This window comes from Taudactylus pleione, unplaced genomic scaffold (assembly GCF_031769625.1).
Source record: "Taudactylus pleione unplaced genomic scaffold, aTauple2 ptg000740l, whole genome shotgun sequence".
Classification (NCBI taxonomy): domain Eukaryota; kingdom Metazoa; phylum Chordata; class Amphibia; order Anura; family Myobatrachidae; genus Taudactylus; species Taudactylus pleione.
This window is the reverse complement of record NW_028285142.1, coordinates 549,146-621,234: the sequence shown is the minus strand read 5'-3', so window position 1 is coordinate 621,234 and position 72,089 is coordinate 549,146. Positions and strand designations below refer to the sequence as shown.

The window sequence follows — 72,089 nt, the reverse complement described above, 5'->3', positions numbered from 1 at the left end:
GACACAGCCCCAATAACGGACCCCGGTCAGAGGGACACCCGACACAGCCCCAATAACGGACCCCGGTCAGAGGGACACCCGACACAGCCCCAATAAATGACCCCGGTCAGAGGGACACCCGACACAGCCCCAATAACTGACCTCGGTCAGAGGGACACCCGACACAGCCCCAATAACTGACCTCGGTCAGAGGGACACCCGACACAGCCCCAATAACTGACTCCGGTCAGAGGGACACCAGATACAGCCCCAATAACGGACCCCGGTCAGAGGGACACCCGACACAGCACCAATAAGTGACCCCGGTCAGAGGGACACCCGACACAGCCCCAATAACTGACCGGTCAGAGGGACACCCGACACAGCCCCAATAACGGACCCCGGTCAGAGGGACACCCGACACAGCCCCAATAAGTGACCCCGGTCAGAGGGACACCCGACACAGCCCTAATAACGGACCCCGGTCAGAGGGACACCCGACACAGCCCCAATAACTGACTCCGGTCAGAGGGACACCCGACACAGCCCCAATAAGTGACCCCGGTCAGAGGGACACCCGACACAGCCCCAATAACTGACTCCGGTCAGAGGGACACCCGACACAGCCCCAATAAGTGACCCCGGTCAGAGGGACACCACACACAGCCCAATAACGGACCCCGGTCAGAGGGACACCCGACACAGCCCCAATAACGGACCCCGGTCAGAGGGACACCCGACACAGCCTTAATAACGGACCCCGGTCAGAGGGACACCCGACACAGCCCTAATAACAGACCCCGGTCAGAGGGACACCCGACACAGCCCCAATAAGTGACTCCGGTCAAAGGGACACCCGACACAGCCCCAATAACTGACTCCGGTCAGAGGGACACCACACACAGCCCCAATAACGGACCCCGGTCAGAGGGACACCCGACACAGCCCCAATAAATGACCCCGGTCAGAGGGACACCCGACACAGCCCCAATAACTGACCTCGGTCAGAGGGACACCCGACACAGCCCCAATAACTGACCTCGGTCAGAGGGACACCAGATACAGCCCCAATAACTGACCCCGGTCAGAGGGACACCCGACACAGCCTTAATAACGGACCCCGGTCAGAGGGACACCCGACACAGCCCTAATAACTGACCCCGGTCAGAGTGACACCGGACATGGACACAGTCCTCATAACAGACCCCGGTCAGAGGGACACCCGACACAGCCCCAATAACGGACCCCGGTCAGAGGGACACCCGACACAGCCCCAATAACGGACCCCGGTCAGAGGGACACCCGACACAGCCCCAATAAATGACCCCGGTCAGAGGGACACCCGACACAGCCCCAATAACTGACCTCGGTCAGAGGGACACCCGACACAGCCCCAATAACTGACTCCGGTCAGAGGGACACCAGATACAGCCCCAATAACGGACCCCGGTCAGAGGGACACCCGACACAGCCCCAATAAGTGACCCCGGTCAGAGGGACACCCGACACAGCCCCAATAACTGACCGGTCAGAGGGACACCCGACACAGCCCCAATAACGGACCCCGGTCAGAGGGACACCCGACACAGCCCCAATAAGTGACCCCGGTCAGAGGGACACCCGACACAGCCCTAATAACGGACCCCGGTCAGAGGGACACCCGACACAGCCCCAATAACTGACTCCGGTCAGAGGGACACCCGACACAGCCCCAATAAGTGACCCCGGTCAGAGGGACACCCGACACAGCCCCAATAACTGACTCCGGTCAGAGGGACACCCGACACAGCCCCAATAAGTGACCCCGGTCAGAGGGACACCACACACAGCCCAATAACGGACCCCGGTCAGAGGGACACCCGACACAGCCCCAATAACTGACTCCGGTCAGAGGGACACCCGACACAGCCCCAATAACGGACCCCGGTCAGAGGGACACCCGACACAGCCTTAATAACGGACCCCGGTCAGAGGGACACCCGACACAGCCCTAATAACAGACCCCGGTCAGAGGGACACCCGACACAGCCCCAATAAGTGACTCCGGTCAAAGGGACACCCGACACAGCCCCAATAACTGACTCCGGTCAGAGGGACACCACACACAGCCCAATAACGGACCCCGGTCAGAGGGACACCCGACACAGCCCCAATAACTGACTCCGGTCAGAGGGACACCCGACACAGCCCCAATAACGGACCCCGGTCAGAGGGACACCCGACACAGCCTTAATAACGGAACCCGGTCAGAGGGACACCCGACACAGCCCTAATAACAGACCCCGGTCAGAGGGACACCCGACACAGCCCCAATAAGTGACTCCGGTCAAAGGGACACCCGACACAGCCCCAATAACTGACTCCGGTCAGAGGGACACCACACACAGCCCCAATAACGGACCCCGGTCAGAGGGACACCCGACACAGCCCCAATAAATGACCCCGGTCAGAGGGACACCCGACACAGCCCCAATAACTGACCTCGGTCAGAGGGACACCCGACACAGCCCCAATAACTGACTCCGGTCAGAGGGACACCACACACAGCCCCAATAACGGACCCCGGTCAGAGGGACACCCGACACAGCCCCAATAAATGACCCCGGTCAGAGGGACACCCGACACAGCCCCAATAACTGACCTCGGTCAGAGGGACACCCGACACAGCCCCAATAACTGACCTCGGTCAGAGGGACACCAGATACAGCCCCAATAACTGACCCCGGTCAGAGGGACACCCGACACAGCCCCAATAAATGACCCCGGTCAGAGGGACACCCGACACAGCCCCAATAACGGACCCCGGTCAGAGGGACACCCGACACAGCCCTAATAACTGACCCCGGTCAGAGTGACACCGGACATGGACACAGTCCTCATAACAGACCCCGGTCAGAGGGACACCCGACACAGCCCCAATAACGGACCCCGGTCAGAGGGACACCCGACACAGCCCCAATAACGGACCCCGGTCAGAGGGACACCCGACACAGCCCCAATAAATGACCCCGGTCAGAGGGACACCCGACACAGCCCCAATAACTGACCTCGGTCAGAGGGACACCCGACACAGCCCCAATAACTGACTCCGGTCAGAGGGACACCAGATACAGCCCCAATAACGGACCCCGGTCAGAGGGACACCCGACACAGCCCCAATAAGTGACCCCGGTCAGAGGGACACCCGACACAGCCCCAATAACTGACCGGTCAGAGGGACACCCGACACAGCCCCAATAACGGACCCCGGTCAGAGGGACACCCGACACAGCCCCAATAAGTGACCCCGGTCAGAGGGACACCCGACACAGCCCTAATAACGGACCCCGGTCAGAGGGACACCCGACACAGCCCCAATAACTGACTCCGGTCAGAGGGACACCCGACACAGCCCCAATAAGTGACCCCGGTCAGAGGGACACCCGACACAGCCCCAATAACTGACTCCGGTCAGAGGGACACCCGACACAGCCCCAATAAGTGACCCCGGTCAGAGGGACACCACACACAGCCCAATAACGGACCCCGGTCAGAGGGACACCCGACACAGCCCCAATAACTGACTCCGGTCAGAGGGACACCCGACACAGCCCCAATAACGGACCCCGGTCAGAGGGACACCCGACACAGCCTTAATAACGGACCCCGGTCAGAGGGACACCCGACACAGCCCTAATAACAGACCCCGGTCAGAGGGACACCCGACACAGCCCCAATAAGTGACTCCGGTCAAAGGGACACCCGACACAGCCCCAATAACTGACTCCGGTCAGAGGGACACCACACACAGCCCAATAACGGACCCCGGTCAGAGGGACACCCGACACAGCCCCAATAACTGACTCCGGTCAGAGGGACACCCGACACAGCCCCAATAACGGACCCCGGTCAGAGGGACACCCGACACAGCCTTAATAACGGACCCCGGTCAGAGGGACACCCGACACAGCCCTAATAACAGACCCCGGTCAGAGGGACACCCGACACAGCCCCAATAAGTGACTCCGGTCAAAGGGACACCCGACACAGCCCCAATAACTGACTCCGGTCAGAGGGACACCACACACAGCCCCAATAACGGACCCCGGTCAGAGGGACACCCGACACAGCCCCAATAAATGACCCCGGTCAGAGGGACACCCGACACAGCCCCAATAACTGACCTCGGTCAGAGGGACACCCGACACAGCCCCAATAAATGACCTCGGTCAGAGGGACAACAGACACAGCCCCAATAACTGACCTCGGTCAGAGGGACAACAGACACAGCCCCAATAAGTGACCTCGGTCAGAGGGACACCCGACACAGCCCCAATAAGTGACCTCGGTCAGAGGGACACCCGACACAGCCCCAATAAGTGACCTCGGTCAGAGGGACACCCGACACAGCCCCAATAACTGACCCCGGTCAGAGGGACACCCGACACAGCCCCAATAACGGACCCAGTCAGAGGGACACCAGATACAGCCCCAATAAATGACCCCGGTCAGAGGGACACCCGACACAGCCCCAATAACTGACTCCGGTCAGAGGGACACCGCACACAGCCCCAATAACGGACCCCGGTCAGAGGGACACCCGACACAGCCCCAATAACTGACCTCGGTCAGAGGGACACCCGATAGCCCTAATAACTGACCCCGGTCAGAGGGACACCCGACACAGCCCCAATAACTGACCCCGGTCAGAGGGACACCCGACACAGCCTTAATAACGGACCCCGGTCAGAGGGACACCCGACACAGCCCTAATAACAGACCCCGGTCAGAGGGACACCCGACACAGCCCCAATAAGTGACTCCTGTCAGAGGGACACCCGACACAGCCCCAATAACTGACCTCGGTCAGAGGGACACCACACACAGCCCTAATAACTGTCCCCGGTCAGAGGGACACCACACACAGCCCTAATAACGGACCCCGGTCAGAGGGACACCCGACACAGCCCTAATAACAGACCCCGGTCAGAGGGACACCCGACACAGCCCCAATAAGTGACCCCGGTCAGAGGGACACCCGACACAGCCCCAATAACGGACCCCGGTCAGAGGGACACCCGACACAGCCCCAATAAATGACCCCGGTCAGAGGGACACCCGACACAGCCCCAATAACTGACCTCGGTCAGAGGGACACCCGACACAGCCCCAATAACTGACCTCGGTCAGAGGGACACCAGACACAGCCCCAATAAGTGACCTCGGTCAGAGGGACACCCGACACAGCCCCAATAACTGACCTCGGTCAGAGGGACAACAGACACAGCCCCAATAAGTGACCTCGGTCAGAGGGACACCCGACACAGCCCCAATAATTGACCCCGGTCAGAGGGACACCCGACACAGCCTTAATAACGGACCCCGGTCAGAGGGACACCCGACACAGCCCTAATAACAGACCCCGGTCAGAGGGACACCCGACACAGCCCTAATAACAGACCCCGGTCAGAGGGACACCCGACACAGCCCCAATAAGTGACTCCGGTCAGAGGGACACCCGACACAGCCCCAATAACTGACCTCGGTCAGAGGGACACCACACACAGCCCTAATAACTGTCCCCGGTCAGAGGGACACCACACACAGCCCTAATAACGGACCCCGGTCAGAGGGACACCCGACACAGCCCTAATAACAGACCCCGGTCAGAGGGACACCCGACACAGCCCCAATAAGTGACCCCGGTCAGAGGGACACCCGACACAGCCCCAATAAGTGACCCCGGTCAGAGGGACACCCGACACAGCCCCAATAAGTGACCCCGGTCAGAGGGACACCCGACACAGCCCCAATAACGGACCCCGGTCAGAGGGACACCCGACACAGCCCCAATAAATGACCCCGGTCAGAGGGACACCCGACACAGCCCCAATAAATGACCTCGGTCAGAGGGACAACAGACACAGCCCCAATAAGTGACCCCGGTCAGAGGGACACCAGACACAGCCCCAATAACTGACCTCGGTCAGAGGGACAACAGACACAGCCCCAATAAGTGACCTCGGTCAGAGGGACACCCGACACAGCCCCAATAAATGACCCCGGTCAGAGGGACACCACACACAGCCCTAATAACGGACCCCGGTCAGAGGGACACCACACACAGCCCTAATAACGGACCCCGGTCAGAGGGACACCCGACAGCCCTAATAACAGACCCCGGTCAGAGGGACACCCGACACAGCCCCAATAAGTGACTCCGGTCAGAGGGACACCCGACACAGCCCCAATAACTGACCTCGGTCAGAGGGACACCACACACAGCCCTAATAACTGTCCCCGGTCAGAGGGACACCACACACAGCCCTAATAACGGACCCCGGTCAGAGGGACACCCGACACAGCCCTAATAACAGACCCCGGTCAGAGGGACACCCGACACAGCCCCAATAAGTGACCCCGGTCAGAGGGACACCCGACACAGCCCCAATAAGTGACCCCGGTCAGAGGGACACCCGACACAGCCCCAATAACTGACCTCGGTCAGAGGGACACCCGACACAGCCCCAATAAATGACCTCGGTCAGAGGGACAACAGACACAGCCCCAATAAGTGACCCCGGTCAGAGGGACACCCGACACAGCCCCAATAACGGACCCCGGTCAGAGGGACACCCGACACAGCCCCAATAAATGACCCCGGTCAGAGGGACACCCGACACAGCCCCAATAACTGACCTCGGTCAGAGGGACAACAGACACAGCCCCAATAAGTGACCTCGGTCAGAGGGACACCCGACACAGCCCCAATAATTGACCCCGGTCAGAGGGACACCCGACACAGCCTTAATAACGGACCCCGGTCAGAGGGACACCCGACACAGCCCTAATAACAGACCCCGGTCAGAGGGACACCCGACACAGCCCCAATAAGTGACTCCGGTCAGAGGGACACCCGACACAGCCCCAATAACTGACCTCGGTCAGAGGGACACCACACACAGCCCTAATAACTGTCCCCGGTCAGAGGGACACCACACACAGCCCTAATAACGGACCCCGGTCAGAGGGACACCCGACACAGCCCCAATAAGTGACCCCGGTCAGAGGGACACCCGACACAGCCCCAATAAGTGACCCCGGTCAGAGGGACACCCGACACAGCCCCAATAAGTGACCCCGGTCAGAGGGACACCCGACACAGCCCCAATAACGGACCCCGGTCAGAGGGACACCCGACACAGCCCCAATAACTGACCTCGGTCAGAGGGACACCCGACACAGCCCCAATAACTGACCCCGGTCAGAGGGACACCCGACACAGCCCCAATAACTGACCTCGGTCAGAGGGACACCCGACACAGCCCCAATAAATGACCTCAGTCAGAGGGACAACAGACACAGCCCCAATAAGTGACCCCGGTCAGAGGGACACCCGACACAGCCCCAATAACTGACCTCGGTCAGAGGGACAACAGACACAGCCCCAATAAGTGACCTCGGTCAGAGGGACACCCGACACAGCCCCAATAAATGACCCCGGTCAGAGGGACACCCGACACAGCCCCAATAAATGACCTCGGTCAGAGGGACAACAGACACAGCCCCAATAAGTGACCCCGGTCAGAGGGACACCCGACACAGCCCCAATAACTGACCTCGGTCAGAGGGACAACAGACACAGCCCCAATAAGTGACCTCGGTCAGAGGGACACCCGACACAGCCCCAATAAATGACCCCGGTCAGAGGGACACCACACACAGCCCTAATAACGGACCCCGGTCAGAGGGACACCCGACACAGCCCTAATAACAGACCCCGGTCAGAGGGACACCCGACACAGCCCCAATAAGTGACCCCGGTCAGAGGGACACCCGACACAGCCCCAATAACGGACCCCGGTCAGAGGGACACCCGACACAGCCCCAATAAATGACCCCGGTCAGAGGGACACCCGACACAGCCCCAATAACTGACCTCGGTCAGAGGGACAACAGACACAGCCCCAATAAGTGACCTCGGTCAGAGGGACACCCGACACAGCCCCAATAATTGACCCCGGTCAGAGGGACACCCGACACAGCCTTAATAACGGACCCCGGTCAGAGGGACACCCGACACAGCCCTAATAACAGACCCCGGTCAGAGGGACACCCGACACAGCCCCAATAAGTGACTCCGGTCAGAGGGACACCCGACACAGCCCCAATAACTGACCTCGGTCAGAGGGACACCACACACAGCCCTAATAACTGTCCCCGGTCAGAGGGACACCACACACAGCCCTAATAACGGACCCCGGTCAGAGGGACACCCGACACAGCCCTAATAACAGACCCCGGTCAGAGGGACACCCGACACAGCCCCAATAAGTGACCCCGGTCAGAGGGACACCCGACACAGCCCCAATAAGTGACCCCGGTCAGAGGGACACCCGACACAGCCCCAATAAGTGACCCCGGTCAGAGGGACACCCGACACAGCCCCAATAAGTGACCCCGGTCAGAGGGACACCCGACACAGCCCCAATAACGGACCCCGGTCAGAGGGACACCCGACACAGCCCCAATAACTGACCTCGGTCAGAGGGACACCCGACACAGCCCCAATAAATGACCTCAGTCAGAGGGACAACAGACACAGCCCCAATAAGTGACCCCGGTCAGAGGGACACCCGACACAGCCCCAATAACTGACCTCGGTCAGAGGGACAACAGACACAGCCCCAATAAGTGACCTCGGTCAGAGGGACACCCGACACAGCCCCAATAAATGACCCCGGTCAGAGGGACACCCGACACAGCCCCAATAAATGACCTCGGTCAGAGGGACAACAGACACAGCCCCAATAAGTGACCTCGGTCAGAGGGACACCCGACACAGCCCCAATAACTGACCTCGGTCAGAGGGACAACAGACACAGCCCCAATAAGTGACCTCGGTCAGAGGGACACCCGACACAGCCCCAATAATTGACCCCGGTCAGAGGGACACCCGACACAGCCTTAATAACGGACCCCGGTCAGAGGGACACCCGACACAGCCCTAATAACAGACCCCGGTCAGAGGGACACCCGACACAGCCCCAATAAGTGACTCCGGTCAGAGGGACACCCGACACAGCCCCAATAACTGACCTCGGTCAGAGGGACACCACACACAGCCCTAATAACGGACCCCGGTCAGAGGGACACCCGACACAGCCCTAATAACAGACCCCGGTCAGAGGGACACCCGACACAGCCCCAATAAGTGACCCCGGTCAGAGGGACACCCGACACAGCCCCAATAAGTGACCCCGGTCAGAGGGACACCCGACACAGCCCCAATAAGTGACCCCGGTCAGAGGGACACCCGACACAGCCCCAATAAGTGACCCCGGTCAGAGGGACACCCGACACAGCCCCAATAACGGACCCCGGTCAGAGGGACACCCGACACAGCCCCAATAACTGACCTCGGTCAGAGGGACACCCGACACAGCCCCAATAAATGACCTCGGTCAGAGGGACAACAGACACAGCCCCAATAAGTGACCCCGGTCAGAGGGACACCCGACACAGCCCCAATAACTGACCTCGGTCAGAGGGACAACAGACACAGCCCCAATAAGTGACCTCGGTCAGAGGGACACCCGACACAGCCCCAATAAATGACCCCGGTCAGAGGGACACCACACACAGCCCTAATAACGGACCCCGGTCAGAGGGACACCACACACAGCCCTAATAACGGACCCCGGTCAGAGGGACACCCGACACAGCCCTAATAACAGACCCCGGTCAGAGGGACACCCGACACAGCCCCAATAAGTGACCCCGGTCAGAGGGACACCCGACACAGCCCCAATAACGGACCCCGGTCAGAGGGACACCCGACACAGCCCCAATAACTGACCTCGGTCAGAGGGACACCCGACACAGCCCCAATAAATGACCTCGGTCAGAGGGACAACAGACACAGCCCCAATAAGTGACCCCGGTCAGAGGGACACCCGACACAGCCCCAATAACTGACCTCGGTCAGAGGGACAACAGACACAGCCCCAATAAGTGACCTCGGTCAGAGGGACACCCGACACAGCCCCAATAAATGACCCCGGTCAGAGGGACACCACACACAGCCCTAATAACGGACCCCGGTCAGAGGGACACCCGACAGCCCTAATAACTGACCTCGGTCAGAGGGACACCCGACACAGCCCCAATAAATGACCTCGGTCAGAGGGACAACAGACACAGCCCCAATAAGTGACCCCGGTCAGAGGGACACCCGACACAGCCCCAATAACTGACCTCGGTCAGAGGGACAACAGACACAGCCCCAATAAGTGACCTCGGTCAGAGGGACACCCGACACAGCCCCAATAAATGACCCCGGTCAGAGGGACACCCGACACACAGCCCTAATAACGGACCCCGGTCAGAGGGACACCCGACACAGCCCTAATAACAGACCCCGGTCAGAGGGACACCCGACACAGCCCCAATAAGTGACCCCGGTCAGAGGGACACCCGACACAGCCCCAATAACGGACCCCGGTCAGAGGGACACCCGACACAGCCCCAATAACGGACCCCGGTCAGAGGGACACCCGACACAGCCCCAATAAATGACCTCGGTCAGAGGGACAACAGACACAGCCCCAATAAGTGACCCCGGTCAGAGGGACACCACACACAGCCCTAATAACGGACCCCGGTCAGAGGGACACCACACACAGCCCTAATAACGGACCCCGGTCAGAGGGACACCCGACACAGCCCTAATAACAGACCCCGGTCAGAGGGACACCCGACACAGCCCCAATAAGTGACCCCGGTCAGAGGGACACCCGACACAGCCCCAATAACGGACCCCGGTCAGAGGGACACCCGACACAGCCCCAATAACTGACCTCGGTCAGAGGGACACCCGACACAGCCCCAATAAATGACCTCGGTCAGAGGGACAACAGACACAGCCCCAATAAGTGACCCCGGTCAGAGGGACAACAGACACAGCCCCAATAACTGACCTCGGTCAGAGGGACAACAGACACAGCCCCAATAAGTGACCCCGGTCAGAGGGACACCCGACACAGCCCCAATAACTGACCTCGGTCAGAGGGACAACAGACACAGCCCCAATAAGTGACCTCGGTCAGAGGGACACCCGACACAGCCCCAATAAATGACCCCGGTCAGAGGGACACCACACACAGCCCTAATAACGGACCCCGGTCAGAGGGACACCCGACAGCCCTAATAACTGACCTCGGTCAGAGGGACACCCGACACAGCCCCAATAAATGACCTCGGTCAGAGGGACAACAGACACAGCCCCAATAAGTGACCCCGGTCAGAGGGACACCCGACACAGCCCCAATAACTGACCTCGGTCAGAGGGACAACAGACACAGCCCCAATAAGTGACCTCGGTCAGAGGGACACCCGACACAGCCCCAATAAATGACCCCGGTCAGAGGGACACCACACACAGCCCTAATAACGGACCCCGGTCAGAGGGACACCACACACAGCCCTAATAACGGACCCCGGTCAGAGGGACACCCGACACAGCCCTAATAACAGACCCCGGTCAGAGGGACACCCGACACAGCCCCAATAAGTGACCCCGGTCAGAGGGACACCCGACACAGCCCCAATAACGGACCCCGGTCAGAGGGACACCCGACACAGCCCCAATAACTGACCTCGGTCAGAGGGACACCCGACACAGCCCCAATAAATGACCTCGGTCAGAGGGACACCCGACACAGCCCCAATAAATGACCTCGGTCAGAGGGACAACAGACACAGCCCCAATAAGTGACCCCGGTCAGAGGGACAACAGACACAGCCCCAATAACTGACCTCGGTCAGAGGGACAACAGACACAGCCCCAATAAGTGACCCCGGTCAGAGGGACACCCGACACAGCCCCAATAACTGACCTCGGTCAGAGGGACAACAGACACAGCCCCAATAAGTGACCTCGGTCAGAGGGACACCCGACACAGCCCCAATAAATGACCCCGGTCAGAGGGACACCACACACAGCCCTAATAACGGACCCCGGTCAGAGGGACACCCGACAGCCCTAATAACTGACCTCGGTCAGAGGGACACCCGACACAGCCCCAATAAATGACCTCGGTCAGAGGGACAACAGACACAGCCCCAATAAGTGACCCCGGTCAGAGGGACACCCGACACAGCCCCAATAACTGACCTCGGTCAGAGGGACAACAGACACAGCCCCAATAAGTGACCTCGGTCAGAGGGACACCCGACACAGCCCCAATAAATGACCCCGGTCAGAGGGACACCACACACAGCCCTAATAACGGACCCCGGTCAGAGGGACACCACACACAGCCCTAATAACGGACCCCGGTCAGAGGGACACCCGACACAGCCCTAATAACAGACCCCGGTCAGAGGGACACCCGACACAGCCCCAATAAGTGACCCCGGTCAGAGGGACACCCGACACAGCCCTAATAACAGACCCCGGTCAGAGGGACACCCGACACAGCCCCAATAAGTGACCCCGGTCAGAGGGACACCCGACACAGCCCCAATAACGGACCCCGGTCAGAGGGACACCCGACACAGCCCCAATAACGGACCCCGGTCAGAGGGACAACAGACACAGCCCCAATAACTGACCTTGGTCAGAGGGACAACAGACACAGCCCCAATAAGTGACCCCGGTCAGAGGGACACCCGACACAGCCCCAATAACTGACCTCGGTCAGAGGGACAACAGACACAGCCCCAATAAGTGACCTCGGTCAGAGGGACACCCGACACAGCCCCAATAAATGACCCCGGTCAGAGGGACACCACACACAGCCCTAATAACGGACCCCGGTCAGAGGGACACCCGACAGCCCTAATAACTGACCTCGGTCAGAGGGACACCCGACACAGCCCCAATAAATGACCTCGGTCAGAGGGACAACAGACACAGCCCCAATAAGTGACCCCGGTCAGAGGGACACCCGACACAGCCCCAATAACTGACCTCGGTCAGAGGGACAACAGACACAGCCCCAATAAGTGACCTCGGTCAGAGGGACACCCGACACAGCCCCAATAAATGACCCCGGTCAGAGGGACACCACACACAGCCCTAATAACGGACCCCGGTCAGAGGGACACCACACACAGCCCTAATAACGGACCCCGGTCAGAGGGACACCCGACACAGCCCTAATAACAGACCCCGGTCAGAGGGACACCCGACACAGCCCCAATAAGTGACCCCGGTCAGAGGGACACCCGACACAGCCCCAATAACTGACCCCGGTCAGAGGGACACCCGACACAGCCCCAATAACTGACCTCGGTCAGAGGGACACCCGACACAGCCCCAATAAATGACCTCGGTCAGAGGGACAACAGACACAGCCCCAATAAGTGACCTCGGTCAGAGGGACACCCGACACAGCCCCAATAAATGACCCCGGTCAGAGGGACACCACACACAGCCCTAATAACGGACCCCGGTCAGAGGGACACCCGACAGCCCTAATAACTGACCTCGGTCAGAGGGACACCCGACACAGCCCCAATAACTGACCTCGGTCAGAGGGACACCCGACACAGCCCCAATAACTGACCCCGGTCAGAGGGACACCACACACAGCCCTAATAACGGACCCCGGTCAGAGGGACACCACACACAGCCCTAATAACGGACCCCGGTCAGAGGGACACCACACACAGCCCTAATAACGGACCCCGGTCAGAGGGACACCACACACAGCCCTAATAACGGACCCCGGTCAGAGGGACACCCGACACAGCCCTAATAACGGACCCCGGTCAGAGGGACACAGCCGCGGTCACCAGCACGTCACTAGGCTACATGCCGGCTGAGTCACAGATCGGAGAATCCCCCCCCGGAGCCCCCGCACGATCTCGGCCTTTCACGACTGACGCCCCCGGAGGAGGATAGTGACGCCCACGTGTGCGCCAAGCCGTGGCCCCGCCCCGCAGCTGTGATTGGTAGAGCGGTCAGGGCGGGCGCTGTGATTGGCTGGCGGGCTCCGTACAGTAAGCTGTGTGCTCGCCGAGGACAGGACACCCGCCATCCAGCCCGCCGCCCGCCGCCCGCCGCCCGCCGCCCGTAACCTCATGGAGGACGGGAACCTGCTGCCGCTGGCCGGCCTGGCCACCGCCGCCACCACCGGGCTCACCGGGCTGCTGGTCTATAAGCTGCTGAGGAGGTGAGCGGAGGGGCTTTGTTACCCGATGGGGGAGAGGGAGTAACCGTGAGGGGGGTGTGTGTGGTCCTGTCACCCGCTCCCGTCACCCCGCACACCTGACGCCCGCTCCCGTCACCCCCACACCGGACGCCTGGTTCCCATTACACCTTGCTCACCTATCCCCTGGGAAACCCCCCAGTACCTGACACCGCTAATGACTTTTATCCGGCACACCCTCACTTCCCACACCCCCTTCTGCCACCCCTCACCCCTCGTGCCCGCTCCTGCCACCCCTCACCCCTCGTGCCCGCTCCTGCCACCCCTCACCCCTCGTGCCCGCTCCTGCCACCCCTCGTGCCCGCTCCTGCCACCCCTCGTGCCCGCTCCTGCCACCCCTCACCCCTCGTGCCCGCTCCTGCCACCCCTCGTGCCCGCTCCTGCCACCCCTCGTGCCCGCTCCTGCCACCCCTCGTGCCCGCTCCTGCCACCCCTCGTGCCCGCTCCTGCCACCCCTCGTGCCCGCTCCTGCCACCCCTCACCCCTCGTGCCCGCTCCTGCCACCCCTCGTGCCTGCCACAGGCCCCCGTCACCCGGAAATGTCTGTCACCCCTCCAACAGGTCACCTGACATATGCATGTCAGTCCTCACCCGTGGTGCCCGCTCCTGTCAGTCCTCACCCGTGGTGCCCGCTCCTGTCAGTCCTCACCCGTGGTGCCCGCTCCTGTCAGTCCTCACCCGTGGTGCCCGCTCCTGTCAGTCCTCAGCTGTGGTGCCCGCTCCTGTCACCCAGGAATGGCTGTCACACTACACACCAGATACATGCTCCTGTCCTGGGAATGTCTGTCACCCCTCCAACAGGACACCTGACATTTGAATATCACTCCTCACCCGCTCCTGTCACCCCTAGAATATGCTCCTGCTACCTGGCTACCCCAATAAACGAAACACTTGCTACTGTTACCCGGGAATGTCTTCCATCCCTCACCCCTGGCACATGATAACCATGGTGAGGAGCGGGTACGTGTGTGTGTTCCCATAATAACCGTGGTGAGGAGCGGGTACATGTGTGTGTGTTCCCATAATAACCGTGGTGAGGAGCGGGTACATGTGTATGTGTTCCCATAATAACCGTGGTGAGGAGCGGGTACGTGTATGTGTTCCCATAATAACCGTGGTGAGGAGCGGGTACGTGTGTATGTGTTCCCATAATAACCGTGGTGAGGAGCGGGTACATGTGTATGTGTTCCCATAATAACCGTGGTGAGGAGCGGGTACATGTGTGTGTGTTCCCATAATAACCGTGGTGAGGAGCGGGTACATGTGTGTGTGTTCCCATAATAACCGTGGTGAGGAGCGGGTACATGTGTATGTGTTCCCATAATAACCGTGGTGAGGAGCGGGTACATGTGTATGTGTTCCCATAATAACCGTGGTGAGGAGCGGGTACATGTGTATGTGTTCCCATAATAACCGTGGTGAGGAGCGGGTACATGTGTATGTGTTCCCATAATAACTGTGGTGAGGAGCGGGTACATGTGTATGTGTTCCCATAATAACCGTGGTGAGGAGCGGGTACATGTGTGTGTGTTCCCATAATAACCGTGGTGAGGAGCGGGTACATGTGTATGTGTTCCCATAATAACCGTGGTGAGGAGCGGGTACATGTGTATGTGTTCCCATAATAACCGTGGTGAGGAGCGGGTACATGTGTATGTGTTCCCATAATAACCGTGGTGAGGAGCGGGTACATGTGTATGTGTTCCCATAATAACCGTGGTGAGGAGCGGGTACATGTGTATGTGTTCCCATAATAACCGTGGTGAGGAGCGGGTACATGTGTATGTGTTCCCATAATAACCGTGGTGAGGAGCGGGTACATGTGTATGTGTTCCCATAATAACCGTGGTGAGGAGCGGGTACATGTGTATGTGTTCCCATAATAACCGTGGTGAGGAGCGGGTACGTGTATGTGTTCCCATAATAACCGTGGTGAGCGGGTACATGTGTATGTGTTCCCATAATAACCGTGGTGAGGAGCGGGTATGTGTGTGTGTTCCCATAATAACCGTGGTGAGGAGCTGGTATGTGTGTGTGTTCCCATAATAACCGTGGTGAGCGGGTACATGTGTGTGTGTGTGTTCCCATAATAACCGTGGTGAGGAGCGGGTACGTGTATGTGTTCCCATAATAACCGTGGTGAGGAGCGGGTACGTGTATGTGTTCCCATAATAACCGTGGTGAGGAGCGGGTACATGTGTATGTGTTCCCATAATAACCGTGGTGAGGAGCGGGTATGTGTGTGTGTTCCCATAATAACCGTGGTGAGCGGGTACGTGTGTGTGTGTGTTCCCATAATAACCGTGGTGAGGAGCGGGTACATGTGTGTGTGTTCCCATAATAACCGTGGTGAGGAGCGGGTACATGTGTATGTGTTCCCATAATAACCGTGGTGAGGAGCGGGTACATGTGTATGTGTTCCCATAATAACCGTGGTGAGGAGCGGGTACATGTGTGTGTGTTCCCATAATAACCGTGGTGAGGAGCGGGTACATGTGTGTGTGTTCCCATAATAACCGTGGTGAGGAGCGGGTACATGTGTGTGTGTTCCCATAATAACCGTGGTGAGGAGCGGGTACATGTGTGTGTGTTCCCATAATAACCGTGGTGAGGAGCGGGTACATGTGTGTGTGTTCCCATAATAACCGTGGTGAGGAGCGGGTACATGTGTATGTGTTCCCATAATAACCGTGGTGAGGAGCGGGTACATGTGTGTGTTCCCATAATAACCGTGGTGAGGAGCGGGTACATGTGTATGTGTTCCCATAATAACCGTGGTGAGGAGCGGGTACATGTGTATGTGTTCCCATAATAACCGTGGTGAGGAGCGGGTACATGTGTATGTGTTCCCATAATAACCGTGGTGAGGAGCGGGTACATGTGTGTGTGTTCCCATAATAACCGTGGTGAGGAGCGGGTACATGTGTATGTGTTCCCATAATAACCGTGGTGAGGAGCGGGTACATGTGTATGTGTTCCCATAATAACCGTGGTGAGGAGCGGGTACATGTGTATGTGTTCCCATAATAACCGTGGTGAGGAGCGGGTACATGTGTATGTGTTCCCATAATAACCGTGGTGAGGAGCGGGTACATGTGTATGTGTTCCCATAATAACCGTGGTGAGGAGCGGGTACATGTGTATGTGTTCCCTGGCAATGCACACATTTGTGATTAGATACTGAGTGCTCTTTGCATGTTAATGACCAGCACGGGTGCATAGATAACATTGTCACTGCTTGGGCAGCTGGTGTTGGTTTGGCTGTGCTATCAGATCTGGGGACAAATGTAATAGGGTGAGAGAAAACTGTCACATTCTTAGGGCTCGATCCAATTAGGTGCGATGTACTCGCGTGTGCTTGATGGCCGCCTGGATTCGCCTGAAAGTGCGGGGCAGCGAGCAAAGTCAGGCGAATTCAGTGGCGAGTCGGGGTGCGATGTGGCAGTCCGTTGCCGGCGTTTTAACGCCGTTGCAACGGCCCGTCGCACCTAATTGGCTGAGTTTAAAGGGCTCGGACCAATGTTATAAAGTCACAGAACATGGAAACTTAGCCAATGTAATAGTCACAGAACAGAGCAAACTGGATTCAGTATGATTGCGGGCAGCAGAGCAAATCCCAACAGTGGCATCCCGGCAGCAGTGAAAATCCAGATCGTCCCAAGGTAAGTATTTCCTACCCTATTCTACCCCCTAACCCTAGCCCTCCCTTAGGGTTACCTAACCCTAACCTCCCCCCCCCCCCCCCCAAGTGCCTTAACCTAAACCCAAGTCCCCTGGGGGGGTGCCTAACCCTCTCTTCCCCTAGCCTAACCCTAAACTCCCGGGGGGAGTGCCTAACCCTAAGTGTGTCGTCGTCCGTCCCGTCCCGTCCCCCTCCCCCTGAGCATACTTGCATGTTTTTCAGACTCAGAAAACTCTCAAGATATAAACTCTCATCCGGGTGTTTCCTGTTTTTAAAATACAACTCGATCAATGTATTAGTGAGAGAGGTTACTGCCAAACTCTCACATTTTCTATACTCTCACCCTATTACATTTGGCTCGTGGTTATTATCATGTTACACACGGTTTATGCTTTTCTTTATATGATCATGCTTATTTTTATGCTTATTTGAGGTTTTCCCCTTTACATTTGTCTTCTATTAGTCAGAATATGTAACTATTGCGTTGGCCTGTTTCTTGCAGCGCTGTGGGGATTGGTCAGTGTCTGTGACTACGTTCTGACTTTACTGCTTGAATCCACCGGTGCTAGTGCCGGCCGATGTATAATGGCCCATCTATATTATAATGTGGCGCCCCTTTGGCATCTGTGTTGTGCCTGTCATTATGTATAATGCACAGCTGCCCAGATCTTAGCGACATTAGAGCTATGTGAGGCAGCCAAGGATTAGGGACCTTCTGACTGTTCCCCTTTGTTCCCTGCATATCCATTTGTCACATTATCCATGCTAATAACATGTGTTTCCCTACAACTGCTTGGCAAAATGCATTGCCTATTAGTTATTACAGAAACAATGTCGCCTGGGTGAAAGCCATTTGTCTGGTACTAATACTTGTTAGAAGGACTCCCCAATGCTGGAGAGAGGACCTCTGCCTGAAATCACCCGTCTTAAATTGTGAAAAATATTGTTGCTGCTACTTGACTGACAAGTTCTGGATTACAGACTTTCCTTAATACCCCTTTCAGACATACGACCCGGGAAATTTCCTGCTCAGACCCGGGAATTTCTCCTGTGCAAATTCCCGGGTATTTGGTCGAGACCCCCCTTTCACACTACAGTGTCTACCCGGGAAATTCACAGGTAGACCCCTTTCAGACATAAGCCAGGTTTTTTAGTTTTAAATATTACCTGCCTCTCCGGCTGCCGCTGATGATGTCATCATCATGCAGCAGGCAGCCGTCCAATCAAAGTGCAGCCTCTATTCAATAGTTAATATAATAACTCCTATCTACCCTGGTGGTCCAGCGGGCATGCGGGTGGCCCGCTGTGGCTGCGAACCACCGACGGTCTCCAGCGCCGGTGTGAGGACCCGGCCATGGTCGCTGACTCGGTTGTCAGCGCCACCGGCGCGGGGGGTGCTGAGCAGCAGCGCAGAGCGTCCTATAGGACGCTCTGCGCTGTCAATGTAAAAGCTGCTTGGTGCAGCCCAGGAGTAGTAAATTCCCGGGTAGCACCATTCAGACAGAAGCAGAGTAATTTCCCAGGACTTAAGTCCCGGGTAAAACCCTGGTCGATTGCAGAGGCGGCTACCCGGGAACGCGTTCCCGGGTAGGTACCTTTCAGACAGACTTGGCTACCCGGGAATTTGGCTGAGGCAGGCCAAATTCCCAGGATTCTCGAGATGTCTGAAAGGGGTATGGTAACATGAAAAGTTCTGCATTACAGACTTTCCTTTAGTAACCTGACGAGTTCTGCATTACAGACTTTCCTTTAGTAACCTGACGAGTTCTGCATTACAGACTTTCCTTTAGTAACACCTGTAAGCTGTGGACGGTAACATAATTATTTATTTTTAATGTTTTTTGCCTATCTATTAGCTGCATGCTAATCTGTCATAGGACAGCAACAAAATGTATTTGAGATGTTGACAGGAGATTGCAGGTAGAAGTCCTACTTCCATATCTGTAATTTGTAGCATGCCTCCGCCTTCAATGGTATTACCATTTTGTAGCTGCGCAGGTGATAGTCCGGGTTGTATTTATTATGCTGATTATTGATGTCTGTAACAACATCTTGGGGTGGGGAGGATTCATTTTTTTTTTTTTTTCCACGGCCGTGGCTCCCATCTAAACTGACGGGAGCTATTCGATTGTTTGCGCTGCTGGGCACGAGTGCTGCGCCCGCCCATTTCTTATTGCGGATTCCTGTCCTCTCCCTCCTGAGAAGTGAGCAGAAATTTGACCAGAGTAGGGCTGTTGCCAGCTATAGCTCCTTTAGCCCCTACACAGCTAGCGCGGATACATGTCACTGTACAAGACAGCAGTGAGGATGCTGCCAGCTATAGCTCCTTTAGCCCCTACACAGCTAGCGAGGATACATGTCACTGTACAAGACAGCAGTGAGGATGCTGCCAGCTATAGATCCTTTAGCCCCTGTACAGCTAGCGATGATACATGTCACTGTACAGGACAACAGTGAGGATGTGCCAGCTATAGCTCCTTTAGCCCCTATACTACACAGCTAGCGAGGATACATGTCATTGTACAGGACAACAGTGAGGATGCTGCCAGCTATAGATCCTTTAGCCCCTATACTACACAGCTAGCGATGATACAGGTCACTGTACAGGACAACAGTGAGGATGCTGCCAGCTATAGCTCCTATAGCCCCTACACAGCTAGTGATGATACAGGTCACTGTACAGGACAACAGTGAGGATGCTGCCAGATATAGCTCCTTTAGCCCCTATACTACACAGCTAATGATGATACATGTCACTGTAGAAGACAACAGTGAGGATGCTGCCAGCTATAGATCCTTTAGCCCCTACACAGCTAGCGAGGATACAGGTCACTGTACAGGACAACAGTGAGGATGCTGCCAGCTATAGCTCCTTTAGCCCCTATACTACACAGCTAGCGAGGATACAGGTCACTGTACAAGACAACAGTGAGGATACTGCCAGCTATAGCTCCTTTAGCCCCTACACAGCTAGCGAGGATACAGGTCACTGTACAAGACAACAGTGAGGATGCTGCCAGCTATAGCTCCTTTAGCCCCTACACAGCTAGCGAGGATACAGGTCACTGTACAAGACAACAGTGAGGATGCTGCCAGCTATAGCTCCTTTAGCCCCTATACTACACAGCTAGCGAGGATACCTGTCACTGTACAAGACAGCAGTGAGGATGTTGCCAGCTATAGATCCTTTAGCCCCTACACAGCTAGCGAGGATACAGGTCACTGTACAGGACAACAGTGAGGATATTGCCAGCTATAGCTCCTTTAGCCCCATACAAAGCTAGCGAGGATACATGTCACTGTACAAGACAGCAGTGAGGATGCTGCCAGCTATAGATCCTTTAGCCCCTACACAGCTAGCAAGGATACAGGTCACTGTACAGGACAACAGTGAGGATGCTGCCAGCTATAGCTCCTTTAGCCCCTATACTACACAGCTAGCGAGGATACCTGTCACTGTACAAGACAGCAGTGAGGATGCTGCCAGCTATAGATCCTTTAGCCCCTACACAGCTAGCGAGGATACATGTCACTGTACAAGACAAAAGTGAGGATGCTGCCAGCTATAGCTCCTTTAGCCCCATACAAAGCTAGCGAGGATACATGTCACTGTACAAGACAACAGTGAGGATGTGCCAGCTATAGCTCTTTTAGCCCCTATACTACACAGCTAGCGAGGATACAGGTCACTGTACAAGACAACAGTGAGGATGCTGCCAGATATAGCTCCTTTAGCCCCTGTACAGCTAGCGATGATACATGTCACTGTACAGGACATCAGTGAGGATGCTGCCAGCTATAGCTCCTTTAGCCAACACAGCTAGCGAGGATACAGGTCACTGAACAAGACAACAGTGAGGATGCTGCCAGCTATAGCTCCTTTATCCCCTATACTACACAGCTAGCGAGGATACAGGTCACTGAACAAGACAACAGTGAGGATGCTGCCAGCTATAGCTCCTTTAGCCCCTATACTACACAGCTAGCGAGGATACATGTCACTGTACAAGACAACAGTGAGGATGCTGCCAGCTATAGCTCCTTTAGCCCCTATACTACACAGCTAGCGATGATACAGGTCACTGTACAAGACAACAGTGAGGATGCTGCCAGCTATAGCTCCTTTAGCCCCTGTACAGCTAGCGATGATACATGTCACTGTACAGGACAACAGTGAGGATGCTGCCAGCTATAGCTCCTTTAGCCCCTGTACAGCTAGCGATGATACATGTCACTGTACAGGACAACAGTGAGGATGCTGCCAGGTATAGCTCCTTTAGCCCCTGTACAGCTAGCGATGATACATGTCACTGTACAGGACAACAGTGAGGATGCTGCCAGCTATAGCTCCTTTAGCCCCTATACTACACAGCTAGCGAGGATACAGGTCACTGAACAAGACAACAGTGAAGATGCTGCCAGCTATAGCTCCTTTAGCCCCTATACTACACAGCTAGCGAGGATACAGGTCACTGAACAAGACAACAGTGAGGATGCTGCCAGCTATAGCTCCTTTAGCCCCTGTACAGCTAGCGAGGATACAGGTCACTGTACAAGACAACAGTGAGGATGCTGCCAGCTATAGAGCTTTTAGCCCCTGTACAGCTAGCGATGATGCATGTCACTGTACAGGACAACAGTGAGGATGCTGCCAGCTATAGCTCCTTTAGCCCCTACACAGCTAGCGAGGATACAGGTCACTGTACAGGACAACAGTGAGGATGCTGCCAGCTATAGCTCCTTTAGCCAACACAGCTAGCGAGGATACAGGTCACTGAACAAGACAACAGTGAGGATGCTGCCAGCTATAGCTCCTTTAGCCCCTATACTACACAGCTAGCGAGGATACAGGTCACTGAACAAGACAACAGTGAGGATGCTGCCAGCTATAGCTCCTTTAGCCCCTGTACAGCTAGCGATGATACAGGTCACTGTACAGGGCAACAGTGAGGATGCTGCCAGCTATAGCTCCTTTAGCCCCTATACTACACAGCTAGCGAGGATACCTGTCACTGTACAAGACAACAGTGAGGATGCTGCCAGCTATAGCTCCTTTAGCCCCTGCACAGCTAGCGAGGATACATGTCACTGAACAAGACAACAGTGAGGATGCTGCCAGCTATAGCTCCTTTAGCCCCTATACTACACAGCTAGCGAGGATACAGGTCACTGAACAAGACAACAGTGAGGATGCTGCCAGCTATAGCTCCTTTAGCCCCTGTACAGCTAATGATGATACATGTCACTGTAGAAGCCAACAGTGAGGATGCTGCCAGCTATAGCTCCTTTAGCCCCTACACAGCTAGCGAGGATACAGGTCACTGTACAGGACAACAGTGAGGATGCTGCCAGCTATAGATCCTTTAGCCCCTGTACAGCTCGCGATGATGCATGTCACTGTACAGGACAACAGTGAGGATGTGCCAGCTATAGCTCCTTTAGCCCCTACACAGCTAGCGAGGATACATGTCACTGTACAACACAACAGTGAGGATGCTGCCAGCTATAGCTCCTTTAGCCCCTATACTACACAGCTAGCGAGGATACAGGTCACTGAACAAGACAACAGTGAGGATGCTGCCAGCTATAGCTCCTTTAGCCCCTACACAGCTAGCGATGATGCATGTCACTGTACAAGACAACAGTGAGGATGCTGCCAGCTATAGCTCCTTTAGGGCCTGTACAGCTAGCGAGGATACAGGTCACTGTACAGGACAACAGTGAGGATGCTGCCAGCTATAGCTCCTTTAGCCCCTGTACAGCTAGCGAGGATACAGGTCACTGTACAGGACAACAGTGAGGATGCTGCCAGCTATAGCTCCTTTAGCCCCTACACAGCTAGTGATGATACAGGTCACTGTACAGGACAACAGTGAGGATGCTGCCAGCTATAGCTCCTTTAGCCAACACAGCTAGCGAGGATACAGGTCACTGTACAGGACAACAGTGAGGATGCTGCCAGCTATAGATCCTTTAGCCCCTGTACAGCTAGCGAGGATGCAGGTCACTGTTCAAGACAACAGTGAGGATGCTGCCAGCTATAGCTCCTTTAGCCAACACAGCTAGCGAGGATACAGGTCACTGTACAGGACAACAGTGAGGATGTGCCAGCTATAGCTCCTATAGCCCCTACACAGCTAGCGAGGATACATGTCACTGTACAACACAACAGTGAGGATGCTGCCAGCTATAGCTCCTATAGTCCCTACACAGCTAGCGAGGATACACGTCACTGAACAAGACAACAGTGAGGATGCTGCCAGCTATAGCTCCTTTAGCCCCTGTACAGCTAGCGAGGATACAGGTCACTGTACAGGACAACAGTGAGGATGTGCCAGCTATAGCTCCTATAGCCCCTACACAGCTAGCGAGGATACACGTCACTGTACAGGACAACAGTGAGGATGCTGCCAGCTATAGCTCCTTTAGCCCCTACACAGCTAGCGAGGATACATGTCACTGTACAGGACAACAGTGAGGATGTGCCAGCTATAGCTCCTATAGCCCCTACACAGCTAGCGAGGATACATGTCACTGTACAACACAACAGTGAGGATGCTGCCAGATATAGATCCTTTAGCCCCTACACAGCTAGCGAGGATACAGGTCACTGTACAGGACAACAGTGAGGATGCTGCCAGCTATAGCTCCTTTAGCCCCTACACAGCTAGCGAGGATACAGGTCACTGTACAAGACAACAGTGAGGATGCTGCCAGCTATAGCTCCTTTAGCCCCTATACTACACAGCTAGCGAGGATACCTGTCACTGTACAAGACAGCAGTGAGGATGCTGCCAGCTATAGATCCTTTAGCCCCTACACAGCTAGCAAGGATACAGGTCACTGTACAGGACAACAGTGAGGATGCTGCCAGCTATAGCTCCTTTAGCCCCTATACTACACAGCTAGCGAGGATACCTGTCACTGTACAAGACAGCAGTGAGGATGCTGCCAGCTATAGATCCTTTAGCCCCTACACAGCTAGCGAGGATACATGTCACTGTACAAGACAAAAGTGAGGATGCTGCCAGCTATAGCTCCTTTAGCCCCATACAAAGCTAGCGAGGATACATGTCACTGTACAAGACAACAGTGAGGATGTGCCAGCTATAGCTCTTTTAGCCCCTATACTACACAGCTAGCGAGGATACAGGTCACTGTACAAGACAACAGTGAGGATGCTGCCAGATATAGCTCCTTTAGCCCCTGTACAGCTAGCGATGATACATGTCACTGTACAGGACATCAGTGAGGATGCTGCCAGCTATAGCTCCTTTAGCCAACACAGCTAGCGAGGATACAGGTCACTGAACAAGACAACAGTGAGGATGCTGCCAGCTATAGCTCCTTTATCCCCTATACTACACAGCTAGCGAGGATACAGGTCACTGAACAAGACAACAGTGAGGATGCTGCCAGCTATAGCTCCTTTAGCCCCTATACTACACAGCTAGCGAGGATACATGTCACTGTACAAGACAACAGTGAGGATGCTGCCAGCTATAGCTCCTTTAGCCCCTATACTACACAGCTAGCGATGATACAGGTCACTGTACAAGACAACAGTGAGGATGCTGCCAGCTATAGCTCCTTTAGCCCCTGTACAGCTAGCGATGATACATGTCACTGTACAGGACAACAGTGAGGATGCTGCCAGCTATAGCTCCTTTAGCCCCTGTACAGCTAGCGATGATACATGTCACTGTACAGGACAACAGTGAGGATGCTGCCAGCTATAGCTCCTTTAGCCCCTACACAGCTAGCGAGGATACATGTCACTGTACAGGACAACAGTGAGGATGCTGCCAGGTATAGCTCCTTTAGCCCCTGTACAGCTAGCGATGATACATGTCACTGTACAGGACAACAGTGAGGATGCTGCCAGCTATAGCTCCTTTAGCCCCTATACTACACAGCTAGCGAGGATACAGGTCACTGAACAAGACAACAGTGAAGATGCTGCCAGCTATAGCTCCTTTAGCCCCTATACTACACAGCTAGCGAGGATACAGGTCACTGAACAAGACAACAGTGAGGATGCTGCCAGCTATAGCTCCTTTAGCCCCTGTACAGCTAGCGAGGATACAGGTCACTGTACAAGACAACAGTGAGGATGCTGCCAGCTATAGAGCTTTTAGCCCCTGTACAGCTAGCGATGATGCATGTCACTGTACAGGACAACAGTGAGGATGCTGCCAGCTATAGCTCCTTTAGCCCCTACACAGCTAGCGAGGATACAGGTCACTGTACAGGACAACAGTGAGGATGCTGCCAGCTATAGCTCCTTTAGCCAACACAGCTAGCGAGGATACAGGTCACTGAACAAGACAACAGTGAGGATGCTGCCAGCTATAGCTCCTTTAGCCCCTATACTACACAGCTAGCGAGGATACAGGTCACTGAACAAGACAACAGTGAGGATGCTGCCAGCTATAGCTCCTTTAGCCCCTGTACAGCTAGCGATGATACAGGTCACTGTACAGGGCAACAGTGAGGATGCTGCCAGCTATAGCTCCTTTAGCCCCTATACTACACAGCTAGCGAGGATACCTGTCACTGTACAAGACAACAGTGAGGATGCTGCCAGCTATAGCTCCTTTAGCCCCTGCACAGCTAGCGAGGATACATGTCACTGAACAAGACAACAGTGAGGATGCTGCCAGCTATAGCTCCTTTAGCCCCTGCACAGCTAGCGAGGATACATGTCACTGAACAAGACAACAGTGAGGATGCTGCCAGCTATAGCTCCTTTAGCCCCTATACTACACAGCTAGCGAGGATACAGGTCACTGAACAAGACAACAGTGAGGATGCTGCCAGCTATAGCTCCTTTAGCCCCTGTACAGCTAATGATGATACATGTCACTGTAGAAGCCAACAGTGAGGATGCTGCCAGCTATAGCTCCTTTAGCCCCTACACAGCTAGCGAGGATACAGGTCACTGTACAGGACAACAGTGAGGATGCTGCCAGCTATAGATCCTTTAGCCCCTGTACAGCTCGCGATGATGCATGTCACTGTACAGGACAACAGTGAGGATGTGCCAGCTATAGCTCCTTTAGCCCCTACACAGCTAGCGAGGATACATGTCACTGTACAACACAACAGTGAGGATGCTGCCAGCTATAGCTCCTTTAGCCCCTATACTACACAGCTAGCGAGGATACAGGTCACTGAACAAGACAACAGTGAGGATGCTGCCAGCTATAGCTCCTTTAGCCCCTACACAGCTAGCGATGATGCATGTCACTGTACAAGACAACAGTGAGGATGCTGCCAGCTATAGCTCCTTTAGGGCCTGTACAGCTAGCGAGGATACAGGTCACTGTACAGGACAACAGTGAGGATGCTGCCAGCTATAGCTCCTTTAGCCCCTGTACAGCTAGCGAGGATACAGGTCACTGTACAGGACAACAGTGAGGATGCTGCCAGCTATAGCTCCTTTAGCCCCTACACAGCTAGTGATGATACAGGTCACTGTACAGGACAACAGTGAGGATGCTGCCAGCTATAGCTCCTTTAGCCAACACAGCTAGCGAGGATACAGGTCACTGTACAGGACAACAGTGAGGATGCTGCCAGCTATAGATCCTTTAGCCCCTGTACAGCTAGCGAGGATGCAGGTCACTGTTCAAGACAACAGTGAGGATGCTGCCAGCTATAGCTCCTTTAGCCAACACAGCTAGCGAGGATACAGGTCACTGTACAGGACAACAGTGAGGATGTGCCAGCTATAGCTCCTATAGCCCCTACACAGCTAGCGAGGATACATGTCACTGTACAACACAACAGTGAGGATGCTGCCAGCTATAGCTCCTATAGTCCCTACACAGCTAGCGAGGATACACGTCACTGAACAAGACAACAGTGAGGATGCTGCCAGCTATAGCTCCTTTAGCCCCTGTACAGCTAGCGAGGATACAGGTCACTGTACAGGACAACAGTGAGGATGTGCCAGCTATAGCTCCTATAGCCCCTACACAGCTAGCGAGGATACACGTCACTGTACAGGACAACAGTGAGGATGCTGCCAGCTATAGCTCCTTTAGCCCCTACACAGCTAGCGAGGATACATGTCACTGTACAGGACAACAGTGAGGATGTGCCAGCTATAGCTCCTATAGCCCCTACACAGCTAGCGAGGATACATGTCACTGTACAACACAACAGTGAGGATGCTGCCAGATATAGATCCTTTAGCCCCTGTACAGCTAGCGAGGATACAGGTCACTGTACAGGACAACAGTGAGGATGCTGCCAGCTATAGCTCCTTTAGCCCCTGTACAGCTAGCGATGGAGGATACATGTTATCATTGCTAAAGTCTGTTTACTTTGAAAACGTAATAACCACTAAAATGACCCTGACTGACCTTTGTGCCTTTTGATAAAACATTCTACAGTCCACATGAACAGTGTCTTGTCTAAATGACTTTACACCTCCAGATATCACCCTGTCCGTGGGGTGTTTTCTATTATAGCAGGATGACTCCGATGTGCAAGGCTGGTGCCTTTATTGGGGTTATAGAAAGTCTCCCCACTATACTCCTATATGACTATCCACAGCAATTGCCTCCTTAATGTAAAGGCACATCCACTAAAGGACAGGCAAAAGACTGCACAGTTACCACATTGTAATCGTGAAGTCGTTTGTCTGTGACGTGCCTACGAGCAGTCGTTTGTCTGTCTGTGACGTGCCTACGAGCAGTCGTTTGTCTGTCTGTGACGTGCCTACGAGCAGTCGTTTGTCTGTCTGTGACGTGCCTACGAGCAGTCGTTTAGTGCAGAATCATCCCCTAACATGCTGACCCTGACATTATCGTCAGTTTGTACGATGATAGATTTATTTATTTACCGGTTACTTAAATAGCGCACACATATTCCGCAGTGCTTTACAGAGAGTATTTGGCCATTCACATCAGTCCCTGCCCCAATGTAGCTTACACTCTATATTCCCTATCACTTGCTCACACACATACACACTAGGGTTTATTTTTGTTAGGTGCCAATTAACCGACTAGTATATTTTTGGAGTGTGGGAGGAAACCCACGCAAGCACAGGGAGAATATACAAACTCCACACAGTTAAGGCCGTAGTGGGAATCAAACCCACAACCTCAGTGCTGTGAGGCAGTAATGCTAACCATTACACCGTCTAAACGACCAGCGGGAATGCACATCGTTGGTCGTTCATCGTTTTGAAAATGGACGCTAAAATGAACGATAACGTTATCGTTCAGTCGTCCACTTTAATCGCCCAGTGTGTACGCTCCTTTAGTCTGCCAATCCACCACTTCCATATAAGAGGAGTGTCTGGAATTGGAGGAAGTTGCTACGCTGGGCATACTGACGGCCCTGAGCATATAATCTGTACTGGCATGTTATATACCATCTTCTCATTACCACAGATTTATAGAGATTGTGTTACTACTCTCCCAGGAAGGGTCTGTACTGTCCGTACTGTGATTAGTTTATAATATATACACTTTAATTTGTAGTGTTCACGCTGCATAGGAGCTGCTATTCTGTGCATATAAATGCTATCCTTCCTAAGCCGCTCCTTTTATCCACAAATGACAGTGTTACATTAACGGCTGTGAGTGGTGTTGTGTTGTGCTCTTGTATTAGTGTGGTGTATTTTATTTGTGCTTTGGATATCTCGACCATCTGACACTTGTGTCCTGTTCTGTAGGAAACCCCCCATGCATGTGACAGTAAACTGCTGGTTCTGTAACCAGAACACGGTGGTGCCGTATGGCAATCGGAACTGCTGGGACTGCCCTAACTGTGAACAGTACAATGGCTTTCAGGAGGTAAGTGAGCGCAACAGTGGGTGTGATCTGTACCAGCCACCAAGCAGATTCATGTGATGGAATGTAGCTAGAAGTAGGTGATGAGCACAGGAGGGAGGAAGGCCTTGCTCGTGGAGCTTACAGTCTAAAGGGAAGGAGGAGACAAACATAAAGCTGGGTACACACTAGACCACAGGTTCTCAAACTCTGTCCTCAGGACCCCACAGTGCATGTTTTCCAGGTCTCCTCACGGAATCACAAGTAAAATTATTAACTCCACCTGTGGATCTTTTAAAATGTGTCAGTGAGTAATGACTACACCTGTGTACCTGCTGGGTGACCTGGGATATGTGTCAGTGAGTAATGAATACACCTGTGCACCTGCTGGGTGACCTGGGGAATGTGTCAGTGAGTAATGAATACACCTGTGCACCTGCTGGGTGACCTAGGGAATGTGTCAGTGAGTAATGACTACACCTGTGCACCTGCTGGGTGACCTGGGAAAATGTGTCAGTGAGTAATGAATACACCTGTGCACCTGCTGGGTGACCTGGGAAATGTGTCAGTGAGTAATGACTACACCTGTGCACCTGCTGGGTGACCTGGGAAATGTGTCAGTGCGTAATGAATACACCTGTGCACCTGCTGGGTGACCTGGGATATGTGTCAGTGAGTAATGAATACACCTGTGCACCTGCTGGGTGACCTGGGATATGTGTCAGTGAGTAATGAATACACCTGTGCTCCTGCTGGGTGACCTGGGATATGTGTCAGTGAGTAATGAATACACCTGTGTACCTGCTGGGTGACCTGGGAAAATGTGTCAGTGAGTAATGAATACACCTGTGCACCTGCTGTGTGACCTGGGGAATGTGTCAGTGAGTAATGAATACACCTGTGCACCTGCTGTGTGACCTGGGGAATGTGTCAGTGAGTAATGATTACACCTGTGCACCTGCTGGGTGACCTGGGGAATGTGTCAGTGAGTAATGATTACACCTGTGCACCTGCTGGGTGACCTGGGGAATGTCAGTGAGTAATGACTACACCTGTGCACCTGCTGGGTGACCTGGGAGAGGTCAGTGAGTAATGACTACACCTGTGCTCCTGCTGGGAGATGTGTCAGTGAGGAATGAATACACCTGTGCACCGGCTGGGTGACCTGGGAAAAGGTCCCAGCATGGGTCCTGAGCACCGCTGCACTAGACTATATCTTTCAATCACGCAGATCGGAGCAACATATTGGGTACATTGTCTAGTGTGTACCCATGATATTCTCGCTCCCACAGGTGGCTAGCGACATCACCCATCGGACCTACCACAGGGCTCACTGGAGAATGCAGCATGGCACGTACCTCCCCACCGGCATTGGCTTGTCTGTATGCATTTGCTGCATGCCGAGTCCCGTCACCGGTGATGTGCTGGGTACACATCGCTAAGTGTGTACCCAGCATATGACATAAGGAGTGAGCCAGTGTATGGGGAGCTAAGGGGAGAGAGAATTGGAGCTTACAGGAGGGTGGCATGGGTACTTGGTGACATGGGTACGTGGTGGACGGATGTAGTATAAATGATAACCTTTTCCATAAACACTATGCTCTACTGCAGTGGGCAGCAGCCTGTGTGTCTCTAGCTGTTGTGGATCACAAGTCCCAGCATGGCTTAGAAGCCTTATGTCTAGTAGTTCCACAACTACTGGAGTGCCGCAGGCCGCCTAAGCCCGCTTTGCTGAACTGACTAATCTTTCCCTTCCTACGTATAGAATGGTGACTACAACAAGCCCATCCCCGCACAGCACAGCGAGCACCTGAACCACATGGTGTCCGGCAGCAGCATGATCACCGAAGCCGTGAGACCCCAACAGTGGGTGAACTGTCAGCTGCTGCTATGTAAGAAGTGCAACAATAACCAGACCACCAAGATAAAGCAGCTGGCGTCTTTCTTACCTAGGGACGAGGTGAGTACAGAGCTCTAAGGAGGTGGGCAGGGGAGCCACTAGGGTCTGTGCTGGAGGGGAGCAGGGGATTGGATAGTAACAGCAAGGTGCAGCTCAGGAGCCGAAAGTGGGATATCTATATTATGCGTAGGTGAGCTGGTCAGGGAACACCAGTCATGATGATATAGTGACCGTGGTGACTTGTGGATGGGGAGGAATATGGACGTCTGCAGGAGGTAATCCCGAGCCAGGAATCTGGACTCTCCCGTGGGAACCTGCAGACGTGTGATTAATCCTGGACAGCGCTTGATATGAGTTTCGGCAGCAGAGGAATGTAAAGCTGTTTGCTGATTTATCTTAAAGCTAAAACTTACAGATGTGTCCACATACATCTTGCCTCCGTGCGCTACATGTCGCGGTAAACATAAACGCCATGCGTCTTGCTAGCGCCGAGTGTCTTTTTCGTGCAGCTTTTTACCTTCAAATGCGTCTGTGGCATATCTGTCTGCAAATGCTGCAATATGGATTTTAATTTGTCTGGTTGTAATAAATCAAAAATAATAAACAAAACTTTACAAAGGTTCAAATTATTTTAGTAGAATAAATAAAGGTTGGATTTTAAAATGTGAAGAACCCTGTACACAGCGCAGTGATGCTCTGCCAGCTTCTTCCTTCCCTTTCCTCTCCTCCAATTTCTGTATCAGGCAGAGCATGGAAGATGAGACCCATTGCCTTCAGCACTGTGAGTGTGGCTTTATTCTGCCGGCTTCCTCCTTCTCTTTCCTCTCCTCCAATTTCTGCATCAGGCAGAACATGGAAGAGGAGACCCATTGCCTTCAGCACTAGGAGTGTGGCTTTATTCTGCCGGCTTCCTCCTTCTCTTTCCTTTCCTCCAATTTCTGTATCCGGCAGAACATGGAAGAGGAGACCCATTGCCTTCAGCACTAGGAGTGTGGCTTTATTCTGCCGGCTTCCTCCTTCTCTTTCCTCTCCTCCAATTTCTGTATCAGGCAGAACATGGAAGAGGAGACCCATTGCCTTCAGCACTAGGAGTGTGGCTTTATTCTGCCAGCTTCCTCCTTCTCTTTCCTTTCCTCCAATTTCTGTATCAGGCAGAAGATGAGACCCATTGCCTTCAGCACTAGGAGTGTGGCTTTATTCTGTGCAGCTTCCTCCTTCTCTTTCCTCTCCTCCAATTTCTATATCAGGCAGAACATGGAAGAGGAGACCCATTGCCTTCAGCACTATGAGTGTGGCTTTATTCTGCTGGCTTCGTCCTTCTCTTTCCTACCCTCCAATTTCTGTATCAGGCAGAAGAGGAGACCCATTGCCTTCAGCACTATGAGTGTGGTTTTATTCTGCCGGCTTCCTCCTTCTCTTTCCTTTCCTCCAATTTCTGTATCAGGCAGAACATGGAAGAGGAGACCCATTGCCTTCAGCACTATGAGTGTGGCTTTATTCTGCCGGCTTCCTCCTTCTCTTTCCTCTCCTCCAATTTCTGTATCAGGCAGAACATGGAAGAGGAGACCCATTGCCTTCAGCACTAGGAGTGTGGCTTTATTCTGCCAGCTTCCTCCTTCTCTTTCCTTTCCTCCAATTTCTGTATCAGGCAGAACATGGAAGAGGAGACCCATTGCCTTCAGCACGATGAGTGTGGCTTTATTCTGTGCAGCTTCCTCCTTCTCTTTCCTCTCCTCCAATTTCTGTATCAGGCAGAACATGGAAGAGGAGACCCATTGCCTTCAGCACGATGAGTGTGGCTTTATTCTGTGCAGCTTCCTCCTTCTCTTTCCTCTCCTCCAATTTCTATATCAGGCAGAACATGGAAGAGGAGACCCATTGCCTTCAGCACTATGAGTGTGGCTTTATTCTGTGCAGCTTCCTCCTTCTCTTTCCTCCAATTTCTGTATCAGGCAGAACATGGAAGAGGAGACCCATTGCCTTCAGCACGATGAGTGTGGCTTTATTCTGTGCAGCAAACGCTAAGCTAAGGGATGATTACATAGGTGACCCACTTACAGCCCCGATGTCCTTATTGCACGTTACACAGCCGCCTCATTGGGGATGATTGTAATGATAACTGGGCTATAAATAAACCCCAAGCATCATTTTTTTTTTTTTTTAAATCGTTATGTAACAAGCGGCCTGTGCAGGACCTAGCTACATAGACAGGGTCTTGTGTAAGTCCAGCTGTGTGCTGATACCAGACGGGTGATTGGCCTTTCTGCTCTTCCGCTAGGCATGTGTAACCTTCCTGTTAATAGATGAACGCTGCCATTTACATGGTATCACAGCAGGATTGGGTACGAGATCCCAACAGGGTTAGAATACCAACACCTGTCAGTCAGTATCCTAACCCTTCCCCCTTAGTGCCTGACCCCAGTACTTACCGTCGGGTTTCTGGTGCCGGCATTCTGACACTCTGTATTATGGCCACATCCCTCACAGCAATATACAAAATGCTAAAGCCGCCCATACACTGTGTGATATACACCGTGCGAGGGGACGGGGGATCCAACGTCTGACATATCGGGCGGTCCCCACACACGGAGCGATCGGGTTGCCGACCGCCCGATATGGCGGCTCCCCCCACCCGCATAGCACTGCATGGGATCGCACATCGCATCCCCAGATCAACTGAACCTGCAGTAATATCTGGGGGTGCGATGTACGACCCCCACGTGTGCGCTCTGTCTGACATCGTGCCCTTACACTGTACGATACTGCAGCGATATAGTACCAATCCGTCGGATCGGCAGCTTTATCGCACCGTGGCCCCTTTAGTGTCTGATCACTACATTGGTTTTCACTTTTCACGTGCAAACGTTTTGTTTTTAACAATTTGTCTGCCTTATATATGTTAATGGCAGACTCTGGAGGTTGCCCAGCTGTTGGGCACTACAAGTCCCATCAAGCTCTGGTTTCCTGGAGTACAACAAATTGCCTGCTTATGGTGAATGAAACAATTCGTTTGAAAATAAGCCCCCTCCCCATGTTAAATTGAATGGATTTTCTTTTGTTTTAGATATTGACGGTCACATTATTTTTGTGTGTATATTAGTCTATAGTTCTGTTATAGCAGAAGTGATTGTGTATAGCTCGTGGTCACATCATCTTACTCCGTTTTCTAGGATCGGTACGATGAGGAGATTGAGGTATATAAGCACCACCTGGAGCAGATGTATAAGATATGCCGTCCGTGTCAGACGGCAGTGGAGTGTTATATCAAGCACCAGAACAGGCAGCTGAGGGCCATTCTGCTGAACCATCAGCTCAAGCGCCGAGAGCTGGATAAAGGTTATGTACAGGTGGGTACTGGCTAGTATGGTTTGCCTGCAGTGGTATTGTTGGCCTAATGCCACCGAGTGGCTGCTAATCTATGCAAAGCATTTGTTACCTAGAAGACTGCAAGCCTATCACACAGACCTGGGCTTCTGCACCGGTATAGGTAATGAAGATGTCTGCCTTTAGCATAGAACAGAGAGCATGCTGGGTAGAATTGGTTAAACTCAGCAATTTAAATTTCATAAAGTGACAATTTATTAAAAAAAAAAAAATGTTAACCTGTATTTTGTGGCAATTTGGGGCACTTCCTTATTGTTCCTTTGCTTCTACTAACTGATCCATAACACATTTTATATGGGAGATAACTGAGTGCAGGTCTGGTAACCTGGGCAATAGTTTATTTAAATCTAATAACTTGCAATTTACCTGACCTTATGCTGCCATGCTGGTAAATTGTCTCCATTATCTAGCCGCAGAAGACTGAATGACAGATTGGCTGTCTCCTATGTAAGTAAAATGCTCTTTAAGGGAAATTCAACGAACAGTCATCACCAGTGATGTCACTGCAAGTCTCTGTAAGGCAGATAACTGCCATGCTGTGCCAGTCTCTGTAAGGCAGATAACTGCCATGCTGTGCCAGTCTCGTAAGGCAGATAACTGCCATGCTGTGCCAGTCTCGTAAGGCAGATAACTGCCATGCTGTGCCAGTCTCGCAAGGCAGATAACTGCCATGCTGTGCCAGTCTCGCAAGGCAGATAACTGCCATGCTGTGCCAGTCTCGCAAGGCAGATAACTGCCATGCTGTGCCAGTCTCGCAAGGCAGATAACTGCCATGCTGTGCCAGTCTCGCAAGGCAGATAACTGCCATGCTGTGCCAGTCTCGTAAGGCAGATAACTGCCATGCTGTGCCAGTCTTGTAGGGTAGATAACTGCCATGCTGTGCTTTACTGTTTGAGCCGTTTTTGTCCTATGTCATTTATTTCTTTTTTCTTCTTTTGAGGGGATGGATGGGGGACAGGGGGAGAGAGGGGGGGGGGTTGAAGGTTGACTCCAGCGTTAAGTAAATTTAGCGGTTTTGAGTTGTGAGCAGTGAAATACTCTTATAATCTTTACAGACGCTTCAGTGGAAGTTTTGGTAAAACAGACCAGACAATTGTATTTTTATTGTCTGTGTATAGAGACTGCTCCTGCTTACTTTTATTGTTGTCAGCGGCAATGGTTACATGTCTATATGTTTGTAATGGCTTCTTCTGTGTCTTTTAGAGTTTTGCAAGTTCTTCATGCACTCGAGCTCCTGTAACCGTCATTGTCCTGCGCTTCCTCGCGTTCCTCTGCTGTGCGATCCTTGTGTCAATGGTCTGGTTGGGTTCTTCCGACCCCTTCTCTCCTTCCATAAAAGCCTCTCCCAGTTCTGAAGCACAACCCAGGAACCTGTCTCAGCCTGAAGCTCCTGCACAGTCCTCCCTCATTGAGAAGGTCCTAGATGTTCTCCCTGAACACACACTGGAAAGCCTGAATGAAGCTTGGCGCTTTGGACGGGACCACCAGATGGCCTTGGCGTCCTTTGGGCTCTTGGCTTGTGTCTTTGCCATGCTCTTAGGCGGTCGGACTAGGTCGGTTCCTCTCAGTAACCATATTATATTTTACATTAAAGCTTTGTCATTTAGATGTAACCTGTTTTATTTATTAAGCTTTTGATGTTTATCCAATACCTTGTAATGTGTTTACCCTACTGCTCATGCCATACGATACCCAAGACTCTTCTTAGCCTGCTATGTATTATTATTCTGTTATAACTCCTGTTTTTGTGCCGTTTTATAACTGTATTTATCACTTTCTATTTTAGGATGCGCAGGGTTGATGCGTTTTCGTCTTTCCTATGGATGCTGGTGATGGGGCTTTATCTGTCTGAGACCTACTTCCTGAAAGAGTCACCCACCTGGATGGACACCGCCAAGCTGGGTACCACCTCCTTGTGTTGCTTGGTTGGCCTGACCTCTGCGGTGGCCACGCGGAAAGCAACAGGTCAGCGGAGACCTCGGCCACGAAGGTCAGAGCAGTGAACCCTGGGACCGGATTGAATGCGCTTCCCTATCTCAGCCGTTCATTGTACATCTCTCCCATTTCCCGCCCATCAGTGTCGTCCTCCCATCATCGCTGTATTACTGGGTCGTACACTACAGTCTCCTCTAACTGCACCATCTGCGAGTACAATGATTCTTGGGGTCTTTCCTCTATTGGCACTTCCAGGGCTATTCTTATTGGCTGCGTGAGGCCAGTACGTAGTCACCATTAACACTAACTGAGAGGTCACATTTCAAGGAATATTCGTACTCCCAGATGGGTGAATGAGCTTTTTCTAGGACTAGTAGTAAATCCATCTCTTTGTAGCCTTTTAGTATTGTAGGGAAACCCTTGTAAAATGGGGAAAGTAGCTATTTAATACTTTTATTTTTTTAGTAAATATGTCTGTTGTCTCACTTAGATCTGAATTTAATGAAATTGAATTTGAATCATTGCCTTTGATTGGGGTGATAAAATATGCTATAATACATACAGCCATGAGCCTGCGCCACGCAGGCGATTCCTCGGTAGACGCCATTCTGCGCTGTCATGGCTCTGGCTTTCCTAGGATACGTTGTGGCTTGTGGGGCTTGTTGCTGTGAGGCTTTATCCCATAGGAGTGCTGTATTTTGTAGCATGCCTTTTTTTTATTATTGGGAGATTGAAGAGATTTGTGGCTTTTTCTAATTCTCATGTTTTGTAATCAAGGTTTTATCCTTTTCTATTGAATACATGCGATGGCTATTTATAGGTGCTATATGTATGATACAATGTGACGTACGAGCAGGGTCCTCCCCCCCCCCCCCCCCCCCCCAATTATATGTGTTATGTTAAAGCACAGCTCCCAGTATCGTAACATCCCCTTACCCACCATAATCGAGTAGGAGTCACATGTTAATTGCAAAAAATATATAGATTATGGTCTCCATTCCCTCCCCTCGCCCGCTGACTGTACCGCGTGCTTCCTAATACACGTATGACTAGTTGTTGTACACATCTGACGTATATTATTTGCAGTGCGGCAGACGCTCTCCTCCCCAAGCCGTGATCTGCAGCCAGTGCAGAGAGGGTATTTAGTTCTGCTTTCTCTATTCATAGGGTGGGGGGTGGGGGGGGGGGGGGGGGGGGGGGGGGTGGCGATCACCAGTACTGAGACCCCCGATGACATGAGCAGGATTAGACGCACAGCTGTTCTGTAAAGCGTGACCTTGTCTACTGGTAAGGATATGGAAAGAGGAACATTTAACACCAGTGTACCTCCCCAAAGCTCTGGCTTTATCATAAGGGGAGAAAGCATTAAAGGGGCGGGGTCTGGTCAGCTGGCAGTAGCCTCTGGCTTACTAGGCATGCTGAGACTTGCAGTTCCACAAGAGCGGGTAGCAGTGAGCCCGGCTAGCTGTAAGATCTTTCTCTAGCCCACTGAGAGCAGTCATTCTCTGATACGTTAGTCAGCAGGGAGAGGAGCCTCCTGCAAGGTGGGAGGAGGTTTTTAATATTCTATTATTGTGTTTAAAATGAAGTAAATGACGTCTTTATAGTGTGGGCACAAATTAATTGTCGGGTAAATATTAGAGATATTGTAATGTGTTTATGTAGTGTTATTTATTCTTGATTTATTCTTCACTTGGTTATATAATCATTCTATGTATTACGTGGTGTACAGGACATGTATCAATATGAGGGAGCCTAGAGTTGTGCTACGGTATCTATCTTGTTGGGGAGTAACTCTCTGAGGGGTCTATTTACTAAGTGTTAGGAGACAGAGTGATAAGGTACCAGCCAATCAGCTCCCAACTGTCATCTCACAGGCTGCGTTTGAAAAATGACAGTTGGGAGCTGATTGGCTGGTACCTTATCACTTTTCACTCTGTCTCCTAACACTGATTAGTAACTAGACCCGCTTACTATGCCGCCGTTAGCAGGGCAACCGTCAAGGACAGGCCGTGATTGGCTCTTTATATAACTGCAGTAAGTTATAATAACACTAAACCTAATATAACCGTCTTCGTACATAGAGGATGGTGACAATCACTGATGTATGTGCATAGAGAAACCAGTGTACACGGTATGGTGGCTGCTAGGGTCGGGCTATTGCCTCACATCTACACCCGGGCGACCTGAGAACGCCGCTCAGAAGCGCATATTGCGCAGCCCGAAGCTCCTGCGCGGAGCAGAAAACAAATGCTCTCAGACCTGACGGCTTCTCCTTTATAAGCTGAATTACATGCGGCATTGCACATTGCCTGCCAGGTCATGTTCTCACCAGAGGTGTTAGCAGGCCAGGTAATGGTGATCTGAGAGCCGCCTGACAGTGCTTGCAGTACTTCTTACAAACACCAGATGTCCTTGGTACAGCGACTACTGACAGCGCAGTCTATTTGGGAGTCTGATGCACGCCAGGCAGGGGTACAACTGTCTGTGGCCACATACCTCAGGGAATATTTAATGCCTGATGGCACAAAGTATATTCCATTGATCTAGAAAGTATATATACATAATTAAAGATCACAAGTTCTTTCATGTTATAACTTCAGATATTTATTTAGATATTGGGGAGCTTTACTCCTTGTGGAATACAGTGTGGTTAGAGTAACACTTTTCTGGGAAAATGTGCACCACCACGCCATGCACTCTCTTACACACTCTGCATTGGCCACCAATGGCTTAATTGGTGGAAATCCCCTGTCCTAGTGGCAGGTGACTACTCAGTAAACGTCTTTGCTTTCCGTAGTGCAATGGCTTTCAATCCAGTCCGTTTGTCCCCTCAACACTGCATGTTTTCAGGATTTCCTTACAGGCCAATAGCTCGCTTACTGATGCTTGCCTTGGAGATGACGCTGAACGCTGTTACAAAAGGACGGGTTTGCATTTGGCATGTACTGTATTATGTACAGGTGATGGACTGGAGCTTTCGGCATTTCACCATGTATAGGGATACCATCATGATTCACATTAAAATCTCTATTGGGCAGAGGAATTCTTTTTAGTTTACCGGTTACCTGAACAGAGCCAGCTTTTCAGACTGAACCACTATCGGGACTGTGTGATGTCACTGCGTCTAGGCTGAATATTGGTGCAGCCGGAGTGTCTCTGGTTTTATAGCTGTGCTGTAAGAGGTGTATATATGGTACCAGGTGCCCTGCCTTACATATCCTATTTATTACACCAGCGCTAACAAGACAGTCTCTGAAGAGTTCTGGGAGCCAGTCGTGTGTAATAACGTGTATAATGCTGCGTTACAATCTATACTACCAGGGACATATACCAGTCATGTGTAATAACGTGTATAATGCTGCGTTACAATCTATACTACGAGGGATATATACCAGTCGTGTGTAATAATGTGTATAATGCTGCGTTACAATCTATACTACCAGGGATATATACCAGTCGTGTGTAATAACGTGTATAATGCTGCGTTACAATCTATACTGACTGGTATATATCCCTGGTGTGTGTAATAATGTGTATAATGCTGCGTTACAATCTATACTACCAGGGATATATACCAGTCGTGTGTAATAACGTGTATAATGCTTCGGGGATATATGATAGTAAGCACACTGGGGCCATTCGGCACCTTTTCACTTCTGTGTTTTTATTTATATTCTTTACAAATAAATATTACCAATGCAGCATATTCCATTTCTCCCTACGTTTCATGATGGTCTCCCTATATTCTGTGTTGGGGGTATAAAGTGGGCTGATGCTTGTTGTCTTGCTGCATGACTCTGTAATGTGATGATGTAATATAAGAGTATATTACTATAGGGTCCGTGTTACACTGTGACATTCTGTCTCTGCTCTGTACCCCCGCCTGCAGTCCCCCCGCTTGGTCTCCTGTGTCCGTCTCTCAGTGTCTCTTGTTCTCTCTTATTTATTGAATGCTCTGTACATCCTGCATATATATTGGCAGCTGTTTTTGTTTGAAATAAATGGCCATTGCGCCAATTACAGCAAACCAACTGCGTCCAGTAGCCGTACTTTCATTCCGCATATGTCTGGCTCTTCAGCACATACTCTGCTCACGCACTTCACATCACAAAGGGGACTCTGGGGTCTCATGCTGGGTACACACGGAACGATCTGAACCACCAACAATGGGAAAGATATCTCTCAGTGAGTCCTCCTGCCGCAGAGTTGACGATATTGACCAGATTGGCCTGCATGTACAGACGGTCATAGAGATCGTAATCGTTCACTGCATAAAAATGAACGATATATCGTTGAACAATATAATTATCGTTCATAGATATCGTACCGTGTGTACGCACCTTTATTCTCAGGGATCCGCACTGGGGCAGAGCATGTTTCTAGGCCAGTTCTCATTCACATACAAGGGGGTCCAGCTTCAGCACTCATTGGGGTCTCACATGTCCTCCTGCAGCTAATGCTAAATGTATTTATTTTTCTTCATTCTGTGCTTTTCATCCATGTCTTATTAGCAAAATGAAGTCTGTCTTTCACCAGTATGAAATGCCCATTTAAACATGTAAATAATTGGGTGTGATTATTTCACATAAATCGGTCTGATTACATAAAAGGGAGTCTTTTAGCCGCAAACTCTTCTTTAGGGCTTTGATTGAAGCATCTTTTAATGATTTAGTTTCCATAGTAATCACATGACATTCAGCACAGTCACATGGTCTATGATGTAGCGAGCACAGACTGCCACTGCGTGACCATAGAGGAGCTTGATGACTGACTGGCTCAGACTAAAGCTGGTTGATGAATGCCACTGCAGTTTTCGTCTAACTGATTCGGTATGGATTGTCCCTCCAACATGGAGACCCTGAGTTGGAGAGCTTTACAACCGCTCTTAATTCTAGAACATTTACCAGAGATTTTGGGACAGACCGTTAAGAACTACTGCAACCCCCAGCTCTGAAGACTTGACACTAGTCGTTACAATTGCCCAAACTCTGTTGGAAAATGAACGGCCCCTGTTGAAGCTGTCATCTCTCAGGCAACAGATGAGCGACTAATGCCGCCTTGATGACAGATTGTTGCCTGGGGAAATGCTGGGTGACGCTTGCTCCACTTTGAGAGGAGTAGTTCGCCCTGGAATGTGTGTGGATAGATTTGCACAAACTGCACCATCTTTCCCAGAACTTCAGGTTGTCCTGCAAGCCACGAGAAACTCCTACAAGGGTTTGTAAAGAGATACAGTTTTGTGTTTTCCTATGGAAGAACCACCTGTTGCTTTTGCATGTTAAATATCAGTCTCCAAAAGACGCGCCGCTGAGCAGGGATCACATTGAGTTTATGGTAGTTGATCAGCCAACTGGTATCTATGACGTCTCTTGGCAAAGCACCCGGAACAAAGCCAGAGAGTCTGCCATGGATGATATGGGCCTTTTGTGAATACCCAATGGAGCTGAGAGAGTCCAGAGGTTCGTGCAATAAGCTGGAAATGGTGAAACCGTACGTGCAATCCTGAGAAGCTGTTGGTGACCTCTCCAAAATGGAACATGCAAGTAAGCGACCTTAAATCCACGGATGCCGTGTTCTGGTCACGTTCCACATGCCTGGCGTCAGGGTGGGTAATGTACAAAGCGTTGGTGCCAGTGTTGCGCCTGTGTCTGAGTGTGTGTATTCACTATCCTAACTAGATTTGTATTTCTGTTCCTGTTTGGGGGTTTGTAGTGAAAGGAGGATCAGATGTAAGTGTCTCACAATACAACAACAGAATAACATTCAGGCTGATTATAGTGGCTCCCCGAAGTGGTGATAGACCAAAGGATCTTCTAGTTTATAAGCTGGTCAGGATTGTCATTCTTACTATTCCAATACAGTCATATTGTGCACCGTTCATAATTTGTCTTAATGGTCAATCAGCGATCCTGTGCGTTCCCCTTGCACTCTGTTTGTGGTTGGTGTCGGTCGTTGGGCCAACTAAGACTGGTTCTTCACTGGTTAGTCACTTCTGTAACTAGAATGTGCCGCCTTGTTTAAATAGTAAAATAAACTGTTGGGTACCAGCGGGAATGGTCACCAGTGGCACGGGAGTGAATCTGGTGGCGCCTAGTGGCTTCTCCAATGGGGCAACTTGGTGGATGCTTCTTTCATCTTTAGCGACATGCTGCTTTTATTGTGCTCGATGGTCAAGATGGTTGTCCGTTGCCTACCGCAGAAGGGCTCTGTGTCCGTTGCCTACCGCAGAAGGGCTCTGTGTCCGTTGCCTACCGCAGAAGGGCTCTGTGTCCGTTGCCTACCGCAGAAGGGCTCTGTGTCCGTTGCCTACCGTGTGTCCAAAGGGTGAGTTGCAGACTTCGATGTAATGCACGTGAAGCACATGTCCGTGTGGTCGCACTGCCCTGAGAAGAGGGCGTTTCAAAGTATTTGCTTGATATTTATATTCTTCCAATGCGTTTCATCCCTCCTGGTTTTCTTCAGGGAGGATATTGAGTAATCCCTGCCCTGGATGTGCTTTACCAAGTCAGTCCCCACCAAATCAACCTCCCCACGCCTTGCTGGATCCTCATCACACAGGAATATTCCCCCACTTCTCATGCTTCCACTACCATGTGGCCTTCTTCTCCACAGGACCTGCACTGAGGCAGAACACTGGCCCTTCCATGGTTTGGCCTGGGAAGTGCTCTCTAGAATCCTCTCTAAGGAAACAGACTTTGACCAGACTAAGGGTTCAGTGGGAGAGGTGGGGGGTGAACACAATCGACTATTGTTAGGAGATGTAGGGCGAGCACTAGTTCAGAAAATAAAGTATTGGGAATTTGGCCCTTGCTGGTTCTAACAGATCAGTGGCAACCCCTGCAGGTGGTGGTACAGGTAAGTGTGAACATCGTACGCAGCCTAATGAGGACCCTGTCCCATGGGTGCTCTAAACCAGAAGGAAGTGTACTGCAGTATAGAAGAGGACTAAGTGACTACGGCCTCTAGAAGAACCTCTATTCCTAAGGTCCAGGGTCCCCCAATGAGCTGTTTAGAGCGTTTTTGTGACTCTTGTTATACAGAGATAAGTTGTGTATACACTGAAGCGTTGTTGAGCTGCTAACGATATCGCTAGCAACATGCAGTAAGTTAATGAAGAACGAAACACTGATTGTTCCGTCATTCAATAACTCCTTTCAGTGTGTGCGGGCAATCCCCGTTCAAGGCCATTCATTGCGACGTCTGAACGAATGCCCATCACTCCAGTGTGTACCCAGCTTTACATTTCAGGGGGCCGGGGAGGGGCGACAGCACAAATGTGCAGAAGGGAACGGGCCGGTGTAAGTAGAGGGTGGAAATCTTATACTACCACGTTTCTTCAGATATGTATTGGATGTTTCCTTATCCACACTATGATGATGGTGGCTGGCAGTGCCCAGGGCGATGTATGGGTGTTGCGGTTACAGTTACAGTCTGGTGAATGTAGCATATGTCTTTTGGAGGTGTGTCTAAAAGTGTTCAGTGGCTGGGTGTAGGCGGAGTTAGGGGAGGGCATATGGTAATGTTCCTCCTGTAACTACTTCATTTGCTTTAGTGGGATCTCATTAGTCAGAGTTAGTTAATCTGGGAGGTGACCTCTACTGTGCCTTTCCCCCAGGGCCATAAAAACATCCTTCTTTGCTTAAAATAGAAGGACACACACACACACACACACCCCCCCCCCCCCCCCCCCCCTAACCTGAGTGGGAGAAATTGCTGCTTGACCTCAGGTGAGTTACGTTTCACAGTCTGTAAATGTCCCATCTGCCCTTGGAATTAAAGGACGACATAGTGCATGAGCTCAATCTGCGAGACCCCCAAGTATAAGTGTATGTACGCTATCTATGATAAATGCAGCTCATTGCTTTCTGTAATCCTCAGCCATGGTCTCCATCAGATTCTACACATTTCTCTTATTGATGGGACATCTGGTAAAAATATATAAAAAAAGAACATTCATTCTATTTTAAATGGTCTATAATAGCAGTTTATAGGATCAGGGATGTTCTGCTCCGGGAGGGGGTGTTAGGATGTGTTTCAGTCTATAATGTTTTTCTGCTCATACTATCACTATACATTGCCAGTATACCCCATGTCATCCCCAGCCCGCTACCCTGCAATGCCTCCCGTACACTTGTCTTGTGTAAGTCTGAATCCTGGGCGGCCCGTGCAGAAAACCAGTGCGCTCAAACCTTATGCTCTATAAACGTATCCTGGACGGGCAGGAAAGCGTAAGATGTATTGTTTAATATCTTAATAAACTGGGTTTACTGTAACTGGATGCTTGCAAGGAAAATATTATGTTTGTGCTATACCACACCGCAATAGATATTCTGCACCGATGGTGCTATAGCCCTGTGTATATACATGAGGTAACCGTAGCTATAGCCCTGTGTAATTACATGAGGTAACCGTAGCTATAGCCCTATGTATATACATGAGGTGACCGTAGCTATAGCCCTGTGTAATTACATGAGGTAACCGTAGCTATAGCCCTGTGTATATACATGAGGTAACCGTAGTTATAGCCCTGTGTAATTACATGAGGTAACCGTAGCTGTAGCCCTGTGTAATTACATGAGGTAACCGTGGCTGTAGCCCTGTGTAATTACATGAGGTAACCGTGGCTGTAGCCCTGTGTATATACATGAGGTAACCGTAGCTATAGCTCTGTGTAATTACGTGTAGTAACCGTAGCTATAGCCCTGTGTAATTACATGAGGTAACCGTAGCTATAGCTCTGTGTAATTACGTGTAGTAACCGTAGCTATAGCCCTGTGTAATTACGTGTAGTAACCGTAGCCCAGCTTGTTCGTGATTAAATAAAATCTAAGCTAAAGCCGCAATGACCTCTTATACAGCTGGTGCAGTTCTTCCTGCCCTGGGGATGAATCCTGTCTGACCATGGGGTCCTCGTTGTGTATTTCTGCTGTAACCTATTTAGTCAGTCTCCTTGTGAAGAACAGGGTGCATGGTGTTGGGTATTACTATGGGCGTAGTGCCCTAATAAAGCGCATGGACTGGCCGCGACGTTTGCCCGGTTCGCTTACACGGAGAGAGCGCGTGTGTTCTGCACAGCTGCTGCCATCAGCTGCCCATTGTGATAGGGCGCTTAGGAAGGGCACAGCCGTCCTCTTCCAACACTCTCCCCAATCTCCTAATGTTCCTGCTCTCCAGTTGCTGGAAACAGGTGCAATACGGGGAGGGGGAGACACTGATCTCGGAGCATGTAGCAGAGAGCGGGCTTAAACATTGCAATAATAAGATGGTTCCGGACACATGAAACAGCCACTTGATGTCTTAAGGCACACATACACTAGACGATTAAATTCAGTGATTGAACGATATCGTTCGATAATCGTTTGAAAATCGTTTGCAGATTAGTTAAAAAATGTCTTAAATGACCAGCGATGCGCGCTCCCGCTAGTCGTTTAGACATCTATCATCGTACAAATATGTTGTACAACCTGACCATAACGTCAGGTTCAGCATGTTTGCAGATGATTGATGACCCCGCACTGAACGACTGCTCGCTCATTATAGGCTCATCACAGACTGACAAACGACTGCACTATTACAATGTCGTAATCGTGCAGTCTTTTGCCTGTCGTCTAGCGGATGTGTGCCTTCAGCTGGTAAACTCTGACCAAGCTATTGTTAGAAAGAGGTCACATTATATAATGCGTCTCTATCTGTTAGTAATTCACACATCGGTGAAGCTGAAAGTCTTCTGCTTCTAGCGGATTCTGGCTCTGATTCAGAGCCGGACGCTCTGACAGAGTGCTCGCTGTGAATCAGGGCCGGCCTTGGTTTTTTTTTTTGGGGGGGGGGGGGTTTTAGAGTGGGTGACCACCCACAGCTATAGCGAGCGGCCAGGAAGATGGTCGCGATGGTCAAGACCATCGGGCTTGCGACGAGACCCTTGCGGCAGGGTCTCGTTGCCGCAAGCCCCAGAGAAATTTCTGCTCTCACAGAGCCGAAATGATCACGAGTAATGTCAGTGGGGCCGCCCCCAAACGGAGGCGTTCAAATGGGAATGCCTCCGTTTGGGCAGCCACTCCCCCGGCCCGCCCAGCAAAGGGGGCGTGCTGTCATTCAACATCTACAGCACGCCCCCCTTTGGTACGAGACCCGGAGCGACTGTTTGCCCATCGCTATCCGGGTCTCGCGCATGCGCACGACGGAGCCGGCTTTGTCGTGCGCATTGAGCTACTATCGACCCGCTGAGTCAGGCCCTATGAGCGAAGCCCCTGGGTTGATTCTGAGTTGAGAGCAATGGACAAACCAATACATGTATTATGTGCATGCAGGGTAAATACTGGCTGCTGTAGCCCACATGTGCTGGACAGCTTCATTCTGCAATGTAGATATCAGCTAGGACGCGCTCCTCCATCTTACACCTCCCCCACCTGCAGTGCAGCGTGGTATACATTACCCGACCCATCCGATGGTACGACGGCACGATAGGTCAGGTGGTCCGTACACACAGCACTATCCGGTGTCTTACCGCCCGATATATCGTTCACCCTCCCGGCGTCTGCAGCTGGGTCGCTCCATCTGCTGTACGTACGCTGTCGATGGAACGACCCCGATGATGCCACGCGGCAGTGCTCATAGTGCATATATACTAGACGATCCGGACGATGTGTCACTCCAATTTGCCATATTGTCCGAGAAGTCGTCTGGCGTGTACCCAGCATTACCCAGGTGCAAAGTTACTGGCTGTTTATGCCTTACTCCCCCCTCAGACTCGGCCGCACCGTGTCACCGGCTCCTTGTCACATGATTGGCGGCGTTTGTTGCTCGTGTTTTCGTTTTTTGATGACGTTGACTCTGGAATGGGAGATCTAAGGCTGTCTATACTGTGTGTCAGGTCACCCGTGTTGTAAACGGCGTGTATGAATGCCCGACAGAAAACGGATACGCTGCCTTTATCACCAGTTGAATATTGGTTAGAGCTGCAGACCTAATTATCACTATTGTTATTGCTTTGAGAAATGTTCATCTAACTGCAATGGTGCACTCAGAGGGGTTTGCTAATGCCTGTGTAATGTGGGCTGTACTAGGTGTAATAATGGGGGGGTGTCTGACTGCAATGGTACACTCAGAGGGGTTTGCTGATGCCTGTGTAATGTGGGCTGTACTAGGTGTAATAATGGGGGGGGTGTCTGACTGCAATGGTGCACTCAGAGGGGTTTGCTGATGCCTGTGTAATGTGGGCTGTACTAGGTGTAATAATGGGGGGGTGTCTGACTGCAATGGTGCGCTCAGAGGGGTTTGCTGATGCCTGTGTAATGTGGACTGTACTAGGTGACTGTCATGGTGCAGAGCCTCCATATGATCCGTCCTCGCCCTATTCACCCTCTCTCTAGGCGGGGATATTGCAGTATTCAGCTTGCCTGTGACTGTTGTTCACCTGCCTCCTTCCTTCCACAGGTGTCTATACGGTGAGATGGCTTCTCCGTTTGGTAGCATGAACAGCAGTGTGGTTCTCCCAGACCTGCCCACGCCGCTACTCTCCACACCACCAGGACTGCTCCAGCTGCTGAACCAGCAGGCCTGTCGCTCTCATCGTAAACTTTCCCCCTCCTCACTGCCTGGGCGCCTGAACCGAGCCCTGTCACTTGGCACCATCCCATCGCTGGCACGGGCAGGTAAGGCTTTGGTATATGTGCTGTACACTGTATACAGGGCTATCCGCACTGCAGAGTCTTCATTTGCTCATTATATAATGAAGTGCACTCAGTGGTGCAAGAAAGTGAAAACCGTCAGAAGAAAGTTGTGTTTTGTGTCAGTCTTCGGTATCTCTATGGCGCTGGGAATGTCACTGGTGACTGTTATAGTATGGGAGCCCTGAGTCTCAGAGTGATTGTGTAGGACTCGGCCCCTGTCCCTGTAGTCTGGTACGTTGGGCCGGAAGCTGTCTCGTCTGCAGTATTTTGGTTGAACATTTGCACTCTGATACTGGAGTGTTTGTAACTTGTTAGCTTATCCCCATGTGTGTCCTGTTAATGGTTGGCCAAGCTGGGAGTTGTTGTTCCACAGCAGCTGGAAGTGGTACTATTGGGAAGCAAAAGGATGAGCTCTGGGTTAGATTACAGCCTGATATGCTTCGTTCAGATGATAAATGAAAGTTTACTTGCGGCAGTGGGTACAGACACTGGAAATGTATGATCTATGTCTGTGTGATCATTTCCGCTTCTGTTATGTAGAGTAAGTTGGGGTCTGGCTTAGTAACCGCTGGCTGCAGAACATTATGGGAACAGCGTGATTGCAGGAGACTTTCCTGGAGTCATTAGAGGCCTCTTATCCCTGATCACTAGAGGAACTCGGCCGCCTTGTGGCTCCGTGGGACACTGGTATTCAGTTGGATATTTGTGTGAAACGCGTGATGTATAAGGTCATGCACTGGGACCTTCTGTCTGCTGTAATAAGTACTGTTACCCGTATCTATTGCAGGACGTCTTTCCTATATGACAGGGTAGTGAGGGTCCTACAATCGCCAATAGGATTATTTACTTCCTAACATTGGCACATTCCTTCTATTCGCTGACTGTCACTGCGGGTTGCTGTGTAGCTTTAGCAGAAACGTGCACTTATGTACAATGTTAGTAAATGTTCCTCTAACGCATGGATTTAATTGGCATCCGCTAACCAGCAATTTGTAAGCAAATGCTGCTGTGCAGGTAATTCTTCACAATATAAATATATGATGATTGTGTATAAAGCTCCCATATATCCAGACATGCAGGTAATAACAGATAAGCCTTAAGATCAGATAGTCTGGACGTGTAACCGGATGTCGTTGAAGGTTGATCTGTGTCTCTATCCTGAAGCCGCATTTGTACATCAGTAAACCATTTTGTGTCTTCTAGATTCTGGGTACCTGTTCAGTGGGAGCCGCCCGGCTTCCCGAGCCTCGGCCTACAAAGAGTCACCGGGATCAGGTGAGACAAGAGATATAAAGCTGGGTTAGGGGAGAGGTGACCTCGGTGCATATAACCATCCCGCTACTATCGCTCCAGCCTTTTGTGTTCTACGCAGTATGTACATCATGATCGCCCTGTATTCTGCCATTTTAAACATTGGACACAACATTTGAAGTTCCCTTCTCTCTCCCCCCTCCTCCCTATGTTTTCAGATTATTTTTCCCTGCTGTCTGGAAGCCAGGCTGCCTCCCCTCTCCCATCACCCACCCCATCGGTGGCTGACTCTGCCGCATCCAGCTGTGGTTCCTTGCTCCAGCGGCGTCCATTGATAAGCCCCGCCCGCCTTAACCTGCAGGGGCAAAAGCTGCGCCTCTCGCCTACCCAGCTGGATAGGACACAGACCCCCCAGAGCTTGGATGAAGTGTACCAGCCCGACAGCAGCCTGTGTCCGCAGGAGTTCACGCCGTTCCTGACAAGGACTCGCAGTGAGTTTCTTTCAGTTTCCTTTGTCCGAAGGCCGGTCCTTTACTAATTAAGCAATTACTTTTTTCAGATAATTTGCTTACATTGCTTAATTGGGACTGTGGCATGCAGGTGTTCTATAAAGCAAAGTCTTTGTTTCTCTGTACAAAATGATCATTTTAAGCTTATTGTGTGTTTTCCCTGAAGAAGTAATTGGCAGGATGATTAGAGTCATTACTTGGGTACTTTGGGGCATATGTATCAAAGCTTGATGTGAGATCCAACCAATCAGCTCCAAACTATCATTTCTTAATCACAGCCTGTAACATGTAACTTAGAAGCTGATTGGTTGGTGATTATATATTTCACAATTTTATCTTACATCAAGCTTTGATACATAGGCCCCTGTGACTGCTAGAGGGGTGTGGGATTCACCCTCTGTATGCTCTCCAGGGCTCCCGGGGGTCAGAGACGCAGCTGATGGGGGTAAATTAATTCCAGCAGTCACCACTCGCTGTGCTTGGTGGGATTTCTTGTAGGGAACCAGTGATACATTTATAGAATAGTAAATTAATATGAAAATGGTGGGAAACAAACATACTTTTTCACTTAATTCTAGTAAACAAAATGATTGATATATAATCCACTAAGGGGCCTATTTATTCATCTATGCGGCCAGCCACCATTAATAAGGATTCCTTATCGCCGCAATTCACGGCAATAGCGAATCTTTATCTGCCCAAATGTATTAATACTAAGTCGCTGGGACAGGGACTCTGATAGGGTCCCGGCGATCAGTAGAAACGTCCTCGTTCACTTTACTTTCTACTTTGGCCAGCCTAATGATCCCTACCCGAAAAATTCAAGCCCATAGGCTACAGCGGGCTAAAGCCATCTAAAGCTTCCACAATGCGAGCTTGGTAAATCTGACGCAGGCAGGCCCCTAATTATTGCTTGCTAATTGGTTGACCTAGAAGGTGAGGGGGAGCTGTAAATGATCAGTGCCGCACACACATTAGGTGCATAGCTGTACGTCTGGCGGCCCCGTTACAGTAAGCCAGCGGATACAAATGAGGCGCCATTCTTGTCGGGAGACCGGGAATCCTGCGGCTTCACCTTGGTGTTAGATAATAAATGAAAAACGTGAAAAATGTTCCTCTCTTGCGCCACCTCCTGGAAGCGATGGTGAGTTCCAGGCCGGAGTCAGAAATGTCGCAGGTTTCCTGCAGTTTGTCATCTTCTGGAACCGTTTAGTTTTTGTGCTTCTGCGATTGATAAAGAAAGAGAACTCGCTTATAGGGACCAATTCAATTCAGCGCAAAAGCCACCGGAATGGCTACACGCATCACCTTGCGGAAGGCCGATTCTACCCGCAACCTATGGAGGTGCCAGCAGGGTCAGCCTACAGAAACTGGCTGATAAGTGCGCAGTGTGTAAGTGATCTGCCCGATTGGCGGTTCCAGGTGTAGAAATTTGCTTTATGGGAGAACAGCAGCTGTACAGAATCCTATGGTAGTTCTTTCTTTTTAACCGTTGTTTTAGTAAATGCATGAAAAATTAGTTTCCATTATTGCGTCACTTTCCAGTAATAAAAACGTTATTGCCCAAAAATACAAAGTGTTGTGAAAAAAACAGGTAGATTGTGTGTGGGACATGTTTATAACCAAACCTGATGCTGCAGTCTGAATGGGAAGAGTCCATGGGTGAGGGGAATGCCTTAGCAGCGCAGGGGTTACTGTGTTACATAATAGCTGGTAATGACGGGTGAGGGGAATGCCTTAGCAGCGCAGGGGTTACTGTGTTACATAATAGCTGGTAATGACGGGTGAGGGGAATGCCTTAGCAGCGCAGGGGTTACTGTGTTACATAATAGCTGGTAATGACGGGTGAGGGGAATGCCTTAGCAGCGCAGGGGTTACTGTGTTACATAATAGCTGGTAATGACGGGTGAGGGGAATGCCTTAGCAGCGCAGGGGTTACTGTGTTACATAATAGCTGGTAATGACGGGTGAGGAGAATGCCTTAGCAGCGCAGGGGTTACTGTGTTACATAATAGCTGGTAATGACGGGTGAGGGGAATGCCTTAGCAGCGCAGGGGTTACTGTGTTACATAATAGCTGGTAATGATGGGTGAGGAGAATGTCTTAGCGGCGCAGGGGTTACTGTGTTACATAATAGCTGGTAATGACGGGTGAGGGGAATGCCTTAGCGGCGCAGGGGTTACTGTGTTACATAATGGCTGGTAATGACGGGTGAGGGGAATGCCCTAGCGGCGCAGGGGTTACTGTGTTACATAATGGCTGGTAATGACGGGTGAGGGGAATGCCTTAGCAGCGCAGGGGTTACTGTGTTACATAATAGCTGGTAATGATGGGTGAGGAGAATGTCTTAGCGGCGCAGGGGTTACTGTGTTACATAATAGCTGGTAATGACGGGTGAGGGGAATGCCTTAGCAGCGCAGCAGGGGTTACTGTGTTACATAATAGCTGGTAATGACGGGTGAGGGGAATGCCTTAGCAGTGCAGGGGTTACTGTGTTACATAATAGCTGGTAATGACGGGTGAGGGGAATGCCTTAGCAGCGCAGCAGGGGTTACTGTGTTACATAATAGCTGGTAATGACGGGTGAGGGGAATGCCTTAGCAGTGCAGGGGTTACTGTGTTACATAATAGCTGGTAATGACGGGTGAGGGGAATGCCTTAGCAGTGCAGGGGTTACTGTGTTACATAATAGCTGGTAATGACGGGTGAGGGGAATGCCTTAGCAGCGCAGGGGTTACTGTGTTAGCTGGCAGTGACTTACATGCACCTTGTTATTTTCTGCTGCAGAACACACGAAGCTGCTGGCGGAGGCTGGGAGCGTGTCCAGTAACACTACACACAGAAATGAGAAGAACTCGTCCCATTCCTCGGCCTGCCAGGTGGACACCACCACCGCCTTCCTGGACTCGCCGTCTAGTTGGAAAGGTGAGCTGCATCTCCCCATTTCCTCTCCCACTATTAGCAGAGCCTGGAAAATATATAACAAATGAAAAGCACAAATTAAAGGTTCAAGGGGAGGCCGTATCCCGGAAACGCTACGACCACTGTGCCACCAGCACCCTAAATCCACAGCTGCTGGTCTGCAGAATAGTGATTATTATAGATGATACATGTAATTACTTTTTCAGTGGAGGTTCCCCTTTAATGCATAGATGTACTCATTATATTCTTTCCCACTGGAACAGTAACATCCCAGTATGCCAGACTGGTACTAATGGATGGTAAAGTATCTCACTTTATAATGCTCAGTCAGAACAAAATTCTTGTTAAATTAGGACTTTTCGGACTGGCTGCCACTATCGTAGCTTTGAAATAAATCTTTGCTTATATCCGTGGTATCTGCATTTGTTTTTCGTGGCACCCCTAGGCCAAAAGTTTCATATAGAGAAATTCCAGACAATTATTAAATGTAAATTGTGCTGACCTGTCATCCTAAGGCTCAGTTATGTGGTGGTTGCACGCTATTCACATATTTTATGATTGCCAGCCACCAGCACTGGGTCTTCCTATCACATTTACCATTATTAGATCACCAACATGTGGCACCCTTGTAAGTGCCCCGCCGCACTTTAGGAACCACTGGCTTTGTAGTAAATATAGGTGTGAGGTAAGGTGATCTGTGTGTGTGATAATGTAATCAGTGTGTGAGGTGATCTGTGTGTGAGTGAGATAATGTAATCAGTGTGTGAGATAATGTAATCAGTGTGAGGTGATCTGTGTGAGTGAGATAATGTAATCAGTGTGTGAGGTGATCTGTGTGAGTGAGATAATGTAATCAGTGTGAGGTGATCTGTGTGAGTGAGATAATGTAATCAGTGTGTGAGGTGATCTGTGTGAGTGAGATAATGTAATCAGTGTGTGAGGTGACCTGTGTGTGGTGAGATAATGTAATCAGTGTGTGAGGTGATCTGTGTGAGTGAGATAATGTAATCAGTGTGTGAGGTGATCTCTGTGTGAGTGAGATAATGTAATCAGTGTGTGAGATAATGTAATCAGTGTGTGAGGTGATCTCTGTGTGAGTGAGATAATGTAATCAGTGAGTGAGATAATGTAATCAGCGTGAGAGGTGATCTGTGTGAGTGAGATAATGTAATCAGCGTGAGAGGTGATCTGTGTGAGTGAGATAATGTAATCAGTGTGTGAGATAATGTAATCAGTGTGTGAGGTGATCTCTGTGTGAGTGAGATAATGTAATCAGTGTGAGGTGATCTGTGTGAGTGAGATAATGTAATCAGCGTGAGAGGTGATCTGTGTGAGTGAGATAATGTAATCAGTGTGTGAGGTGATCTGTGTGAGTGAGATAATGTAATCAGTGTGAGGTGATCTGTGTGAGAGATAATGTAATCAGTGTGATTACATTATCTCACAGACACAGATCACCTCACACACTGATTACATTATCTCACAGACACAGATTATCTCAGTGTGTGAGGTGATCTGTGTCTGTGAGATAATGTAATCAGCGTGTGAGGTGATCTGTGTGAGTGAGATAATGTAATCAGTGTGTGAGTGAGATAATGTAATCAGTGTGTGAGATAATGTAATCAGTGTGAGGTGATCTGTGTGAGAGAATGTAATCAGTGTGTGAGGTGATCTCTGTGAGTGAGATAATGTAATCAGCGTGTGAGTGAGATAATGTAATCAGTGTGAGGTGATCTGTGTGAGGGAGATAATGTAATCTGTGTGAGGTGATCTGTGTGAGGGAGATAATGTAATCAGTGTGTGAGGTGATCTGTGAGAGATAATGTAATCAGTGTGTGAGGTGATCTGTGAGAGTGAGATAATGTAATCAGTGTGTGAGGTGATCTGTGTGAGTAAGATAATGTAATCAGTGTGTGAGGTGATCTGTGGGAGTGAGATAATGTAATCAGCGTATGAGATAATGTAATCAGCATTTGAGGTGTGTGTGAGATAATGTAATCAGCGTGTGAGGTGATCTGTGTGAGTGAGATAATGTAATCAGCGTGAGGTGATCTGTGTGGGTGAGATAATGTAATCAGTGTGTGAGGTGATCTCTGTGTGAGTGAGATAATGTAATCAGTGTGAGGTGATCTGTGTGAGAGAATGTAATCAGTGTGTGTGTGAGATAATGTAATCAGTGTGAGGTGATCTGTGTGAGAGAATGTAATCAGTGTGTGAGGTGATCTGTGTGAGTGAGATAATGTAATCAGTGTGAGGTGATCTCTGTGAGTGAGATAATGTAATTAGTGTGTGAGGTGATCTGTGAGAGATAATGTAATCAGTGTGTGAGGTGATCTGTGTGAGTGAGATAATGTAATCAGTGTGTGAGGTGACCTGTGTGTGGTGAGATAATGTAATCAGCGTGTGAGATAATGTAATCAGGTGATCAGTGTGAGGTGATCTGTGTGAGTGAGATGTAATCAGTGTGTGAGGTGATCTGTGTGAGTAAGATAATGTAATCAGTGTGTGAGGTGATCTGTGTGAGTGAGATAATGTAATCAGTGTGAGGTGATCTGTATGAGTGAGATGTAATCAGTGTGTGAGGTGATCTGTGTGAGTAAGATAATGTAATCAGTGTGTGAGGTGATCTGTGTGAGTGAGATAATGTAATCAGTGTGTGAGGTGATCTGTGTGTGTGAGATAATGTAATCAGTGTGTGAGGTGATCTGTGTGGGTGAGATAATGTAATCAGTGTGAGGTGATCTGTGTGGGTGAGATAATGTAATCAGTGTGAGGTGATCTGTGTGGGTGAGATAATGTAATCAGTGTGTGAGGTGATCTGTGTGAGTAAGATAATGTAATCAGTGTGTGAGGTGATCTGTGTGAGTGAGATAATGTAATCAGTGTGAGGTGATCTGTGTGGGTGAGATAATGTAATCAGTGTGATGTGATCTGTGTGGGTGAGATAATGTAATCAGTGTGTGAGGTGATCTCTGTGTGAGTGAGATAATGTAATCAGTGTGTGAGGTGATCTGTGTGGGTGAGGTGATCTGTGTGAGTGAGATAATGTAATCAGTGTGAGGTGATCTGTGTGAGGGAGATAATGTAATCAGTGTGTGAGGTGATCTGTGTGTGTGTGAGATAATGTAATCAGTGTGTGAGGTGATCTGTGAGAGATAATGTAATCAGTGTGTGAGGTGATCTGTGAGAGTGAGATAATGTAATCAGTGTGTGAGGTGATCTGTGAGAGTGAGATAATGTAATCAGTGTGTGAGGTGATCTGTGTGAGTAAGATAATGTAATCAGTGTGTGAGGTGATCTGTGTGAGTGAGATAATGTAATCAGTGTGTGAGGTGATCTGTGTGTGTGAGATAATGTAATCAGTGTGTGAGGTGATCTGTGTGTGTGAGATAATGTAATCAGTGTGTGAGGTGATCTGTGTGAGTGAGATAATGTAATCAGTGTGTGAGGTGATCAGTGGGAGTGAGATAATGTAATCAGTGTGTGAGGTGATCTGTGGGAGTGAGATAATGTAATCAGTGTGTGAGGTGATCTGTGTGAGTGAGATAATGTAATCAGCGTGTGAGGTGATCTGTGTGAGTGAGATAATGTAATCAGTGTGTGAGTGAGATAATGTAATCAGTGTGTGAGATAATGTAATCAGTGTGAGGTGATCTGTGTGAGAGAATGTAATCAGTGTGTGAGGTGATCTCTGTGAGTGAGATAATGTAATTAGTGAGTGAGGTGATCTGTGTGAGTGAGATGTAGTCAGTGTGTGAGGTGATCTGTGTGAGTGAGATAATGTAATCAGTGTGTGAGGTGATCTGTGTGAGTGAGATAATGTAATCAGCGTGTGAGGTGATCTGTGTGAGTGAGATAATGTAATCAGTGTGTGAGTGAGATAATGTAATCAGTGTGTGAGATAATGTAATCAGTGTGAGGTGATCTGTGTGAGAGAATGTAATCAGTGTGTGAGGTGATCTCTGTGAGTGAGATAATGTAATTAGTGAGTGAGGTGATCTGTGTGAGTGAGATGTAATCAGTGTGTGAGGTGATCTGTGTGAGGGAGATAATGTAATCTGTGTGAGGTGATCTGTGTGAGGGAGATAATGTAATCAGTGTGTGAGGTGATCTGTGAGAGTGAGATAATGTAATCAGTGTGTGAGGTGATCTGTGTGGGTGAGATAATGTAATCAGTGTGTGAGGTGATCTGTGAGAGTGAGATAATGTAATCAGTGTGTGAGGTGATCTGTGGGAGTAAGATAATGTAATCAGTGTGTGAGGTGATCTGTGGGAGTGAGATAATGTAATCAGCGTATGAGATAATGTAATCAGCATTTGAGGTGTGTGTGAGATAATGTAATCAGCGTGTGAGGTGATCTGTGTGAGTGAGATAATGTAATCAGTGTGTGAGTGAGATAATGTAATCAGTGTGTGTGTGAGATAATGTAATCAGTGTGAGGTGATCTGTGTGGGTGAGATAATGTAATCAGTGTGTGAGGTGATCTGTGTGAGTAAGATAATGTAATCAGTGTGTGAGGTGATCTGTGTGAGTGAGATAATGTAATCAGTGTGTGAGGTGATCTGTGTGGGTGAGGTGATCTGTGTGGGTGAGATAATGTAATCAGTGTGTGAGGTGATCTGTGTGAGTAAGATAATGTAATCAGTGTGTGAGGTGATCTGTGTGAGTGAGATAATGTAATCAGTGTGAGGTGATCTCTGTGAGTGAGATAATGTAATTAGTGTGTGAGGTGATCTGTGAGAGATAATGTAATCAGTGTGTGAGGTGATCTGTGTGAGTGAGATAATGTAATCAGTGTGTGAGGTGACCTGTGTGTGGTGAGATAATGTAATCAGCGTGTGAGATAATGTAATCAGGTGATCAGTGTGAGGTGATCTGTGTGGGTGAGATGTAATCAGTGTGTGAGTGAGATAATGTAATCAGTGTGTGAGGTGATCTGTGTGTGTGAGATAATGTAATCAGTGTGATGTGATCTGTGTGGGTGAGATAATGTAATCAGTGTGTGAGGTGATCTGTGTGAGTAAGATAATGTAATCAGTGTGTGAGGTGATCTGTGTGAGTGAGATAATGTAATCAGTGTGTGAGGTGATCTGTGTGAGTGAGATAATGTAATCAGTGTGAGGTGATCTCTGTGAGTGAGATAATGTAATTAGTGTGTGAGGTGATCTGTGAGAGATAATGTAATCAGTGTGTGAGGTGATCTGTGGGAGTGAGATAATGTAATCAGTGTGTGAGGTGATCAGTGGGAGTGAGATAATGTAATCAGCGTATGAGATAATGTAATCAGCATTTGAGGTGTGTGTGAGATAATGTAATCAGTGTGTGAGGTGACCTGTGTGTGTGTGAGATAATGTAATCAGTGTGTGAGGTGATCTGTGAGAGATAATGTAATCAGTGTGTGAGGTGATCTGTGTGGGTGAGATAATGTAATCAGTGTGTGAGGTGATCTGTGAGAGTGAGATAATGTAATCAGTGTGTGAGGTGATCTGTGAGAGTGAGATAATGTAATCAGTGTGTGAGGTGATCTGTGTGAGTAAGATAATGTAATCAGTGTGTGAGGTGATCTGTGGGAGTGAGATAATGTAATCAGTGTGTGAGGTGATCAGTGGGAGTGAGATAATGTAATCAGCGTATGAGATAATGTAATCAGCATTTGAGGTGTGTGTGAGATAATGTAATCAGTGTGGTGAGGTGACCTGTGTGTGGTGAGATAATGTAATCAGCGTGTGAGATAATGTAATCAGGTGATCAGTGTGAGGTGATCTGTGTGGGTGAGGTGATCTGTGTGTGTGAGATAATGTAATCAGTGTGTGAGGTGATCTGTGTGTGTGAGATAATGTAATCAGTGTGTGAGGTGATCTGTGTGTGTGAGATAATGTAATCAGTGTGTGAGGTGATCTGTGAGAGTGAGATAATGTAATCAGTGTGTGAGGTGATCTGTGTGGGTGAGATAATGTAATCAGTGTGTGAGGTGATCAGTGGGAGTGAGATAATGTAATCAGTGTGTGAGGTGATCTGTGAGAGTGAGATAATGTAATCAGTGTGTGAGGTGATCTGTGGGAGTAAGATAATGTAATCAGTGTGTGAGGTGATCTGTGAGAGTGAGATAATGTAATCAGTGTGTGAGGTGATCTGTGAGAGTGAGATAATGTAATCAGTGTGTGAGGTGATCTGTGTGAGTAAGATAATGTAATCAGTGTGTGAGGTGATCAGTGGGAGTGAGATAATGTAATCAGCGTATGAGATAATGTAATCAGCATTTGAGGTGTGTGTGAGATAATGTAATCAGTGTGAGGTGATCTGTGTGAGTGAGATAATGTAATCAGTGTGTGAGGTGATCTGTGTGTGTGAGATAATGTAATCAGTGTGTGAGGTGATCAGTGGGAGTGAGATAATGTAATCAGTGTGTGAGGTGATCTGTGGGAGTGAGATAATGTAATCAGCGTATGAGATAATGTAATCAGCATTTGAGGTGTGTGTGAGATAATGTAATCAGTGTGAGGTGATCTGTGTGAGTAAGATAATGTAATCAGTGTGTGAGGTGATCTGTGTGTGGGTGAGATAATGTAATCAGTGTGTGAGGTGATCTGTGTGTGTGAGATAATGTAATCAGTGTGAGGTGATCTGTGTGAGTGAGATAATGTAATCAGTGTGTGAGGTGATCTGTGTGTGTGAGATAATGTAATCAGTGTGTGAGGTGATCTGTGTGTGTGAGATAATGTAATCAGTGTGAGGTGATCTGTGTGAGTGAGATAATGTAATCAGTGTGTGAGGTGACCTGTGTGTGGGTGAGATAATGTAATCAGTGTGGTGAGGTGATCTGTGAGAGATAATGTAATCAGTGTGTGAGGTGATCTGTGTGTGTGAGATAATGTAATCAGTGTGAGGTGATCTGTGTGAGTGAGATAATGTAATCAGTGTGTGAGGTGATCTGTGAGAGTGAGATAATGTAATCAGTGTGGTGAGGTGATCTGTGAGAGATAATGTAATCAGTGTGTGAGGTGACCTGTGTGTGTGAGATAATGTAATCAGTGTGGTGAGGTGATCTGTGAGAGATAATGTAATCAGTGTGTGAGGTGATCTGTGGGAGTGAGATAATGTAATCAGCGTATGAGATAATGTAATCAGCATTTGAGGTGTGTGTGAGATAATGTAATCAGTGTGAGGTGATCTGTGTGAGTAAGATAATGTAATCAGTGTGTGAGGTGATCTGTGTGTGTGAGATAATGTAATCAGTGTGAGGTGATCTGTGTGTGTGAGATAATGTAATCAGTGTGTGAGGTGATCTGTGTGTGGGTGAGATAATGTAATCAGCGTGTGAGGTGATCTGTGTGTGTGAGGCGATCTGTGTGTGTGAGAGAATGTAATCAGCGTGTGGGTTTTGTCGAGCCCTGCCTTATACACACAGCCTGCAGATAATTTTATACAATATTTTCAATAATTTTGTGCCTTTAACAAAATTTGTGTACAATGTACCATCAACAAGCTAAGGTTTCACTAGTCATGCTAAAAAATTCCGGATTTCAGAATATTTGGATATGGGAGCCTCGGCCTGTATTACACTACGCCCACGGCTCTATGGAGGAAAGGTCCAGTCTGACGGCAGTAAGCGTCGCAGTACGAGCCGGATCGTGGCGTCAATGTTTGTTAGATGGTTTTGCATAATTTCAGCATTATGTACTTGGGATGATTGTTAATGATGGAAGTTTCAAGTTCAGTCTTTTCTGGGTCTGTCTTTGTGTAGACTCTAAATTAAGATCCAAATAGGCATTAAATGAGAGGAATTCTGTTGTTTGGTTGTCTAACCTTATTGTTATTTGGTGACGACCACAGACTGGCGTAAAAGCTTCTGCAATTAGCAAATCATTCTACAATTCTGCCTTAAACTGGAAGCAGCCATTTTTCCTATTTCAATCCTATGCACATTTAGGATGCTATAACCAGAGCTTGCAGAGAGCCTGACCAGCCGTGACCTTTATGTATACGTATTGCTGTGGTTATGTATACGTATTGCTGTGGTCCTGGTTAGTCTATATTGTGGTGGTTCCCATTAGTGCTGACTGTCCTCTGCTTTCCCCTGCAGGTTGTGGTCGGATGTCGCTCGGCAGTGGCTGCATGGTGCTAAGCGTCACTATGAACCTCGTATTCATCTCCGTCTACCTGTACCTGGTATTCTCCTGACGTCATTCGCCCTCCTAATACCTCGGTGATGCTGTATATCACTTGGTGCTCCTGTGTATCAGGACACTGTCTGACTATCTGGACAGATTCCTGTGCTGCCTATGACTGGTGCTGCCCCCTGGCTGCTGCACAGGCCCCTGCGCCTGCTCTAACAATACCATCTCTGTCTCACTAGACTTGGGGCTTTCCTGCAAACCAGTACCCCCCCCCCCCCCCACACCCCAGGGAGTCTCGCTCTAATGCTTCAGTAATAACTTTTTAGAATTACAAAGGAAGCCAGTATTAAACAATGGAAAACCAAATTGCGAGGATGGTGTCTCTTCGGGGGCGATTTAATTTTAATCGCATTCAGTTACAGCCGTCTCGAACATGTTAGAGTGTGATCAGCTATTTCGAATGGAGTTTGTTTCAATTTTTATGTTTAAAGTCCACCCCCCCCCCCCCTTTCTCTATACGGCAGAGTATCTCAGATGTTTCATAAAGGGGGGTATCATGGTGTCTGTTATCTCTGTATGTTCCCAGTTCTGCTGGATATGTGAATAATTTAGTCTCCATGGACTTCAGGATTTGTTGTATATATTGTAACCTTCACTGATAAACTGTTATTTTGCAGTGAAATTTACCCTTTTGCGTCATACTTGCACCTCCATGTTACTGTGTTTTTCTTATACATTACCGTTCAAAAGTTTGGGGTCACTTAGAAATGTCCTTATTTTTGAAAGAAAAGCCCTGTTTGTTTCAATGAAGAGAACATTAAATTAATCAGAAATACACTCTATACATTGTTAATGTGGTAAATGACTATACTAGCTGCAAATTTCTGGTTTTTAAATAAATATCTACGTAGGTGTATAGAGGCCCATTTCCAGCAACCATCACTGCAGTGTTCTAATGGTACATTGTGTTTGCTAAGCGCGTTAGAAGACTAATGGATGATCAGAAAACCCTTGTGCAATTATGTTAGCACAGCTGAAAACTGGTTTGCTCGTTAGAGAAGCTATAAAACTGGCCTTCCTTTGAGCTAGTTGAGTATCTGGAGCATCACATTTGTGGGTTCGATTTATACTCTCCAAATGGCCAGAAAGAGAACTTTCATGTGAAACTCGACAGTCTATTCTTGTTCTTAGAAATGAAGGCTATTCCATGGAAGAAGTTGCCAAGAAACTGAACATTTCCTACAACAGTGTGTACCACTCCCTTCAAAGAACAGCACAAACAGGCTCTAACCAGAGTAGAAAGAGAAGTGGGAGGCCCTGGTGCACAAGTGTGCAAGAAGACAAGTACATTAGAGTCTCTAGTTTGAGAAATAGATGCCTCACAAGTCCTCAACTGGCAGCTTCATCAAATTGTACCCGCAAAACGCCAGTGTCAATCTACAGTGAAGAGGCGACTCCGGGATGCTGGCCTTCTAGGCAGAGTGGCAAAGAAAAAGCCATATCTGAGACTGGCCAATACAAGGAAAAGATTAATATGGGCAAAAGAACAGACATTGGACAGGGGAAGATTGGAAAAAAGTGTTATGGACAGACGAATCGAAGTTTGAGGTGTTTTAATCACACAGAAGAACATTTGTGAGACGCAGAACAAGTGAAAAGATGCTGGAAGAGTTCCTGACGCCATCTGTCAATGGTGGAGGTAATGTGATGGTCTGGGGCTGGTAAAGTGGGAGATTTGTACAAGGTAAAAGGGATTTTGAATAAGGAAGGCTATGACTCCATTTTGCAACACCATGCCATAGCCTGTGAACAGCGGTTGATTGGAGCCAATTTCCTCCTCCAACACAACAATGACCCAAAGCACACCTCCAAATTATGCAGGAACTATTTAGGGAAGAAGCCGGCAGCTGGTATTCTGTCTGTAATGGAATGGCCAGCGCAGTCACCAGATCTCAACCCCATTGAGCTGTTGTGGGAGCAGATTGACCGTGTGGTACGCAAGAAGTGTCCATCAAGCCAATCTAACTTGTCGGAGGAGCTTCAGGAAGCGTGGGGTGACATTTCTTCAGATTACCTCAACAAATTATCAGCTAGATGCCAAAGGTCTGCGATGCTGTAATTGCTGCAAAAGGAGCATTCTCTGACGAAAGCAAAGTTTGAAGGACGAGATTATTATTTCAAATAAGTCATTATTTCTAACCTTGACAATGTCTAGACTATATGTTCTATTCATTTTGCAACTCATTTGATAAATAAAAGTCAGTTTTCATGTAAAACACGAAATTATCTGGGTGACCCCAAACTTTTGAACGGTAGTGTACGTGTAACGAGTGACGTGCCCGCTGTCGGGCAATGCTTGCACCTCCATGTTACTGTGCTTTCCTTATACGTGTAACGAGGGACGTGCCCGCTGTCGGTCAGCCAGGCAACGTTTCGTCACAAAGCAACATAAAATATTTAAAAACTATTTTTATTTAAAAATCAAAGTGACATTTATTTTATATTTCATAAATTTTAAAAAATGTGTAATTGACCCGATTTCTGCGTCAGACGCATCCGTGCCCAAGCACGCGCCTGCCCGTGGCCGCTTACCGACTATGATGTGCTTATTAAATTATCTGTCTATGCGCATATATTTGTCTGCATGCGTCCAAGTTGCACCGCCTTCTGTTTGTTTGGGGGCTTTTTTGGCGCTGTCGCCATCATTAGCAGAGCCGTCAGAAATACATCCGGATGCCTCAAACCAGCGCGTAAGTCTGGCTACACATGACTCTTCCATGAGCTGCAGCCATCTTAACTCGCCACCCAGAAACGGCTACTTGGCACTAGGTGCCTCCTGCTCGTATAGATGCGACAGACGCAGCCACCTGTTACCTCGGAAACAGCGGGGGCGACACACGCGCACGCCATGTTTTCAGCAGTTAGCTTGAAATTGCTAAATGCGAGTGACTCATGCCCCGTCCCCGTGTGTGCGTTTTACAGTGCATGTAATATCCAGAAATGTGTCATGTTGGAGGCCCGTGCTTCGGTAAGGCGCGGTAATGAAAGGTGCGCTTTATACAAGGAGTAGAAGACTTGGGTTATAGCGGAATGGCCGGCAGTGTAGTTTCAGTCTCTCTCTGAGTTCCCCCCTCGGGTCAGGATTCTCTTCTGGGGCTGGATATCCCTAGACTGGCGTATGATCAGAGATGGGTGACCTGGCGTTGCCTGGCCTGGTATAGGCAGCACCCCTACATTGGCGATACTTCTCTGACTGCAGGCTGGTTCCTGGGCACCACAAGAATAAGTGCTAAGCAGGCTGCAAACATCACGTCAATGCTACCGTTTAGTTGTGGAATCATTACAATATCTTTGGGTGATGTGGAAATAGAACACACACCGGACATTCCTGTGTGAGTGCAATGACGAGGAATAGTGACTTATTAGTGTGAGCAAAAATGGTGCCTGGGCCAAGTATGTACCGACAAAGGTCCCATGGATTACCCATACTGCACCCAGGGGTTTACTTCAGAGCCATTTTCTGCAATGTGGCACTAGTCCTGTGTTCCCCAAACTCGTTCCTCAGGTTGCACTAAAGCTGGGTACACTCATATGTTTAGAAAAAGGAATGTTTGGTGAAGAAAATCCCCCAAACACAAAGACTCTATAGGGACGCACTCATAACTTTTAATAAGTGTAACAATGTAATAAAATGACTGACAACACTAGACTATTGCATTATCTTAATGACATTTGATACAGTCAGAAAAATGTGCAATTAGATGGATACTGAATTGCCGATACTTCAAATGGAATGTATGTAACTACACAATGGTATCCAGACACTCACTTACAAAATACCTCTATTGCGTAGGCAAAGTATTGACATTTACATGTTTCATGTTGTATGTGTATATGTATAATATAAAAAACACCAGATTAAATCTAAGCAATAAACAGACTCCTAGCACATCTTGTGTAGTCCATATACTATGATGAACTGCAGTCAATACAGGTATAGTAACCAGGAGAAGGAAGTAGTAGTCAGGAATATAAAGTAGCTTACAGACTCTGCTGCTCATTCTCTTGCCTGATGCAGAGGAGAAAAAGTGAGAGATCTGATAAAGCACCAATTCCTTGAAACAACAGGCAACTGTGATTCCCTTCATAAGCCCTAATCTCTGCTGTTATTTGTCATGCCCTAAGGTATAGGACAAAGTAATGAGTATTATTAGGCTGGTATGAGAAACACAGGGAGGGTATAGATCAGGAATGTCTCATTAGTATACATCTTGGTATGGTGTATCTGCCAACTAGAATTGTGCTTTGAGAAAACATTAATACGTCACATTAATGGATCATAACCATAAATTCTGAGTGCCATCATCAGTAAAGCATTGTAACATTAATGATCCTTATGAATGTTCCCAACATCTGGTTAATCTGAGTAAGCAGCACTGTATAATTTAATCTCATGCAGTTATTAATTCTTGCAAGTATGCTACAACATATACAGTTAATCAAAAGTGTAAATAATCATCTCAAAACTGTCCTTACTCATGACATATTGCCACATTCTGCAACAATAAAATAAATGTATCACATCATCTAATGGGCGTAAGCAGATAAACCACAGCAATCGCAGGCTGTAGTAAGTTCAGAAAAAGGATATAATGTTTATACTAAATAACAGTAGAATATATGAGTTCCGATAAAATTAAACATGTTCCTACAAAAGTAAATGGCTTCTTTGCACGCAGCATATGCATAAACGGTGTAGTATCAGCGCTACAAGTAACTAGTGAGTAAGGAAAACCTGGTGTAGGGGTGTCCTGTACTGCGCAGTCACGGGGCACCCAAAGGTCTGGTCCAACGCGCGTTTCGCCTAGTAGGCTTGTTCATGGGGAGTAACTCGAGCTACTCCCCGTGAACAAGCCTATTAGGCTTTTATTGTTGCAGAATGTGGCAACAATTACTCTGGGTAGCACCACCACCTATATTGGGTATTATACCATTATTGTAATAGGTTTCTGTTGTGGTTATAGTTACGTTTAGGATATTTCTTATCATTAACTGATCAGTGCGGTGACCTTTCTCCTCTTTCCCCTCGCTTGCTCGATACACTCATATGTTGTCCGATACGGCGGATCGTAGTGACCTATCGGCCACGCATCGTCTAGTGTTGTACCCACTATGTTGCTGACTATGCGCACTCCTGCGTGTGGTCAGCGACATCCTCCGTCAGCCCTGCATGCAGGTCCGTCCGGCGATATCATTAGCGGGGGGCCATGCTGCATTCGCTCCATCGCTGCTGTCATCGGCAAGTGTGTATGCACTTGCCGATGACAGGTCCCGTCGCTGACGAGGTCGGAAACACTAGACATGGTTTCCATCTTTCCTAGTTGGTGCACATTACTGTTACTAATTCACTTGTGTTTCTGTGAGGAGACCTGGAAAACATGCACATGAGGAATGAGTTTGGGGAGCACTGTGCTAGGTAATCACGCGGTGTATGCGTTGACAGCTATTTGGCTACTTCGCTGTAACCCTATGATGAGAGGTGGGTGATGTGGCTGGTGGAGGACCACCATAGACGGAGGACTGCGCTGTCACACCCAACATAAAGCCGCATGCTGGATACACGCTGGTAACGCTTGGGATGACGTGCTGGGCACACGCTGGTAACGCTTGGGATGACGTGCTGGACACATGCTGGTAACGCTTGGGATGACGTGCTGGACACATGCTGGTAACGCTTGGGATAACGTGCTGGGCACACGCTGGTAACGCTTGGGATAACGTGCTGGGTACCCGCTGATAACGCTTGGTTTAACGTGCTGGGCACACGCTGGTAATGCTTGGGATGAGGATGACTTGCTGGGCACACGCTGGTAACGCTTGGGATGACGTGCTGGATACACGCTGGTAACGCTTGGGATGACGTGCTGGATACACTCTGGTAACCCTTGGGATAACGTGCTGGGCACACGCTGGTAATGCTTGGGATAACGTGCTGGGTACACGCTGATAACGCTTGGGATGACGGGCTGGGTACACGCTGGTAATGCTTGGGATAACGTGCTGGGTACACGCTGGTAACACGCTGGTAAAGCTTGGGATAACGTGCTGGGTACACGCTGGTAACGCTTGGGATAACATGCTGGGTACACGCTGGTAACGCTTGGGATAACGTGCTGGGTACACGCTGATAACGCTTGGTTTTGCGTGCTGGGCACACGCTGGTAACGCTTGGGATGAGGATGACGTGCTGGGCACACGCTGGTAACACTTGGGATGACGTGCTGGGTACACGCTGGTAAAGCTTGGGATAACGTGCTGGGCACACACTGGTAACGCCTGGGATGACATGCTGGGTACACGCTGGTAACGCTTGGGATGACGTGCTGGGCACACGCTGGTAAAGCTTGGGATAACGTGCTGGGCACACGCTGGTAACGCTTGGGATAACATGCTGGGCACACGCTGGTAACGCTTGGGATAACGTGCTGGGTACACGCTGATAACGCTTGGGATGACGTGCTGGGTACACGCTGGTAACGCTTGGGATAACGTGCTGGGTACACGCTGGTAACACGCTGGTAAAGCTTGGGATAACGTGCTGGGTACACGCTGGTAACGCTTGGGATAACATGCTGGGTACACGCTGGTAACGCTTGGGATAACGTGCTGGGTACACGCTGGTAACACGCTGGTAAAGCTTGGGATAACGTGCTGGGTACACGCTGGTAACGCTTGGGATAACGTGCTGGGTACACGCTGGTAAAGCTTGGGATAACGTGCTGGGTACACGCTGGTAATGCTTGGGATAACGTGCTGGGTACACGCTGATAACGCTTGGGATGACGGGCTGGGTACACGCTGGTAACGCTTGGGATAACGTGCTGGGTACACGCTGATAACGCTTGGGATAACGTGCTGGGTACACACTGATAGCGCTTGGGATGACGTGCTGGGTACACGCTGGCAACACTTGGGATAACGTGCTGGGTACACGCTGGTAACGCTTGGGATAACGTGCTGGGTACACGCTGGTAACGCTTGGGATGACGTGCTGGGTACACGCTGGTAACGCTTGGGATAACCCGTGCATAAAAGACCCTTTTAGATTTATTTTGCACACGTGTTGCTGGATTCTCAGCCACACGAATCTTCTAGTAGCTTGTTTTACTCCACAGCGCAGAAGTGATTTTACACGTTTGCGCCCCCCTACCATTGAGTCTCTCCCAGATCAGCTTTGTGTGGAATGAGCTGAAAGTGGGCGGCAACACGCAGGAGATCTGTCTGGTGGGCGTGTAAGTAAGGTTCTGTGCCACAAGTCGCACGCACGGAAATAGGACGCTGGGTCTCTAGCATGGTTCTGGAGCAAGTGCTGATATTAACAATGACTGACGCTACGGATAGCACAAAATAAGGGGGCGGCACTGCTTCCTGCACAGATTCGCGCTAAACCGTCACTTTGCTTCTAACTCAGGCCCCTGACCCCTAAGCAGACAAACTCCAAATTATCCCGTGTTATGTTTCCATAGGGATTAACAGCTTTTTCTTGCAGCCCCAGAGCAGGTGCAACGTATGGGGAAAATCTCTATTTTAAAGTAAAAATGTTGGGACTTGGTTTAGAAGCCCTGGGGGTGCTGTATGGATGAGACAGGTATGTGGGGATGCTGTATGGATGAGACAGGTATGTGGGGGTGCTGTATGGATGAGACAGGTATGTGGGGGTGCTGTATGGACGGGACAGGTATATCGGGGTGCTGTATGGACGGGACAGATATATGGGGTGCTGTATGGATGATACAGGTATATGGGGGTGCTGTATGGTTGGGACAGGTATATGGGGGTGCTGTATGGATGGGACAGGTATAGGGGTGCTGTATGGATGGGACAGGTATATGGGGGTGCTGTATGGATGGGACAGGTATATGGGGGTGCTGCATGGACGGGACAGGTATATGGGGGTGCTGTATGGACGGGACAGGTATATCGGGTGCTGTATGGTTGGGACAGGTATATGGGGGTGCTGTATGGATGGGACAGGTATAGGGGTGCTGTATGGATGGGACAGGTATATGGGGGTGCTGTATGGATGGGACAGGTATATGGGGGTGCTGCATGGACGGGACAGGTATATGGGGGTGCTGTATGGACGGGACAGGTATATGGGGTGCTGTATGGATGGGACAGATATATGGGGTGCTGTATGGATGATACAGGTATATGGGGGTGCTGTATGGATGGGACAGGTATATGGGGGTGCTGTATGGATGGGACAGGTATAGGGGGTGCTGTATGGATGGGACAGGTATATGGGGGTGCTGTATGGATGGGACAGGTACATGGGGGTGCTGTATGGATGGAATAGGTATATGGGGGTGCTGTATGGACGGGGCAGGTGTGTGGGGGTGCTTTATGGACGGGACAGGTGTGTGGGGGAGCTGTATGGATGGGGCAGGTATGTGGGGGGGCTGCATGGATGGGGCAGGTGTTTTTAGGCTTGCAGGTGGGAGTTAAAGGAGAAATTTGCTTAAATTGGCAAAAATAAATCTGCTGGCGTTTGTATGCACCTCATATACATCTAGTGCATGTAATTTGCTGAAAAAAACACTTTTATAATTATTTCAATGTTATTATAACGTGCAAATATCCATTTCACTCCTTAAAAGCCTCGATTACTTTGCTTTTGGATATTAATATATTTCTGTACTGTTGTCCAATGTTTAGTGCTCACATTTAGCGGGTATATTTACTAAAGTGCAGGTTATTAGAAGTGGAGATATTGCCCATAGTACCAATCAGATTCTATGTAACATTTATCTAGCACCCTCTAGAAGATAAGTAGAATCTGATTGGTTGTTATGCACAAAAGTAAAGATACTTTTATAACATCATGAAAATTACTGTGCGGCCACTTTTTACAATTGGATTGAGCATTAAGCGGGAGCATAGCCGCGCTAAATGACATTACCACGCCATAGGCGCGTTAATTCAAGCCGCGGTAAGCAAATGTTTTACTGCGGCTAAATGAAAATTCCCCTCTGTGTATTTGTGGATGTTTTTTCTCACTAGGGCAGAACATTTGCAAGAACAGAGGCCCTGATTCAGAACCGGACGCTCTGACAGAGCGCTCGCTCTGAATCAGGGCCGTCCCTCTTTTATTTTTTGAGCTGCCTCCTGGCCGCTCGTATAGCTGTGGGTGACCAGTGTGGGGTCAGGCTGCTGGTAGGATCACTGCAGGAGTTACATTGTTACCAGTGTGGGGTCAGGCTGCTGGTAGGATCACTGCAGGAGTTACATTGTTACCAGTGTGGGGTCAGGCTGCTGGTAGGGTCACTGCAGAAGTTATATTGTTATCAATGTGGGGTCAGGCTGCCGCTAGGATCACTGCAGGAGTTACATTGTTACCAATGTGGGGTCAGGCTGCTGGTAGGATCACTGCAGGAGTTACATTGTTACTAGTGCGGGGTCAGGCTGCTGGTAGGATCATTGCAGGAGTTACATTGTTACCAGTGTGGGGTCAGGCTGCCGCTAGGATCACTGCAGGAGTTACATTGTTACCAGTGTGGGGTCAGGCTGCTGGTAGGGTCACTGCAGAAGTTATATTGTTATCAATGTGGGGTCAGGCTGCCGCTAGGATCACTGCAGGAGTTACATTGTTACCAATGTGGGGTCAGGCTGCTGGTAGGATCACTGCAAGAGTTACATTGTTACTAGTGCGGGGTCAGGCTGCTGGTAGGATCATTGCAGGAGTTACATTGTTACCAGTGTGGGGTCAGGCTGCTGGTAGGATCACTGCAGGAGTTACATTGTTACCAGTGTGGGGTCAGGCTGCTGGTAGGATCACTGCAGGAGTTACATTGTTACCAGTGTGGGGTCAGGCTGATGGTAGGGTCACTGCAGGAGTTACATTGTTACCAGTGTGGGGTCAGGCTGCTGGCAGGATCACTGCAGGAGTTACATTGTTACCAATGCGGGGTCAGGCTACCGGTAGGGTCACTGCAGGAGTTACATTACCATGTGGCGTCAGGCTGATGGTAGGGTCACTGCAGGAGTTACATTGTTACCATGTGGGGTCAGGCTGATGGTAGGGTCACTGAAGGAGTTACATTGTTACCAGTGTGGGGTCAGGCTGATGGTAGGGTCACTGCAGGAGTTACATTGTTACCAGTGTGGGGTCAGGCTGCTGGTAGGATCACTGTGGGAGTTACATTGTTACCAGTGTGGGGTCAGGCTGCTGGTAGGATCACTGCGGGAGTTACATTGTTACCAGTGTGGGGTCAGGCTGATGGTAGGATCACTACGGGAGTTACATTTTTACCAGTGTGGGGTCAGGCTGATGGTAGGGTCACTGCTGGAGTTACATTGTTACCAGTGTGGGGTCAGGCTTATGGTTGGTAACAATGTAACTCCTGTAGTGATCCTACCATAAGCCTGACCCCACACTGGTAACAATGTAACTCCAGCAGTGACCCTACCATCAGCCTGACCCCACACTGGTAACAATGTAACTCCTGCAGTGACCCTACCATCAGCCTGACCCCACACTGGTAACAATGTAACTCCTGCAGTGACCCTACCATCAGCCTGACCCCACACTGGTAACAATGTAACTCCTGTAGTGATCCTGTGTGGGGTCAGGCTGCTGGTAGGATCACTGTAGGAGTTACATTGTTACCAGTGTGGGGTCACGCTGCTGGTAGGATCACTGCGGGAGTTACATTGTTACCAGTGTGGGGTCAGGCTGCTGTAGGATCACTGCAGG

General features: G+C 49.8%; 1 protein-coding gene across 1 annotated transcript; it reads left to right on the top strand.

Moving 5' to 3' along the window:
* The first annotated feature begins 13,904 nt into the window (after window positions 1–13,904).
* On the top strand, window positions 13,905–62,015 carry TMEM201 (transmembrane protein 201). Its single transcript, XM_088457148.1, has 11 exons — window positions 13,905–14,138; window positions 29,546–29,666; window positions 31,408–31,602; window positions 34,713–34,889; window positions 36,130–36,479; window positions 36,713–36,916; window positions 48,298–48,515; window positions 49,737–49,808; window positions 50,003–50,275; window positions 53,081–53,218; window positions 61,300–62,015. Exons 1-11 carry the CDS (start codon window positions 14,047–14,049, stop codon window positions 61,395–61,397), a joined length of 1,938 nt encoding a protein of 645 aa, XP_088313274.1. The 5' UTR covers window positions 13,905–14,046; the 3' UTR covers window positions 61,398–62,015.
* Window positions 62,016–72,089: the final 10,074 nt, after the last annotated feature.

Coding starts and splice junctions, on each gene's coding strand:
- TMEM201 (XM_088457148.1), top strand. CDS start 14,047: ATGGAGGACGGGAACCTGCTGCCGCTGGCCGGCCTGGCCACCGCCGCC. Junction 34,890..36,129: donor TGGATAAAGGTTATGTACAG/GTGGGTACTGGC, acceptor TGTGTCTTTTAG/AGTTTTGCAAGTTCTTCATG. Junction 53,219..61,299: donor CTCGCCGTCTAGTTGGAAAG/GTGAGCTGCATC, acceptor TTTCCCCTGCAG/GTTGTGGTCGGATGTCGCTC.